This window comes from Durio zibethinus, chromosome 9, assembly GCF_047325235.1.
Source record: "Durio zibethinus cultivar Kanyao isolate XHJ-2024 chromosome 9, ASM4732523v1, whole genome shotgun sequence".
Lineage (NCBI taxonomy): Eukaryota > Viridiplantae > Streptophyta > Magnoliopsida > Malvales > Malvaceae > Durio > Durio zibethinus.
This window is the reverse complement of record NC_143170.1, coordinates 7,325,996-7,391,866: the sequence shown is the minus strand read 5'-3', so window position 1 is coordinate 7,391,866 and position 65,871 is coordinate 7,325,996. Positions and strand designations below refer to the sequence as shown.

General features: G+C 33.8%; 5 protein-coding genes and 3 pseudogenes across 14 annotated transcripts; 4 read left to right on the top strand and 4 right to left on the bottom strand.

The window, feature by feature from the left end:
• Positions 1–25,225: 25,225 nt before the first annotated feature.
• Positions 25,226–28,709, top strand: LOC111310338 (sorbitol dehydrogenase-like). 2 transcript variants are annotated; one of them, XM_089765760.1, is made up of 7 exons: positions 25,226–25,316; positions 25,440–25,586; positions 25,759–25,826; positions 26,154–26,390; positions 27,245–27,664; positions 27,753–27,946; positions 28,198–28,709. In XM_089765760.1, exons 3-7 carry the CDS (start codon positions 25,782–25,784, stop codon positions 28,388–28,390), a joined length of 1,089 nt encoding a protein of 362 aa, XP_089621886.1. In that variant the 5' UTR covers positions 25,226–25,316; positions 25,440–25,586; positions 25,759–25,781; the 3' UTR covers positions 28,391–28,709. The 2 variants fall into 2 exon arrangements, with proteins under 2 accessions (XP_089621886.1, XP_089621885.1); XM_089765759.1 differs by lacking the exon at positions 25,226–25,316 and having other exon boundaries at positions 25,346–25,586; positions 28,198–28,562.
• Positions 28,710–29,622: 913 nt separating this feature from the next.
• On the bottom strand, positions 29,623–37,818 carry LOC111310328 (zinc finger CCCH domain-containing protein 48-like; annotated as a pseudogene). Its single transcript, XR_016345133.1, has 7 exons — positions 37,183–37,818; positions 36,990–37,085; positions 36,408–36,497; positions 35,638–35,795; positions 35,359–35,476; positions 30,669–30,728; positions 29,623–30,009 (listed from the first exon to the last, which is right to left on the bottom strand). The product of XR_016345133.1 is annotated as a zinc finger CCCH domain-containing protein 48-like (transcript).
• A 1,216-nt stretch (positions 37,819–39,034) lies between these two features.
• LOC111310333 (uncharacterized protein ycf20) lies at positions 39,035–40,892 on the bottom strand. Its single transcript, XM_022909682.2, has 2 exons — positions 40,671–40,892; positions 39,035–39,914 (listed from the first exon to the last, which is right to left on the bottom strand). The coding sequence occupies exon 2, from the start codon at positions 39,862–39,864 to the stop codon at positions 39,415–39,417; it is 450 nt and encodes a 149-aa protein (XP_022765417.1). The 5' UTR covers positions 39,865–39,914; positions 40,671–40,892; the 3' UTR covers positions 39,035–39,414.
• Positions 40,893–40,944: 52 nt separating this feature from the next.
• On the top strand, positions 40,945–45,668 carry LOC111310321 (calcium-dependent protein kinase 26-like). 2 transcript variants are annotated; one of them, XM_089765758.1, is made up of 6 exons: positions 40,945–41,255; positions 41,797–41,914; positions 42,152–42,748; positions 42,877–43,173; positions 44,520–44,918; positions 45,006–45,668. In XM_089765758.1, the coding sequence occupies exons 3-6, from the start codon at positions 42,160–42,162 to the stop codon at positions 45,275–45,277; spliced, it is 1,557 nt and encodes a 518-aa protein (XP_089621884.1). In that variant the 5' UTR covers positions 40,945–41,255; positions 41,797–41,914; positions 42,152–42,159; the 3' UTR covers positions 45,278–45,668. The 2 variants fall into 2 exon arrangements, with proteins under 2 accessions (XP_089621884.1, XP_022765391.1); XM_022909656.2 differs by having other exon boundaries at positions 40,950–41,255; positions 41,797–42,748.
• Positions 45,669–46,266: 598 nt separating this feature from the next.
• Positions 46,267–46,899, top strand: LOC149516769 (uncharacterized; annotated as a pseudogene).
• A 128-nt stretch (positions 46,900–47,027) lies between these two features.
• On the bottom strand, positions 47,028–55,364 carry ABCB28 (non-intrinsic ABC protein 8). Of its 6 annotated transcripts, none has more exons than XR_002692541.2 (16): positions 54,869–55,364; positions 54,517–54,704; positions 54,384–54,407; positions 54,199–54,300; positions 53,817–53,907; positions 53,170–53,270; positions 50,501–50,551; positions 50,256–50,384; positions 50,023–50,085; positions 49,666–49,945; positions 49,072–49,220; positions 48,888–48,977; positions 48,078–48,212; positions 47,926–47,997; positions 47,767–47,823; positions 47,028–47,550 (listed from the first exon to the last, which is right to left on the bottom strand). XR_002692541.2 is itself a non-coding variant. In XM_022909631.2 (16 exons), exons 1-16 carry the CDS (start codon positions 55,314–55,316, stop codon positions 47,314–47,316), a joined length of 2,202 nt encoding a protein of 733 aa, XP_022765366.1. In that variant the 5' UTR covers positions 55,317–55,364; the 3' UTR covers positions 47,028–47,313. The 6 variants fall into 6 exon arrangements, 4 of the variants coding, with proteins under 4 accessions (XP_022765366.1, XP_089621883.1, XP_022765378.2 ...); XR_016345132.1 differs by having other exon boundaries at positions 47,624–47,823; positions 47,941–47,997; XM_022909631.2 differs by having other exon boundaries at positions 47,941–47,997.
• A 2,044-nt stretch (positions 55,365–57,408) lies between these two features.
• LOC111310290 (uncharacterized) lies at positions 57,409–61,631 on the top strand. Its single transcript, XM_022909603.2, has 5 exons — positions 57,409–57,998; positions 58,477–58,738; positions 58,885–59,081; positions 59,575–59,762; positions 61,007–61,631. Exons 1-5 carry the CDS (start codon positions 57,904–57,906, stop codon positions 61,291–61,293), a joined length of 1,029 nt encoding a protein of 342 aa, XP_022765338.2. The 5' UTR covers positions 57,409–57,903; the 3' UTR covers positions 61,294–61,631.
• Positions 61,632–61,764: 133 nt separating this feature from the next.
• LOC111310301 (dehydration-responsive element-binding protein 1D pseudogene) lies at positions 61,765–63,117 on the bottom strand (annotated as a pseudogene). The gene has a single exon (XR_016345131.1). The product of XR_016345131.1 is annotated as a dehydration-responsive element-binding protein 1D pseudogene (transcript).
• Positions 63,118–65,871: the final 2,754 nt, after the last annotated feature.

Here is a 65,871-nt window from a genome sequence, read left to right as displayed (position 1 = left end):
ATGACATCATATGAAAAGCCTAAAACCTATAAAACAACATGCATTAACAAATAATAATCAAATATAAGCTATTACAACATCGACAACCACAACAATATTAATTCAAAATTCATAAAATAACATGCAGGAAAAAAATCAAGCATAAAACTAATAGCTTCCATCAATACACAACCTACAATTACTACCCAAAAAAAAAAAAACCATATGCCAAAAAAAAATCCAAACATAAAACTCATACCCATAAAACCCCATTACCATATAAAAAGAACAATCTACATAATGTAAAAAAAAAAAAAAAAAAAAAAAAAAAAAAACAATTAATTGAACAATATACATGTATAGAAACAACAACATCAAAACACCAACAAAAACACATTGACAAAAAATGAACCATCCATAAAAGAACAAAAAAAAAAAATCAAGAAATTAAACATGAGAAGAAGAAAAGAAACTCACCTAAACAAAGTAAACCATAAAAAAAATCGAGAATAACAGTCTAAGTCAAAAAGAAAAGAAGAAACTCACTTGAAAAACACACAAAATAGTAAAAAGAAAAATAAGTGAAAATAAGAGAAAACACAAAGTTTTTTTAAACAAAAAACGATCCTTTCTCTATCTTTTTTTTTTTCTCTTCTTTATGTGAGAAAAAAAAAAGATTATTCAAAGAATAAGAAAATGAGAGAAGCTTTTTGATTCATACTTTTGGATTAGCTTATGGAGAAAGCTTTTTGCAAAAATTACCCCTTAATGTTTTTCTTTTACATTGCTGAGCTGTCAAAACAAAGTTTAAAAGGAGACAGTTTTTATATATAAGTATAGATAATAACAATAACAATAACAATAACAATAATAATAATAATAATAATAATAATTATTATTATTATTATTATTATTATTATTATTATTATTATTATTATTGTTATTGTTATTGTTATTGTTATTGTTATTATTATTGTTATTGTTATTGTTATTGTTATTATGAAATGAAAAAATTGAAGGTAAGATTTAACAATCGGCCAAAATAAGATAAGATTTAAAAAGACAAGGATTTAGATACGAAGTCTAGCATAAGCCTAATAATAAAAACCCACATTGAGCTATAGGTCAATCTAATAAAACCCCAATTTCCATGTCCCAAAAATTAACTCCAAATTTCTTCTACCAAAACCTTCGCTCTTCATGACATTCCCCAAACTCATTTCTTGTGGTTTCTCTAGCTTTTAAATGCCTTTAAAACCTGAGCAAGTAACTAAGAATCCCTTCTCCATCAATGCTATCAAAGAGTTTCATGCATATGTCATTAGGACCTAACACCAAGAAAACCCATCTTCAATATGTCCTGTGATCAGAGCTTACTCTTTTGCACTTTCTCACTTTAACCTCGTTTTCAATCAAATTAAACAATTTACACTATTGAATATATACCTATATATAACAGTAACCCCCATATTGCAATTTATAGTAACGTGTCAACGATGTATTAAAAAAATTTTAAGGGTAATTTTGGTCAAAAGCTTTTTTCTATAAGTTTCATATGCTTTCATTCAGAGAAGCTTCACCTATTTCTCACAATTTTTTCTTTTCTTTTCAAAATCTGCTTTTATTTTCACAATATTTTCAAACCTAATTAACTCAATCCAGAACCTAACGAATTTGTTGTCATCGACGTTAGTGCTAGCTATTACTGGTCGTCGTTGTTTCTTCTTTCTATTCTCTTCTTCTTCTCCTCCTTCCTACCTAATGTTTAAAATACCAAACAACTTAAAAACAAAAACTCAAAAATTGGTCGATTATTATATGGCTCGGATAAAGTTATCCCCTAACAAACATGGAACAAACAAATAAACAATGTAAAAAAGATAATTTAAAAGATAATTTTAGAAACAAAGCTGTTTTAGAAGCTTCTCCAAAAGCTTGAAAGGAGAAGCTTCTTAAAAAATCCAAAGTTACTATCTTTGTTTTTTAACAATCAATTTTTTTCTTCTTTAGCATTTTTAATTTATATGCATGTCAAAATCTTTTTTTTCTATTTAGATTTGAATCTAAAGCTAATTTTTTTCTTTAGGTATTTGAGTCAGCAACACCATCAGGCAATAGAGCTATAATTTTGGACCTCTTAATGAAGCTTTAGGCTCACTTAAGGAATTCGAATAAGACTTATAAGTAATGGAACTCTGGTCTAATATACAGGTATTTGATGCAGTTAAGGCATCTAATGTGTTTATCCATGATAAGTCTATTGATGCTAATGTGGATAACGTTACTTTGGTGTTTTCATAATGCGTAGGTACAATCCTCGGTTGATTTTTTTTTGTTTTTAGGGTTTTAATTTTTTTACAAAGCTGGTTTAAGTTTTTTACAGGGTTTGATATAGGGATTTGTTTTGGTTAAGTAGGTGAAGCTATTATGGATACAAAGAAAGGGAAAATGGCTAGTGTAAAGTTTACTAGTTGGGTTAAGAAGAAACTAAAAGAAACCAATGAAATCAAGTTCTAAAGTGCCATGCGAAAAGTTTCTTTCCCAGCACTCTTAGGTATGTTTTCTGAAATTGTAAGTTATCCCCTAACATGTATTATTACTTTATGCAAAAGCATGATTACTTTTACAGCAAAGGTTTGTACACCAAGAAGGTTTGTTTGTTTATTTGTTAAGGTTTGCAATTAAGTGTGCATTGCTTTGTGATGATTATGTTGTTACTGAACTTTCTTGTGGTATGATAGCATAGAAAACCTTAGAATTGCTAATCTTTTGAACCATTTTGACTAGCACATGAACTACTAATTTAGTTTTTTTTTTATATCTTTTTTGACAATGCAAAAGAAAAAATTGAAAGGTAATTGTTGGAAAAAAAAGCTTTCTTCAGAAGCTTTTCTACTGAAGGTTAAAGGTTTTTCCTCAAATTTCATCCCTCATGGCCTTTAATGGTGCTTTTACTATAATTTTTTGTTTCTTTTCTTCTTCCATTTTATAGTAATTGTTATTGATTCTTTTTTTTCTTTTGTTTAATTTTTGTATTTCATTTTGAAAAGAACAAGGAGTTAGAGATGTGGCAGAGAATAGTTTAGAACATTTCATTTTTTGCTTAGACTTAATTGAAAAGCCTTATCAGTCAAACGACTTCTTTCACCTCATCTTTCGTCTTACCGTATCTCTCTTTCCTATTGTTGTTGAGTGAAGAAGATTCATCCTATAATAAAATAGAATGAGATTGATGGAAAAATGCCAAATGCCATACAAAAAGCTATTATTGACTTGTCAGCCAAATACCTTCATCACCTAATGACATTTTTGCTTGACTTTATCGACGGGTGGTGGATCAAATAAACACTCAGCCTCTGGCTTTGGTACTAATTTGTTCTAAGGTCCACTTTTCAAGTAACCTGAGATCGTACAAGCCCCTAAATTTACCATGCTAATTCTAGCTAAATTTTTATTTTGCTATTAGTTATAGCTTCTATCAATTTGTAATTTTTTTCGTAAATTTTTAAGAAATTTGGTAATTAATATATATGATATACATTGATTTAGCAGTTAAGGAAATGGAATGAACTATGGGTGATATTAGATCCCACAACAGGGAAAATAAAGTATTTCCCCCTTCTTTTTTTTTAATAATTTTTTAGAATTTTGATTATTTTCTTTATTTTCTTCACCTAAGTGAGTTTTTTTTTTCTTTTCATGTTTAATTTCTTTTTTTTTCTCTTTTTTCTAAATAGTTTGATTTTTGTTAGTGTCTTTATGTTGGGTATTTTATCTCTTACAAGGATTTTGTGTTTAGAAACATTTGCATATTTGTTCTAATATTTTCTTTTGCATGCTGTGGTTGGCTATACTTTATGCTAGCTTTACTAAATCTATTGGTGTAATCTGGGTTGAATTTGACAACTCAAGAAATGATAAAGGTTACCATACATATGAAACCGCATCAAAGAGTGTTCAAACTAGGAAGGTTCAGTCTATTGGAGTCCCTGCTATTCTAGTAGATGAAATAAAGAAAATCTCATATAACTTTGGTACAAATTCTTTGATTAGAGAAAATTCATATGGTAGAGTCTATACGGATTGTGGGTTTCATAATCTAGCTGGCTCTAGTTCTTTGATTTAAGTCTTACTTCAATATTATTTTTTTTTAAATCTATCATACAATGATTGTATTAAATACTTTTACAGGTAACAAATCACTCTTACAAATGGAATCTTGCATACAAACTTAAGGTACGATGCTTCATAACTTAAATTGCTTGGTTAATGAATCTTTATTATATCATGTCTTTCATGGAAAAGTTTAATTGGTAAAGCTATCTAACATAAATTTGTAAAATAGCAAAACCATTATATTTTGTTAAAAGAAATTTTTTTGTAGCTTTTTATTTTTTTAAATTTGTACCATTATTTTAAAGATAAAACACATAGAACTTTGACTTTATTGTATTTGTCAACATGAATTTTTTCAATAAATTGTCAATGTATTGAAATTCCTCAAATGGAATTTCCCAAAGTATGAATTTGTGTTTGGTGTAGGAGATTGGTAGGTTATCTTTGGTAGCAGCATTCGTTGCTCAATCTATTGCAATTGTTTTCCAAGCAAGGATGAAGGAGTTCACGTTGAAAGAATTTTAAAAATTTTGATTTTGATTTCCTTTTTAATTGTTTTGCAAGTTGATATCTTATATTGGTTGATGATGATATTGGCCTTACCTAATTGGATATTAGCTTTATAGTATCAATCTCAAGTATGTATTTGGTTTCTTTCATTTTATTTTCTTATTGTTCATTTAAATTTCAAATTTTTTTTAACAACCTGTATATTTTTTGCATAATATAACAAATTCATGCAATGAAATACAAAATGTATTCTATTAGAAAATCTAGAATAAATATTATAAAATGTATTCTATTGCAAAATTTGGAATAAGTATTATAAAATGTACTTTATTACATAGTATTACAATCTAGAATAAGTATTGACATTTGTGCTGCTTATTAAACAATATAACAGATGCATGTAATGACTAGCACAAATGTGTCATGTTATAAGCTGAATTAAAGCATGCATCTTTATAATATAAACATAATATTATAAGCATAATTTAACAAATGCATGCAAAAAATACCTATATCTAACATATCCTACATATGATTTGAAATGGGACTAAACAAAGTGTTTCCCTTGCTAGTCATGATGGTCGGGTCATTGGTGGAGATGTTGGAGGGATGTTTATTGCAATAAGCCCTGTTTAGGTAATTTTTTTTGTTGCAGTAATATCTATGATGTTATTTGTAATTCTTATTTCTAATTGCCTATTTATCTTTATTCATTTAGGTTTCAAATTATAGGTTGTCAATTTATGGCAAGTATTGGTTTTATGTTGGATATATATATTTTCATGCATGTTGTTTTATGGATTTTGATTTTATTTTATTTTGGCTTTTTACTTTGAATTTGATGGTGGTGGCAGTAGGAGCTTTGTCACTACTAGATTGCAAAAAAATAATAAGGGGGAAGATGAGAATACTTTTTTTTTTTTGTTAAGAAGGTGGTTTCTGAAGTAGGAGTTTGTTTGCTTTTAGGGCTTAAAACCTTTTCCACCAGATGATGATATAATCATGTACCCAAGAACCTTAGTTTCAAATTGTGGACACCAAACGAGCGTAGGGAGAAAGTGGGCTAATGAGAATGTTCAAAAGGGAAAAAAAAAGTTACACACCTCTTTTTTATCCAAAGTCTGATAATTAATTCTAGTTGGATTACCTTAGAAATCAATTAGGTTATAGTCCAAAATTTTGGCTTCAAAAAAGATTTTTTGTTAAAAAGTTACAATCTTGATACTTTCTTTTGGTTCTACAGACTTTGAGGGAAGGTTGAGAGTTTTTGGTATAGAAAAAAGCTAAAATTTTTACTTATTTCATTTAACGACATGTTTTGTAATTTTATTCGTGCAACACGCAAAGAAAAATAAAGATCCGAGATAGGAAAAAGAGTTTACATTTATGTTAGATGAACCCTCCATTAATGATAAATTTCATGTGAAAGTTTTCAGCAATTCATCAAGGGTGGGACTGTTACACCTAAAGGTACTATTTGTACCATTGCTTGCATGCCATGTAGCATTACTCTTTCAATTTATCTTACTCGTCAAATTTCAATTTATTGTCTTATAGCCATAATTATGTTAACTATTTGCTCGAACTTGGATTTAGGTGTCGGACATGGTCTTGTGGACCTATGTTTGTCTTTGCCATGCTTAATATTTCATATTTCATTTCCCTGTACTTAGACTTGGAGGATTGCACTTGAATATTAATGTCTATTCCTAGGAATGCGTTGTGGATGTATGAAGAGTTCAAATCTATATAGATATTACATTATAAAATTGTTGTGGTTGTTTATTATGTTTGAAATGTTTTGAATGGTGTGGGTTGCCATCTAGAGACTGGATATTTTTGCTGTTTTATTTTCTTTAGGAGAAATGATAAACCGACACTTCTCTTCCTTAGAATTTGGTTGAATTTTGTGATATTGTTGGTTGATGATGATTCTATTTGGACATCTAAGGATTTTTACAATTTTAATTCCAGAATCATACGTACAAATATACAAGTATACTTGATATATACATACATACATATACACAAATGCATATATGCTTGTATTTTAAATGTGTGTGCATGTTGGTATTGTTTTTAGGTATTCCAGGTCTGTTTTCATAGTGTAGACACCTCATTTAGTCCGAGGTTTAAACTAATTAGGTTCAATTTAATTTCAAACATAAATGCCCAAAATCGATTGGGTTTGGGTTTATCCAAAGTGCATTAGTTCTTTTTTTATGATTATTTTTATTTTTATTTCTATTTGTCTATATATATATATATTTTATCTGATTTATTCTATTATCTTTCTTTTATTATCTTTTCTTTATTTGTTAATTATCTTTAATTTATCTGATTATTTCAAAACAAAAAATCTAAAGAAAAAGAAAAAAAATCAAATGATTGGCTTGTTGATAAATCAGGATTGATAATCCTCAGTTTCAAATCGATTTTAAGGTGATCTAAAATTCTCCAAACTTGTCATGTAAATAAACTTGAGCTCATAGTGAATCAACACACAAAAATCACCAGATAAACCAATAGGGCAATTGGCCAAAGAAAAACCACCTCATAATCGCACTACTATTCTACCATCTTTGCCTGAGCACCATTTCATCACCTCACTGCCATCTTATCACCCAATTAGCCATTAACCCTATTCACCCAATCATGAAACCCACACTCATCTAGTAAAGCAAACACATATTGACAATTACCATCATTTTCCAAAAAAATTCCATAAAAAGACACTATCGATGCAACGGTTAGCAAGGAACATACAAAGTAGTCAAATATCAATAACAATTCCAAAAAACACAAAAGTTACAAAGTTTGTAGAAAATTTTTGTTCAGCCAGTGATAGTGCTAGCAACGGCCCATGGTGAAGGGTCTTAAAAAAAATAAACAAGAGGGTACAATTTGTAGAAAAAAAAGTTCAATTACGATCGAATTTCGAGAGGGGAGAGTTAAAGGAAGACGATGATGTAGAGTTTTTGTTGCTGTCCAAGGAAGTGATTAGACTAGATGGACGAAAGCGAGATTGAATAAATCTTTGTTGAATAATCTAGAACCCTTTGGTACTAAATCAAAAGAAATAAAGATAGCAAGGAATAACTTGGCACAGCTTAGCAATGAGGTGTTATTCTCATAGTGCATGACATGTAGTTCAAAAGCATGCGGCTTCCAAAACCTTTATGGATGCTTCTAGAATTGGAAAAGGAGCCTATGTCCCACCAAGCATAAGGTGGATAGGTACAAGTAGAGGATTTGATTTTGTCAACTTTGTAAACAAAGAGGTATGACTCTTTTGGCTTTTAATCTTTTCATTATATTTATATATATTGATTATTTGTATTTTAAAAGCATGTTAAATTAAATAAATATATTTTTTGAGTAAATAAAATATTAAAAATTAAATTCATAAATCCTACTAAATCATTAGAAGAATTTTAAGGATTTAAAATTTGTTTTAAGAATATAAACTAAAACTTTAATAAAATTTTAAGAATAAATAATAATTATCCAATGATGAAAGTTTTAGAAATTACAAATAGTTGATTCTAAAAAAATTTTTAGGTGAGAAATTTTTTTTTAATTTGACCCAAATGGAAGAAAAATTTAGATAAAGTTTAAATAACAATAATTAATTTTTAGTTTTATTTTTTTAAAAAGTAATAAAATACATAGGCAAATTTAATAAAATTTTGGAATTGAATTAATAATTATCAATGGAAGATTTTTAAATATTCAAATGATAATTTTTTTAAGAAATCTTTAGATAAGAAATTTTTTTCTAAATTTAACCCAAACGGTAAAATAATTTAGATAAAATTTCAATAAAGGAAATTGTATTCTTTCGTAAATAAAAAAAATAAAAATATAACAAAAAAATGTTTATGTGAAAATATTTGACAATTATCTAAGGATAAAATCTTAAAAAATTCACAACTGGCTAAATTTCTATAAGATTTCTAAGTAAAAATTTTTTTTCTAAATTTAACCCAAATGGTGGAAGAATTTAGAGGAGGCTTAAAAAAATAGTTGTCTTGTTATTTTCTTTCTAGGGATTAAAAAAAAACAAAGAACAAGAGTTTAGATTCTAAATTTAACCTAATAGTGGAGAATTTAGAAATGAAACTTGTAAGTATTTTTAAATAGATATAAATGGTGAAAAAATTAGAATTAAAATTTATAAATTAACAAAAATAAATTCGAAGGATGAAATTCTTAGTAATTGCAAATGGATGATTATCTAAAATATTTTTAGATGAGAAAATATTTTTAATTTTATCCAAAATAGTGGAAGAATTAGATATAATTTGACAAACAAAATTTTAATAAAAAAGGGAATTGAGTTTTTAAATGACGGAACCTCTTCAAGAAAACAAATGAGATTCCTAAATACTTTCGAAGTGATGGAGTATTTTTTAAGAATTCTGTTAGATTGATGGAAAATCTTAAAAGTTATTTCCAATATTAAATTTTAGACCATTGGAACTATAAACTTTTAGGATAATTTAAAATTAAATGGTACCATTTTTAGGATAGGCATTATAGAGGTGCTATAACCTTCTCTATATATAACTGAACTCCTGAACCTAGTTTTATTCAAAAGAACAGAACCTATTCTTTAAAGACCTTTAGTCAAGTTTAGGATCTTCTTAAAATGATATATTCTTTAGGTGACCAATCACAACTTAATAAAAAATTGGTAGTGACTCCTCTTGTTGTGTCTAACTATAATTCTACGGGTCTATATGTTATGATAATTTGATGACTCCACTAGGGAATGTAAGAGTCAGGCCATTAATTAATTTTGAATTATCCTAATTTTTTGTTTGCTTGGTCTTAAATTATTGATCCTTTTTGTTTGTATTTATTTTTATTATTTTTTATTCTTTGACTTGGTTTGTGAAAATTATAAATAAAGACATATATGTTCTTTCACACACACACACACACTATCACATACATGTGTATCACATGAGTTCTATACCTAGACTCTATCCTCCTTAAGAGGGAATAAAGTACCTATGTTCTCATGAGATGATAATCTCTGTAATGGCTATCGAAATAGTCTCATTCAAATTGAATCATTTCTGTTTATAGCCTATGATGGGTGAGGATTGGAGTATCTTACTAGTCTATGATGGACGATGATGTGAGAACAATTTGAAAACCTTTAGATTTAATCCAAATCACATGTAGTAAAATATAAGAAGCTAACCTTAGGTTAGAGTCATATCTGCCCATCATTAAAATGTAACCCTACTTAAGACATATGAGTGGACCTTTTAAGCTTCATTCATATCAACTTCATGATAAATGTTATTTGATCCTTATTTATTGTTAAATTGTTATATGTTGTATATTATATTCTAATCCAGCATCACTAACATGTATATTTATTCATGCATCATAAAATAAACATTAGTACATTCATTCATACATTATTATGCATATATTTATAAGTTTATGTATCATAGTTTGTTGTTTTTCAAGCATTCAATGCATTCATTCATTCATGCATATAGGATTCTTAAAAAAAGTTAGGTTAATTTTGAAAGCTTTTTCATATACACACTTAGTAACATAAGCATACTAATTATGGTGCATAAGGTCAAGGATAGCTCGACTGTCTAAAAACCCTGCTCAAATAACTTACCATCAATACAACACTAGAGCCTGAGCCAAACTAATGGAACAAGAAAATGTAAATCATCTGAAAAAAATAAGCCCAAAAAAAAACTCAAAAGGGAGTTGAGTAAAATTTTAAAAGCTCTAAACAAGTTGACTAAAGGGAAGGCCATAAAAGAAAATGTCAGCCCACAAGACCATCCATCATAGGATGTTGTTGATCCTCTTTATCTTCCTAGTTATGGCCCATATCAGGTCTAGTCTACCCAAGGTATTCTTTTACAATAATTCTCATGCCCGACAGAATATACCTACCCAAGAGTGCCTTCTACATCAATTTAAGGGCATTTTTAGAGTTATATCAATCCTATCTTTACGAAAAAGGGAGAATAATCAATACAAGTTTCGAATTTAGATAATCTAAAAGAGAAAAAAAAGCTGAGGCCAAAGGTGGTTGAGACTTTAAAGGGTTTAAAAGCTAAATAAAAAATGAACTTGTTAGAGGAAAGATTACAAGCAGTTGAAGGGATGGATTTTTATGGCTCAATAGATGTAGTCGACCTTTGCTTAATTCTAGATGTAATGATCTCATCAAAATTCAAGATCTCAGAGTTTGAGAAGTATGATGTTACAAAGTGTTTAGTAATTCATGTTACCATGTACTGTTGGAAAATGACTATTTATACAAGTAATAAGAAGCTATTTATGTGTGTATTCTAATACAGTCTTATTGGTTCTGCAGCTAAATGGTACTTTTAATTGGACAGAACTCACATTACTTCATGAAAGGAATTGACAAAGGCATTCATCTCTCAATACAGGCATATTATAGACTTGGCTTTAGATCACCTATCTTTGCAAAGTATGGAAAAGAATACCACATAATTTTTTAAAGAATATACCTAAAGGTAGAGAGATACGGCTACTCAAGTCCAACCATTTTTTACTACAAAAAAAACCATCGTTATATTTGTCAACATCTTAAAAGCTCCATACTACCTACTACAAAGATGTGATAGGACATGCCACCAAAAACTTTATTAACATGGCAATCTCAAGTAAGATTATTAAAAATACCATCAAGACTGGTAAGTTGGAAGGAGATGAGTCAGCCAGTTCAAAGAAAAGTGAAATACAAAAAAAGAAAGATAATAAAACTTAAGTCGTGAGCTATGATAATCAATACCTCAAAGGTTTCCCCCAATACCTTCCATCTATGTATCTAATCTATTATCCGTCTGTGAATAATGCAATGCCTTACCTTTATTAACCTGTCCTGCCATGTACTTATCCACATACTTTTTCATTAACTCATAATTACAACCCTACCACTACACTTGTTGTAAAGTCTATCTCAAAACCTCATAATCAGAATAGCAATTCGAGGGGATCACAAAAAAAGAAGGTTTCTTTTGATCTCATTCCTATGACACATAAACTTGCTACCACAGTTAGTGAAAAATCATTTGTTGGTCCCTATTCGTGTTGAACCAATGAAACCTCTCAACCCAGAATAATATGATGCTAATGCTCAATGTAACTACAATTATGGGATCATAAGTCACTCAACAAAAAATTATGTTGTCCTGAAGCACAAAGTACAAGGTCTCATCAATAAAGAATTGATCAAGTTTGATGATAAAAAAGAGCTAAGCGGCATTGAAATCTCTTTGTCCAATGATACATGGGCACGATTTGAAGAGATATTTTGACACTTTTAAAAGTAATGTACTATAGAGCAGTCTTTTATGTGTTATCTTGTATTTAGCTCGTATTTCAATATAATGATAACTACATTTCATTACATATTCTTCTTTCTTTTCTTTGTATCCCCATTGTTATAAATATCCTTTCATATTTCACTCATTCTTATATTCCAAGTAGTGAATGTTTAAACAATTATGATAATAATTCGGGTTTTAATCTTGAAAATTTATTCATATTAATGAGATTGATGATTTGGATTCCTAATCTGTTAGGATGAATTAAGGTTAACATACTAAAGGTTAGAGTAAAGCCATTTTAAGAGAATATGGCCTTTTATATCCAAAAACTTACTTTCATTCAGTATAAGTTTTTCAAAGAAAGTATTCACATTTAAGATGAGAAATGATTATCTTTATTTAACCTTTCACAACAAAATGAAATCATCTATTTTGCTACCTTGTTTAAGATTGCTTATTATGATTTCTTTGAAAAAAAAATCCATCAAGGATTAGCCTCCACATTATGGGGCAAAGTTGAGAAAAATCTATTCACAAAAAAAAAAATGTGAGCTACAAATGATTACTGGGGCAAAAAAATGAAAAAAAAAGAAAAAAGAAAAATCTCTTGTGCACGAATCCTTCTTGAAAAGGAAAATTGAAAGGAAAAGTGAAATGAAAGGAAAAATGAAAAATAGAGAAAATATGAAGGCACTTGATAAAGAATAGGGAAAAATGACAAGGTGTTTTAAGTAATGAAAGATGATCATTTGCTTTATACCCTTTCAAACATATATTTTTAAACTTGTGTTATCTTTTCTTTATAGCCCTTCACCATAGCCTTAGTTACATACTTTAAAGATCTATTTTAATCAAATATGAATGCTAAAATTGAAGAATTATATATTGAATTGGGGCATGCTAATGGACAATGAGATTTTGTATTTTAGGGATTCACATGAAATTCGATGGAATGTTAATGGGGAATAAAGCGAAGAAAAAAAAGAATGAAAAAATGAAAAATAAGAAAAGACAAAATGAGAAATGAAAAGGTGAGAAAAGGAAAACTTAAATCGAAAACCCAAAAAGGTGATTTAAGTAAAAATAGATATATTGGCTAAAAGCAAGAATTAGACAACCTAAGAATATTTACGAATCCAATAGGCTAGGGGGTAAGATTTGAATTTTAAGCCCAAGAAAATCAAAGGTGTCAATAAAATAAGTTTCTAAGAAAGAATTCCATATTGGTGTCAAAAATTATCTGAATATTTATTATTTTGGATTTTCAAATCTCATCCAAACACTTATCTTAGCAATGTGTTTTGACATTGTCCATCTATCTATGACCCTTTAATAGACTTATTCTTATATTGAATATCCTTTTTCTTTAAACCACTTTGTTTTTCACCATTGTTGCTTCCTTATAATAAGAAAATATGTGATGAATTGTATTTTTCATGAAATTAGAATGATGAGAAATAAATGCAAAAATACATAAAAGATCCATACATTACTTCAAAAAGAAATCTATAATGACAGGGGTAAAATAAAGATATTGTGATAAAAGAAATTTGTGAAAATGTTAAGCCATAGAACCTTCAAAAGAAGGAAAAGGCATTTCGAGAAAAGTTTAGATTTCGTGAAAAGGATATTTTGTATTCATGACATTCATTGTTAACAAGAAGTTTTAATTAGCAAAAGGATAAGAATTTTTTAAAAAATTTGGAACCAATAAGTCCTCGATCGAAAAAAATTTTCAAAAAATAATCTTTGTTTGAAAAAAAGATAAAATCATAACTCTTAATTAAAAAGTTTAAAGAAACATTCCTCTGTCTCAAGAAACGAATAGGATTTGTAGGTCTTTTGGACCTAATCTCAAAACCCTTCAAGTACAATCTATAAGACTTTTAAGTGTGATCTTTAAAACTTATGGTTATTATTTTCAAAATCGTTTTAATCTCATATTTCAACTAACGATCAAATTTATCCATTTTTTACTTTATTTTAGTCCAAATCATTTAATCTTTTGACTTGGTTCAGTCTGATCAGTCTCATTTTCTAACTTGTAATTCAGTCTTGGTCATTTTTATTTTAGATCTCAATTTAATCCAAGTCATTTAATTTTCTAACTTGGTTTAATTTGGTCACCTTCATTTTTTTACCTTGGTTTAGTCTGGTCATTTTCATTTTCAAACTAAATTTTGTCTAGGTTATTTAAATTTCTAATTTGAAGTTCAGTTCTAGTCATTTTTATTTTTGACCTTAATTCAATCTAGGTCATTTTACTTTCTAACTTTTGGCTCAGTCTAGTCAACTTCATTTTTTAATCTTGGTTCAGTTTAGTCACTTTTAGTTTGGATCTTAGTTCTGTCTAATCACTCGTATTTTTTACTTTGGTTTAGTCCAATCATTCTCATTTTTTACTTAGGTTTAGATCTAGTTATTCTCAACCTTGGCTCAGTACGATTAATTCTATTTTCGACCTTAGTTTAGTCCATTCATTTTCATTTTTTACTTTAGTTCAATCTGATCATTTTCATTTTCAACCTTGGTTCAGTCTAATCATTTTTATCTTTGACCTTGGTGCAATTTGGTTCAGTCCAGTCATTTTCATTTTTGACATTGGTTCAGTCTAATCATTTTCATTTTTGACCTTAGTTTAGTCTTGTCACATTTATCTTCGACATTGGGTTAATTTGGTTACCTTAATCATTGAACCTTTGGCTCAATCTAAATTATATCATTTTATTTTTAAACTTCGACTAAGACCAAGTCATCTCATTTTCTAACTATGGCTAAATCTAAGTCATGTTTCTAATTACGGCTTTGCCCAAATCATTAATTTTTGACTTTTGGCCTTGTCTAAGTCATTTCATTTTGACTTTTAACTAGGTCCAAATAATTTTATCTTTGAACCCAAACGTAATGAATGTTTATATCTTTGTACAATTCTTATTGCACAAAAATGGGTAATTGTAAATACCCCATTTAGTTTAGGGTTTAAATTAATTAGGCCAGATTTAATTTCAAACACAAACGCCCAAAATCAATTGGGCTCGAGTTTATCCAAAGTCCAATAGTTTTTTTTTATGGTTATTTTTATTTTTATTTTTATTTGTCTGTATATATATATATTATCTAATTTATTCTATTATCTTTCTTTAATTATCTTTTCTTTATCTGTTAATTATCTTTAATTTATTTGATTATTTCAAAACAAAAAATCAAAATCAAAAGAAAAACAAAAATAAAAATAAAAAGATTGGCTTTGTTGATAGATAAATCAGGATTGATAATCCTCAATTTCAAACTGAGTTTGAGGTGATCTGAAATTCTCCTAGCTTATCTTGTAAATAGACTTGAGCTCATAGTGAATCAACACATAAAAAACTACACAAAAATCATTAGATCCACCAAGAGGGCATTCGACCAAAGAAAAACCACCTTATAATCGCACTACCATTCTACCATCTCTACTTGAGCACCATTTTATCACCTCATTGCCATCTTATCACCCAGTTAGCCATTAAACCCACATTCACCCAGTTATGAAACCCACACTCACCCAGTAAAATAAACATATATTGACCATTACCATCATTTTCCAAAAAAAATTTCATAGACAAACACCATCGATATAGCAATTAGCAAGGAACATATAAAGTAGTCAAATATCAACAATAATTCCAAAAAACACAAAAGTTACAAAGTTTGCAAAAAATTTTTGTTCTACTAGTGACAGCATCAACAATAACCTATAGTGCAGAGTGTTAGATTTTTGGAGTGTCTTAAAAAAAAAGAAACAAGGGGGTACAATTTGTAGAAAAAAAGTTCAATTACGAGCAAACTTCAAAAAGGGAAGTTAAAGAAAGATGATGATGCGTAGTTTTTTTTGCTATCCAAGAAAGTGATTGGACCATATGGATGAAAGTAGGATTGAATAGATGTTTGTTGAATAATCCATAACCTTCGGTACTAAATTGAAAGAAATAAAGGCAGTCAAGAATAGCTTGGCGCAGCTTAGCAAGGAGATGTTATTCTCATAGTGCATGACATGTGGTTCGAAAGCATACGGCTTCCAAAACCTTTGTGGATGCTTATAGAATTGAAAAGAGAGCCTATGTCCCACTAAGCATGAGGTGGATGGGTACAAGTAGAGGATTTGATTTTGTCAACTTTGAAAACAAAAAGGTATGACTTTTTTGGCTTTTAATCTTTTCATTATATATAAATATAAATATATATATATATATTGATTATTTGTATTTTAAAAGCAAGCAAAATTAAATAAATATGTATTCTAAGTAAATAAAATATTAAAAATTAAATTCATAAATCTTATTAAATCATTAAAAGAATTTTATATATTTAAAATTTGTTTTAGGAATATAAAATAAAACTTTAATAAAATTTTACGAATAAATAATAATTATCCAATGATAAAATTTTTAGAAATTATGAATGATTAATTTCTAGCAAATTTCTAGGTGAGAAATTTTTTCTAAATTTGACTCAAATGGAGAAAAAATTTAGATAAAGTTTCAATAACAATAATTTATTTTTATTTTTATTTTAAAAAAAAAAATAAAATATATAGGCAAATTTAATAAAATTTTGGGATTAAATTAACAATTATCTAATGAGAGATTTTAAAAATTTTCAAATGATAAATTTTTTAAGAAATCTCTAGGTGATAAATTTTTTTTTTTAAATTTAACACAAATGGTGGAATAATTTAGATGAAATTTCAATAAAAAAATTATAGTCTTTCTCAAATAAAAAATTTAAAATTATAACAAAATTTTTTTTGTGTGAAAATATTTGATAATTATCCAAGGTAAAATCTTAAGAAAATCACAAATAGCTTAACTTCTATGATATTTCTAGGTAAAAGGTTTTTTTTCTAAATTCAACCAAAATGGTAGAAGAATTTAGAAGAGACTTAAAAATAGTTATCCTATCATTTTCTTGCAAAGGATTAAAAAAAAAAACAAATAACAAAAGCTTATATTCTAAATTTAACCCAAATAGTGGGGAATTTAGAAATGAAACTTGTAAAGTATTTCTAAATGACCCAAATGATGAAAAATTTAAAAATAATACTTGTAAATTAAAAAAATAAATTTTGAGGATGAAATTCTTAATAATCGCAAATGGATAACAATCTAAGACATTTTCAGGTGTAAAAAATTTTTTTATTTTGGCCCAAATAGTGAAAGAATTATATGTATTTTTGATAAAAAAAAATTTTAATAAAAAAAGGGACTAAGTTTTTCGACGACAGAGCTTCTTCAAGAAAATGAATAAGATTCCTAAATACTCTCGATATGAGAAAATATTTTTAATAATTCTGTCAGATTGATAGAGAATCTTAAAAGTTATTTTCAATATTAAATTTAAGACTATTAGAACTATAAACCTTTAAGATAATTTAAAATTAAATGGTACCGTCTTTTAGGATGGGCATTGTAGGGGTGCTATAATCTTCCCTATATGTAACTGAACTCCCGAACCTATTTCTGTTAAGAAGGTTAGAACTTATTCTTTAGAGGCCCTTAGTCAAGCTTAGGATCTCCTTAAAAGGATAGATTCATTAGGTGACCAATCACACTTTAATAAAATATTAGTGGCAACTCCTTTTGTTGTACCTAGCTATAAATCTACAGATCTATACGTTATGACATGTAGTTTGCTACATAACTTACTATTGACTCTATTTCTTCCCATTAACAGGAATCACTAGGTTATATCAATATCAATATTTCATATGTCATTAACATCAAAAGAATCAATGAGAAATATCATTGCATAGACTCAAAGAATGGACGAATCCAAATTGAGTTGCAATTGAGAACGAAATAAGCTCAGTGTGTTTCTTTCTTTTCTTACCTTGAATATCGTTAGACTTTTATGAATTATGGATACTACATTTGAATGCACCTTTTTCCTCTTAAATTAGGTTTTTCAATCACTAACAATTTAGAATCTTTAACAAGTGAATGGCCCTTAGTGATCAAAGTTCTAAGGTTTTGAGTCTAGATACTAATCTCACTGATTATTTGCTTCTATTTGCAAGTAACCATATACGATATGGACTGGTCAAGGCCAACCGTAATTATAGCTGGGAATGAAAATACGTAACTTGCATTATAAAATTTCTAATCATTTTTTTCATCTTATTTTTTTAGTTTCTGAAGTCTAGTGCTATTATGAGGCATATGATTAGCATTAGAATTTAGTTGTCTTCTGACTTAAATTTCAATAGTTAATAACAATATTAAATATCTGACTGAAAACAATAAAGGTAAGCAAAAGTGAATAGCTATTTTGTGATTAATGTGTTTGAGGAAAAGAAAGATTAAAATTGGGAAATCAATAGTTTGTTAGAAGATGTTGATTCAAACATATTTAAGTGGAAATCAGAATCTACTCGCTAATGATTTTGATTTTTCTTTGTTCTAATGTAGGTACTTGGCCCCGGAGTATGCCTTAAGTGGCAAGTTGACAGAGAAATCTGATGTTTTTTCATTCGGAGTCATGCTATTAGAACTCATTACTAGAAAGCAACCAGTTGATCTTACTAATGCAATGGAGGACAGCTTAGTAGATTGGGTTTGTACCCTATTCTCCTATATTCTTCAAACTTAATACTTGCATTAGAATTTAAATTTGATACATTGATTGCCAAAAATATCAGACCTTATCACTATGATTTAGCAAAGTGGGGTATAATTAAATGATAGTAAATAGAATTATACAAAGCAATACATCAAATATAAATTCCTTTCATCGCAGAAAAATTCCATAGAAAGAATGTTGCCTCTGTTGTTCTTTCTTGTCCAGTAAATGTACTTTATGAACAGGCTCGACCACTTTTGACTCATGTATTGGATGATGAAATCAGATCCACTAGTTCATCCATGCTTGGAGCTTAACTACGACCATAATGAAATGCAACGCATGATAGCCTGTGCTGCTGCCAGCGTCAGACATTCAGCCAGAAAATGCCAGAAAATGAGCCAGGTTTGCAATGATCTCCAACTTTCATAACTTGCCTTATTAAGAGATTACATTTTATAAGTGGTTTATATATTAAGGTAGCATCCCATATGAAAGCCTTAATGCCTTGGTAATAATATTATAATAGCTAATTAAACTATTAAGTTTTTTTTGTCTGCAATTTTTTCGGACTTTTTATTTTATTTTATATTATTTAATATTTAAATTAACATAAATCTTTATTTTACTCCAACAGAAAAGCGCGGAGATAAAACTTAATTTTAATAACATGATTCGTTGTTTTTCTTAAACTAATCAACCCGATGCTGCTATTAAAATGTACTATTTCCAAGGTTTTCGGGTGATATTAGGACTTTTTTTTTTTTTTTCAATGCCTCGAGCTTCGGATATTGCGGACGGTCAAAAGCTGAGTTTGGCATCTCTGATACTTTGTCTCTGCCCCTCTCTCTTACTCCGTTGGCACATTTCGCGCTATCTGAATCTTATCCTCTGCAAATAAGCTGAGTCTGACATTTGATCCTCCTTGAAGCAGCCCCGCGCATATCCTCATCTTAGGAGTTGTTTTTTGGTCTTTCTCTCTCTCCTGATAGTCTGTAGTTAAGGTATTTCCTTTCTGTAGATAGTCAGTGACAATTCCTATCCTCATCTTGTAAATTTTAGTTCCTCAAATGCTTAATGGTAGATAGAAACACTAAATGAAAGGATAAATATACGATGCATGCGTGTTTGGATTAACTGAATAACCACCAAAAAAATATTGAGCCTAAAATAATAAATATAATAACGTAAAAATAATATATCATAATAGACTCACAGTAACAAAAATAATTAATAATACAAAAAAATAAAGTACATCATAATTTATCTTTAAAATCTTTCGGTATAGAGAAAAAAACTTCGAACTACCAAAAAAATCTTCATTATTAAATAATGGATATACAAAATTTTTCTTTAAATAAAACTAGAGCTAATCAACAACTAGAAAGATAATTGAAGAAATCTCACCAAATATGTGATTCAATAACTACACCCTGAATTTATTCCTAAAGAGCTCCAAACTTGATCTTTATCATCTAAAATGTAGAACTCTGAATCATAAACTTGTTAACAAAATTTTAACTCAATCAGACCATAAATTGACTTCCGATCAATCAACTCTTTCTTTTCTCTTTTCTCTCTTTTTTTTAGCTTCTTTTTTCCTCTTTTCTTTTCTTGGTTTGTGGCTCCACTTTGTTTTTTTTTACCTTAAAATAGCCCCACCATTTTTCTTAAGTAGCTAGAGCTCTATGTGAAAAAAAAGATCAAGGCCTATGGTCTTTGATTGGTTCAAACTAAACTACATGAGGTTAAACCCCATTTTTCTAACAATCTCCCCCTCCAACCCTAATAGGAGGAGATTCATCACCATAACAATTTCATTTAGAATTTACCTTGACCAAGGAACCCATTCCAGTCAAGTTACTGTAGAGCTCAAGCTTCTTTCTTGAAAAATGTTTTAGTCAACATATTTGCTATATTTTCATCAATATGAACTTTTTTCAACAGCATTTGCTATTCTTCAATCATCAAATGTAACCAGTGATATCTAACATTAATGTGCTTCATTTTGGTATGGTACATAGCATTTTTACTCAAATCTAAAATACTTTGACTATCATAAAATATCACATACTATTTTTTATTCAACCCTAATTCAAGAAGAAAATATTTCATCCAATGTATTTCTTTACCTGCTTTGGTTACTGCAATATACTCAACCTCTGTAGTTGACAAAGCAACATACTTTTGTAACTTAGATAAAATATTTCATCCAAAACATTTCTTTACCTGCTCTAGTTGTTGTAATATACTCAACCTCTATAGTTAACAAAGTAACATACTTCTATAACTTAGACTGCCAAGACATAGCTCTTTCTCCAAAAGTGAACAAATACCTTGAAGTAGATTTCTTACCATTAATATCACCTGTCATATCAGCATAGTAAACCTTCTAGAATTGGATGTGAAACTCCATAATTCAAACACATTTTTGAAATGCCTCTCAAATATCTAAAAATTCATTTCACTACTTCTCAGTGAATCTTTTTCAGATTAAAAAAAATTTGCTCACTACACCAACTGTATAAGTAATGTCAAGCCATGTATAAACCATAAAATATATTAAAGAACTGATTGCAGAGGAATAAGAAATACTAGATATAGTTAGTTGCTTTTCCTTAGTCATCAGACAAGATTTCTTACTCAGATAAAAATAGTTAGTAAGTGGACTGCTAACTGATTTAGCATGTTACATGTTGAATCTACTAAACACCCGTTTAATATATTTTTCTTATGATAACCACAGTTTTTCAGCTCTCATATCCCAAATAATATTCATACTAAAAATTTGCTTTGCTAAACCTAAATCTTTCATGTGAAAAAACTTAGACAATTGTGCTTTTAACCTATGAACCATACCGGCATCTTGTTTCATAATCAACATATAATCAACATATAATAAGAGAATAGTGAAGTTACCATCAAAAAATTTTTTAACACACATACAAGGATCCGCTATTATTTTTTTTATAGCTATGGTTTACCATAAAAGAATAAAACTTTTTGCACTATTGTCGCAGAGCTTGTTTCAAGTCATACAAGCTTTTATTCAGTTTACAAACTAAGTGCTCTTTCCCTTTCACTTCAAAACTCTTAAGCTAATTCATATAAATATCTTCATATAAGTCACTATATAAGAATGCAATCTTTACATCAAGTTGTTTAAGCTCAAGATTCAAATTAGATGTTGATCCCAGTACCACTCAAATGAAACTCATCTTCATAACTAGAGAGAATATCTCATCAAAATCGATGCCTGGTTTTTTAGAAAATCCTATCACCACCAATTGAGCTTTATACTTCACTAGCTTGTCATCATTTTTTTTTCAACTTGAACACCTATTTATTCTTCAACGATCTCCTTCATTTCAAAAGTTTAACAAGATCATATGTACTATTTTTTTTGTAATGACTCTATCTTTTCTTTCATTACTTTTAATCAGTGCTCTCTATCCAGAGTAGCTTGCACATCTTAGAAGCTCTCTGGCTCTCTTTCACCGATAACTAAAATAAAATCTAAACTTGAATACCTGGTTGATGACCTGTACTCTCTAGTAGATCTCTTAGGCTAAGACTCTATACCATTTGATGCCAAAGGTAGCTCTCTCTACTTAACATTCTTTGATGGAAAGGGCTGCTCACCTTGTTTAACACTCTCAAATAGAAAGAATTACTTTTTCTACTCAAAATTAATTGCATCTAGCTTATCACTAACTGTGATTGAATCACTCATATCCTTAAGTTCTATTTTTTGCTTATTTTCATCATCTGTGGCTCTTTCTTATGAAACTTTTGTCAATGTTGAAATATCATATTCAACAGTAACCTGTGTAATCTTTTTATTTTTCTCAAGATCTACTATGATTTTTTTCATAGAAAACCACAGCTATGCTTCTAACTATCTTTCTCTTCATTGGATCCCATACCTTGTAATCAAATTTCTCATCACTATATCATACAAACACACACTATGTGACTTTACTGTCAAGCTTTGGTCTCTACTCTTTTGACACATGCATAATGTTTTACATATAAAAACTTTTAAGTGAGAATATGAAGCACCTTTTTTTGTCCATACTCTTTTTGAAATCTCAAAGCCTAAAGGAATTGATGGGGATCTGTTAAGCAAATAACAAGCTATGTTGATTGTTTCACCCTAGAATGGCTTTGATAATTTTATCATCCTTAACATGCATCTAACTTTTTTCACAATGATGCGGTTTATCCTTTTAACTATACCATCATGCTGCGGTGTTTCAAGTTTCTTCATCTCATGCCCGATGACATACTTTAAACAGTACTTTTCAAAATCTTTGGATATATATTCTCCACCATTATTAGTCTGAATACACTTCAAAAGTAGCCTTGTCATCATTTCCATCATGGCATAAAATTTTTAAAAATACTATAATACATGGCTTTTATTTTTCAACATATATACCTAATCCTTACGTGAGGCATCATCAATAAAAGTAATAAAATACCTATTACCACCTAATGACTCAACCTCAATGGGATCACATATGTCAAAATAAATTAATTCTAATATGTTTTTTTTTCTCTGAGAACTCTTACGAAAAGAAACTATATGATGCTTACGAAACAAATAATGATCACATGAATCAAGAAATATATCTTTGGTCAAATAAGTGAGAGACTACCTTGATAAAACTTGTCACTTCTTCTTGTTTATGTGTGCCAACCTATTGTGCCACAAGTTTATTAAAAGCATCATCCTCAATAGTATTTATTTGGTTACCAGTCAATTGTATCCATGTCTTATATATTGTGTAGCATAGTCTTTCCTTTACAATTATCATAAATCTTTTGAAAAGCTTCCACTACTCATTCTTTTATCAACTCTTATATCCCTTTTTATCAAGGACATTAATAGCAAGCAAGTTCATTCTCATGTCTAAAATGTGTCGGATATCCCTCAAAGTCAACATACAACCCATACTAGTTTGTACAACAATATCACTAATCCTAATAATTTGTGACACACTCTTGTTTTCTATTTTGGTACAACCAAAGTCTCTTGCTTTGTAAGTTGTAAATAATTATTTTTTAGAAACACAATGATATGCCGCTTTTGTGTCAACTATCCACTTAATGTCGGAATCACCAACATGATTACACTCATCATGTGTATAAATCAAAGTAACTAAATCACTATCTGAATTTACTACTACAACATTGCCATTATCCAAAATCTTACCTTTCTCATTTTTTCGCTCTTGCTTCAAGATTTTGCAGTATCATTTTATATAGCTTGCTTTACCATAATGAAAGTATTTCACTTTATTTTTAGACTTGGATCTATGTTTAGACTTACTATAGCCTTTTAAGTTCTAAACTCTATCGATGTTTCTATCAATGTTTCTATCGATGTTTCTATCAATGTTCTCTATGACCAGAGCTTGATTATCAAAGTCTAAATCTTTTCGCCTTGTTTCTTCATTAAGCATATTGTCCTTTACCATCTCTAATGTCACCTTGTAATTAAAAGTTGAATTAAGAATAGTCATAACTGAAGTATTCTAGTTGTCTGACAATAAACCTAAAAAAAACAATGCCTTTATTTCATCATTCATCTTAAGTTTTATAGTAGTGCTCTAATTAAATATATCTTTAAAATCACTTAAGTTCTCTATAATCAATCATCCATCCTTGTATTGTAAAGTTATAAACTTTTCAACAAGCATAATTTACTTTTCAACAAGCATAATTTTATTCATACTTATTTTTCTCTCATACAATGCTGTCAATTTTTCTCAAATAGTATGAGCATTTATCTCTTATGCTATATGATAAAACACGCTGATATTAACCTATTTTTTTATTATAGTAAGCATCTTTTTGTCTAATTTCTTTCAGCTTTTATGTTTCATATCTGTTAGTTTAGTCGAATCACCCAATATTAACTCATATAAATCTTTATAGTATAAATGGTCTTTTATCATAAGCTTTCAAATTGAATAATTTGATACTGTCAATTTTAGTATAAAACTTGTATCATCATTCATGATCTCAAATAAAATTTACTTTTATCTTGGGTTACTTTTGGATCGATGTTTCAAAAAAACCTTCGGTCTAATACCACTTATTGAGCCTGAAGCAATAAACACAATAATGCAAAAAGTAATATATCGTAATAAACCTACAGTAGTAGATAACAATCAACAATCAATAATGTAGAAAAAATAAAACACATCAAGATTTATGTGAAAAATCTTTCAGTGTAGAGAAAAAAAATCACAGACCACCAAAAAAATCTCTACTATCAAATAATAGATATACTAAGTTTTTTTCTAGTTAAAACTAAAACTAATCAACTACTAAAGAGATAATTGAAAATTTTTGACTAAATAAGTGACTCAATAAATACACCATAAATTTATTTTTAGAAAGTTTCAAACTCGATCTTCATCGTTTAGAATATAAAACTCTTAATCATAAATTTATTGATAAAATTTTAGCTCAATCAAACTATAAATCAACTTCTAATCAATCAACTTTTTTTTTCTTTATTTTTTTGACATTTTTTTCTTTTTTTTTCTTAGTTTGTGGTACCATCTTTTTTGTTTTACCTTCAAACAATTTTTTTTTATTAAATAGTTAAAACTTTGTGTAAAAAGAAAGACAGAAACTTATGATCTTTCATCGGTTCAAACCCAATTAGATAGTGCTGGACTCCACTTTCCTAATAAAAAAAAGGATCCGCTGAAAGCAATCATATAAGGAATCTGAATGTTTTATCCACACCAGGTATCTCTCCTAGCATCGCATTCTCTTCCACCCCTCTTATTCTTATTCACATCCAATTTTAAAAGAGATTCTTTTAAAAATAGTAAAAACTTTGAGCAAATAAATCTAGTCCTTTCTGAACAGATTGAGCGTGCAAGTGCTACCAAATGGCTAAAGGAGGAAAATCTCATGAAGAAGTTAAAAATGGAGAAGAAGAAGGAGAAAACATGGCTGCTTAGCTTGTGGGTCTCAACACCCTCAAGATTCAACCTTTCAAGCTCCCTCCTCTTGGTATGATATTTATGATTGGTATTTAGTTCTTGTTTGCATGCTGGGTTCTTTTAATTAACTTCATTTTCAGATTTTATGAATTATGACTAAGGCTTTAGATAACCCTTTTGCTCATTTTCTTTCTTATTGATTGAAAACTTCTATTTGTGTTCTCGGTATATATTTATTGAAGGACCCCATGATGTCAGAGTTAGGATGAAAGCTGTTGGTATCTGTGGAAGTGATGTTCACTATCTCAAGGTATATATATCCTTGTTGCAGCTAGTTCTTGCTCTTCTACTATGCATTAATCAAATATTATTTGTGCTAAGACTGGCTGGGACTGTAAAAAATTAATTAAAGTCAGAAAGTTTGGCCTTGTTACAAGTTTTTTACTTAAGTAAATTTGCCACCTTTTCTAAACTATAATATGCAGCAGTAACTAGGACAACTGGTTTTCTACCCTTGTACCGTCATTTCTTTGCCATCAAAGGGATAATGGTGAAATTATTCAGGAATGACAGAATAAATTTTTGCATTTTTTTCTTATGTTTGCTATTTGTTTTTGTAATTTTTGTTTGTTTTTAGACATTGAGGTGTGCGGATTTTGTGGTGAAAGAACCAATGGTGATTGGGCATGAGTGCGCTGGGATCATAGAGGAGGTTGGAAGTGAAGTCAAGAATATAGTCCCAGGAGACCGTGTGGCATTGGAACCAGGGATCGGTTGCTTTCGATGTGATCTTTGCAAGGAAGGTCGATACAATCTATGTCCTGAAATGAAGTTTTTTGCTACTCCACCAGTTCATGGTTCTCTTGCCCATCAGGTGAACCTATAAGCTGCATTTCAGCGTGGGTTCTAGTTTATTTATTGGTGCTTCATTTTGCTACTAAAAGTTTGACATCCTTTATGCCTATCTACAATACCCATTACATTATGCTTTTTAAACAAACCATCAAAAGTGTGAAACTAAGAGTGCTGAATATCTATTACAGTGACAATATTTTATTAGGGGACTTTGATCCAAAAATTCTCAAGTTTCATTTAGAGGTTTATTAATGGCTAGTCTTTGATCTTCAGATTCAAAAGCCTTCAAGGATACAATTCTGTTAACGTAAATTGGGCTCCTTGTGTCTAACATTGTTATTAACTCGGTTAACAACTCATTTAGTTGTTTCTATTTTGGTCTCTGTTGAATATAATGTTTTTTGTAGTTCTACATGTCATTTTGTTACGTCTAAAGTCATGCTTAATATGACATCCCACAACACTAACAAACTAAGACTGTTCATACCGTGTAGAGAATGAGAACTATATTAAAAAAAAAAAAAAAGAGGAAAAAGTACTATGCATTAGAGAAGAAATCAAATTAGAAGAAATCAAATTATGTTATCATCTTCAAAGCTAGCATAAACATAGGGAATTTGTCCTACAGTCAAGTTGGTTTTAATGGTTTGGCTAATGTTCAATTATTTCTCTCATCATGTTAGGAGGGCTATGATGAGAATGTAATGGATTTCTCATTCAGAAGTTAGCATGCCGAAGAAAGCATGCATCAGCTGCATATTGTATGCACATTATTCACTTTCTTTTGCTTTTTCTTTATAGAATTGGAAATGAATTTGATGGAGTCAAATCTTTTGCACTGTATGGTAATGTGTATGTTTATTTTCAATGTAGGTTGTGCATCCTGCAGATTTGTGTTTCAAACTGCCAGACAATGTGAGCTTGGAAGAAGGGGCTATGTGTGAGCCCTTGAGTGTAGGGGTTCATGCTTGTCGCCGAGCTGATATTGGTCCAGAAACAAATGTGTTGGTCATGGGGGCAGGACCTATAGGGCTCGTTACAATGCTGGCAGCTCGTGCTTTTGGGGCACCTAGAATTGTTATTGTAGATATGGATGATAATCGACTATCGGTTGCAAAGGATCTCGGTGCTGATGGAGTTGTTAAAGTTTCAACCAATATGCAGATTCATAACATCCTTAAAAGTCCCTTTTTCTTTTTCCAAGCAAAATATGCCTTGAAATTTTTTTCATCTCAATTCTTTTCAATCATCATTATTTCAAATGTCATGATTTCATTCAAATTTTATGTTAAGGTTTGTCAAATATATAACATCATGAGAATCTTTTACTCCGTTGTCTGACTTTTAGATAGTTTAATGTTCTAATTTCATGATAAAACAGGACGTACCTGAAGAAGTTGAAAGAATATGTAAAGTCATGGGAGCAGGAGCAAATGTAAGCTTTGATTGTGTAGGCTTTAACAAAACGATGTCAACAGCTCTGAGTGCCACTCGTGCTGGTGCTGGTGGCAAAGTTTGCGTTGTGGGAATGGGCCATACCGACATGACTGTCCCACTCACTCCAGCTGCTACAAGGTACTTATTTTAATGATTTAGTTAACTCATGGTGAAATTTTGGTCATAGCATGCTTTACTTGTGATTGATTTTTGGGAACTAGACATGGTAACTTGTTGGAACCTAAACACTCTGAAATGTATCAGAGTGTTACAATGAATTGTAGAGAACTTGGGTAGAGATTAAAAAACCCTATGATTTCAGTTTCAGGTATGTTTGCCATTCTGCTTCTTCACCACTCGTATTGAATAATGGTTTTCATGAAATGCAGGGAAGTCGATGTTATTGGAATCTTCCGGTACAGGAACACATGGCCTTTGTGCCTTGAGTTTCTAACAAGCGGTAAGATTGACGTGAAGTCCCTCATAACCCACAGATTTGGGTTTTCCCAGAAAGAGGTGGAAGAAGCTTTTGAAACCAGTGCTCGTGGTGGCAATGCCATTAAGGTCATGTTTAATCTGTAGCTTCGACAAGATTAATGTTACTACTGCTATGTGAACGTTTGCGATATAGGCTGGGAAAGACAACGGATGCGTTTTCTAATAAAATAGTAGCCATATGGAAAGTGAATTATCCATGTAATGTACTTCTTTAAAACCTCTGGCCATACATGTAATGGATTTTATGTTTTTGCAACTTGTCGCATGCAATATGCAACGGCAAAGAGTGGAAAATGAGGAGGGGAGGTAATGGGTTGTTCAATAAAGACTGGCATATGACAACAAGATGTTGAATCGTCAGACCGCTACACTTTGTGGGTTATTCAAGTGTTCTTTATATTAAGTTATTATGGCACACAATAAGGTGAAGGGGTTCGGTGATGCTAAACGAACCCACAATTGTTCTCTCTAACTCTAATTTCTCCCGCGAACTTAAAACTTAAAAAAGACCTCTCAAAAAGAATGAAAAAAATAAAATAATTAACACCAAAAATACATAATGATGAATATGTTATAAATTCATCTATCGTATCAGGACTTGGAAATTGGTTCTGCCCCCTTCCACACTCTAAAACCAGTTCCATCGCCGGCGAAAAAGAGGCCACCAGGGCCTACCTCAATGGCACGAATCTCCCGCTTAGCAAAAATTTTACGCCTTTCCAAAAGCTTTCAATCGTAAGGAAAGAAAAACGATATTCCCAAAAGCAGCATGAAAGGACACGAGAAGGTGAATCAACAAACATATGAATACTAAGATAAAAGCAAAGTCTCAGTTTACACTTTCGAGGGCAGATGATTGGGCCGGACAGAATTGTCATTGCATGCACACAGCAGCACAGGCTTGGATTCTGAGTCATGCATTCCATTGAGATTAGGCAGGCCCTGGAAAGTGCCCCAATGGTTCAGGTAAGCATTTCACAAGATCCTAGGAAATAAAATTAACACTGAGAGACAATTGAAACCATTTACACTTAGTATTTTTACTTCAAAATCTACCTGACAATGCACTTTAATACTTCTAACGAACCACTCTCCCGAAATAATTATAACTTATTGTTTTGGTGCGTTAAACCACCATTATATTCGACACCTTCCCTGTTATTATCTTTTTCATTCAGACGCATCCAGAACAACTCAAAACCATTTGCATTTTGCACTACAGTGAACAAATCTAAACTTCAACGATGATCTATATCTAGAATAGATGCACGCATATTGAAGATCAAGCTATCTTAACCATAACAAATCCAAGAAACTTTTAGAACCAGACCTGACTACACAAATTAAATTTAATCATGCATGTAATCATCTTACAATCTACATCCAATTTGTCTAGGCTGAAGTCAAAGTCACAAATACAACTTGTCTTGATTAAGAGCAAACTTCCTACATCCACCACCTTAAGTGCCACCTGAAATAAATAAATATTCCTAAGGCAGTTTTAATGGTGAAATATAACTCCAGAAAGAGTTTTTCTATCATCCATATTCTTCAACTCTTTGGCTAAGATCACTAAAACATTAGAGATTATCCCTGCGATGAAAAGCAGACTCAATTCCCACATTCTCAACATAGCTCTGAAGTCCTTAGGCTTAAACCCCAAGACGTTTAAATCGGTTGTTTTGTAAAACCCACAGGTGTACCTGGAAAAGGAAGAGAAAAAGGCCCTTACTGGTATTGATTTAAGGTCCAAATGCCTTGTAAGGGAATTCACACTCAGAGAAACTTCCAAAAAAAAGAAAAAGAAAAAACCTTCTGCAGGAAGGATTAGCATCTTCTCTTTCTTTTTTTTTTTTTTTTCCTTCCTATGCCTCTAAATTACAGTTTTCTGCATAGAAGAGAAACTTACACCAAAGAACATGCTGGAACCAATTAACTAAACTCAGAAAGCATCAGCTCGAACAAGCAAGTTGATACAATCTGAATCCTCTCAAAATCAACTATCCTCTTCTCCATCCCAGCCTTTCCCCCAAAACTTTGCCCCATTAGGTAACTTCAAAAACTCAAATGCAGAACATGAAAATCTCTCTCTAATACACCAAACAAAGCTAAGTAGCATTCTCTTCCCTCAATTATCATGTTTACTTTCAATAACCACCCATCACAGCTTCATCCTCCATTCTTCAGTCACTGCCACCTCTAAAAACCAACATAAACTACAAGGAAAAGACCATTAATGATTTCCTCTCCTTTACATTCAGTTTTTCCTTCTCCCATTCTGTCCTCAAATTTCTTTCTTTCTTACAACTAATTGCATTAAATCAATATACAGCATGCATAATTGATCAATGAAACAACATACATGTTCTTCATTATGAGTGTATGTTACTTCCAAGTTTCCATTCTCAGTGGCTGCCCACACCTGCACAAAAAATAAATCCAAACAATGTTACTTTTAATGGCAGAAAAAATAACATAATAAAAATGATAAAATAACCATAAAATATCATGAACCTTTATTATTTGGTCCACTGAACAAGATTCAAGAAATTGTTCCCAGCAAAGCAAGGACATCAAAGCATTAGTGTCATGGTCAGGCTTTGGTGTGCCTTGGTCCTGCCATGACTGACCCTAAGCTGAGCAGCAGACGAGGCCTTGTGATCGGTACAGTGGTCCTAGAAAAGTGGGCAGGCAATGTGAGCCCTAGGCCCAGGTTGCGCAGGCAAGTTCGAGCCAGAGTGCAAGGGCCATGGAGTCTGGTAGCCAGTTAGGTGGTGTCAATCAAAGCCATGTGCAGGCACCCTCGAGAGGGTTGATGGAGCATCAAGCAGAATCTTATAATCCTAGTGGCCAAGAGGCAGGTCACTGGACCCTGAGTTGGCTGAAGAGGGCCCTAAGATGGCTGGAAAGAAAAGAGTTCCCATTTCAGACATTCTTAACAGTTCCTAGTAGCATAGCTGGGAAAGCTCCTATGCACTTTATAGGGTACGCTTGGTGTCAGCTCTCCACCACCCCCTTGGCTAGCAGGCCGGTGTAGCCTTGCTCGTCTAAAGTTAGTTACTCCTAGGCGCGTGTATTGTCTAGGTTGGCAAGCATCGTCAGGTCACGAATATGGCAAAGTGCCTCCTCAGGTCATGGTAAACTCGGGGATGATTATGATCGATGGGCCTGGTATCGTGCATTTGTGTTAAACCATGGGGTTAGATGGTAGCATTCGCTATGGCCCTCAATTTCCCCTCCTAGAGCCAGATCGATAAGTAACCAAGGATCATGAGATAGTGTTTGTGTAGGCAGGGCACCATCAAGCCTAAAGGATGAACGAGCTAGCAGGCGTGCACGCTGCTAAACCCTTGTGGCCATTCGATAGAGGTATGCTGCGGTTGGGGTATGTGGGAGGGGCATGATGTTAGGTGTTCATCATGCACAGGTAGTCTAAAGTGAGGCTAAGGACTGAGGCCATAAGATAGAAGTTTCGAGGGAACGAGATGAGCTTAGTGTGGCTCTAAGCTGGCTGCTAACCAGCATTCGTGTTGTGCCTTCAGTTTCTAGGCACGAGAGCTCGTGTATAGTCCGTGCTAGCATGGGGTTGGGTTCTCACCATGCTAGATAGAGATACCATCATGAGAACCAAAGTTGCACGGCCCTATATGAATTCAAGGAAGGTCGGTGCTCGAGAACTTGATGCTTGCGATATGGATGGATGCTCAGGGCCACCCTAAGACTTGTGCGTTGATGATACGAAGGGAGTTGGGTTCCTCCTTATTGAGTTCGGGAAAGTGGCGAAAGACCCTACGGGGTTAGAGCCAAGAAAGGGCTCACATGTATGCCGCTTAAAGAATCGATATCGAATTGTCCATGAGGAAGTGGACTTGCGAAAGTTGCCCTTGACTATGAGTTAGTCTTGATGCCACACAGACACGTGGTTTCGGAATAAGGAATGCACGATCCATGACACGAGGTATCAGAGCACGTTTGGCTTAGCTATGGGACAAAAACAGCCCTAAGTGTGGGCATGGTAACGATAAATTTAGATGGTACTAAGCTTAAAGAGAGCTATCGAGGCAACAATGTGATATCGTGGCTATATGGGCTTGAGAATGAGCCATCGAGACAATCCATGGGAAAAATTGGCCTAGATGCAAGGCCTTTGAGAAGAATCTTGGATGCCAAGTGAAAGGACATGGGACTCTAGCCTCACCTAATGAAAGGTGTTGGCTTGTGCAGCCAAATGTTGCCCTTCAGATAGGGAAAACCATGTTGAGACCAACATGCGAAAGGGCTACACCATGGAATGGTGTCAAGTAAGGCCTTGTGAACAGAATGAGTTTTGTCCTGAGGCACACAAGTCATGCATATTAAAATGATGTTACTAACATGTGCACTTGTTATGTGCTGCAAGTGCCCTAGTGGGGGTACAAGCTGAGCATTAAAGGTCAAAGCGTGGAGCCACTTTGCAAAAGCATATGAGTTTTAAGTTCACTGAGGATTGAAGCCATGAGTTGATGATGGTCGGTAGACCATGAGTTCTTGTGGCCAGAGGACCACGGGATTGTACCAATCAATGGACCATGTTTGAGCTGGCCAAGAAAGACGATCTAATAAGTTGTGGCGGTCAGCAAACCATGATGTTGTTCAGGTTTATGAAACAAGCAAGCAAGAGTTGGCCAATGGACAAAGCCATATGAGTTGTGTAGGTTAGAAGACCAATTAAGTTGAGCAAAGCCCATGGTATTGGCATTCCAAGTGCAATCTAGTCAACAGGCTCGATGAGTTTGAGCAAGGCAGAAGTGAGCCAATTGGGATTGAGCCAAATATGGAACCTTTTTTAGTAGATGCCACCAATGAGATGGCCTTGAGTCCAATTGGGTTAGTATTTGAGCAAATTAGAGGACATTGTGATTAAAATGTATTAGTGGATCCTTGAGCATTGAGTGGGCTTTAAGTCGCCCTTCGAGCTATGCCAGAGTCAAGGCAGATGAGTTGTGGAACCTTCATTAAGGCATGGTTGCATGCAAAGTCGAGCTGAATTCAAGTAAAAGTGGGGGAGCATTGTGATTGAATGTGGAATTGAGCCAAGGCAATGAAGCCTACGAGTTTATTGAGTATGGAATTGAGTTCAAGATAGCATACAAAAAGGTGCTGCCACGAGGGCAGTTGACCAAAGGGCCACACCTAGAAAGGTGCCCTTAGAAGGGCCGAGAGGACCCAAGTTGTAAGATGACCAAAATGTTTGAATGCCACCATGCTAAGGTCTATTATGGGTGGTGCTGTATGAGTGCGGTTGGCCTAAACACTATGTCCAAAAAGGTGCATCAAAGAGTCAGTGCCACAAGCAAGCGATTGGTGTGATGGCTCACATACGACGAGGTGCAACAATGTGTCGCAAAGCAGGTGGCCATTCATTCGACTAAAGGTCATAATTGACAAAGGTACCTCAAGGTTGCAACTTTGTGATCATGAATTGAATAAGTGCAACGGCACATATGGGTAACAGATTGAGTCAAGATGGTCAGATGTGGAAGTAGCACAGAGGTGCAGTGGAGCTGGGATGAGACATCTCTATATCAACAATGGACGAGTATTGTGCGCGGTGCCTCATGTGACGGGATCTCGACCCAATCCTTGAAGGCACAAGTGAGGGACATATGAGAAAATGTCTATTGTGTGCAACAAGAGTTGAGTGTGGTCTTGGCGTCAATAAAGGCATCGACATAGTAAGTGGGAGAGAATGTCGTGGTTAAGCCTTGGTGTGCCTTGGTCCTACCATGATTGACACTAAGCTGAGCAGTGGACGAGGAGGCCTTGTGATTGAGACAATGGTCCTAAAGCAGTGCGCGGGCAATGTGAGCCCTAGCCCTATGATGTGCAAACAAGTGCGGGCCAATGTGCAGGCACCCTGAAGTCTGGTAGCCAATCGGGTGCTATCAGTCAAAGCCATTTATGAGCACCCTTGAGTGGGTTGGAGGAGCATCAAACAGAATCTTACAATCCTTGTGGCCAAGAATCAGGTCACTAGGCCCTGAGCTGGATGAAGAGAGCCCTAAGATGGCTAGGAAGAAAAGTGTTCCCATTTTAGATATTCTTACGGTTCCTAGTAGCATAGCTGAGAAGCCTCTTATGCTTTTTATAAGGGGATGTCTAGTGTCAACTTTCCACCACCCCCTTGGCTAGCAAGTAGGTGGGGCCTTACTAGTCTAAAGTTAGCAACTCGTAGGCATTATGTGGTGTCTAACTAGGCAGGCATTGTCAAGTCACGAGTGTGGCACGATGTCTCTTCAAGTCATGGTAAACCTGAGGACGATTAGGGTCGGCGGGTCTCATATCGCACCTTTGCATTAAACCACGAAGTTAAATGATAGTGTTCACTATGCCTTTCAATTTCCCCTCCTTGAACCTAATCGATAAATAACCAAGGATCATGAGATGGCATTTGTGTAGGAGGGGCACCATCAAGCCTGAGGGATGAGCAGCCTAGCAAACATGCACACTACTATACCCTTGTGGCCATTCAATAGAGGTGTACTGCGGCTAGGGTAGCACACCCAAGTCCCTTGATGTGGGATGGCCATGATGTTGGTTGTTCATCAAGCGTGTGGGTAGCCTAAAGTGAGGTTAAGGGCCGAGACCCTAAGGTAGAAGTTTCAGGGAACGAGATGAGCCTAGTGTGGCTCTGGGCTGGCTGCTGACCAACATTCGTGTTGTGCCTTCGAGTTCCAGGCACAAGAGCTTGTGTATGTCCGTGCAAGCATGGGGTTGGGTTCTCACCATGCTAGATGGGGATACAATCAAGAGAACCGGGGCTGCACACCCCTATGTGAATTCAAGGAGGGTCAATGCTCAGGACCTTGGTGCTTGCAGGCATGGATGGGTGCTCAGGGCCACCCTAAGACTTGCGAGCTGATGATACAAAGGGAGTTGGGTTCCTCCCTATTGAGTTTGAGAATGTGGTGAGAGACCTTAAGGGGTCAGAGCCAAGAAAAGGCTCATGTGTATGAGACTTGAAGGATCGATATTGAATTGTCCATGAAGAAATGGACTCACGAAAGCCTGACCTCAACGATGAGTAGTCTTGGTGCTACACAGACGTGTGGTTTTGGTATAAGGAAGGTGTGGTCCGTGACAATTAGTGTGCTCTGTCTGTAGACACTGCAAAGTTTCCAAACTCTAGACCTGGAAGAAAACAACCAATATGTTAGGACAAATGATAATCTTTTAAGAAAGAAAAAAGAAAATAAGGGAATAACAGCAAAACATACCATTAATGGTGGTTTGAAACTGCAAAGTTTCTCAATCAGCGATATCAAATACTTGGATGACTAAAACTACCTTACCTTTATAGAATGGTCGTAGAATGGTCAATCAAACCAGAGTATAGTTTATTAGCTCCAACAACTAATGACACAACTGCAAGTGTATGACCTTTAAGTGACACTGCTAGTTCAAAGCTGTTGGTGATGGCGTTAAATTTCCATGCCAATATAGTTCCATCCTGCAGAAAACAGATATTGTTTCCTGAGAATCAGGAATTGAGTGCTGGAGAAGAGAGATGGTAGTCTGTGAAATGTGACATAAGTGCATTCCCAGAGTGGGACTCATCCATCGGAAATTTCAATTTTGACTCCTCAAAAATCTAGGGCTCTTTTAGAAAATCTCGTCTCATCTATTACATTTCTTTCAAGGTCAGTGGCAACTTTATGAGACAATGAATGTCACACCACCAAAAAGAACATGCCTTAATTTCATTAATTATTGTGGCACAATAACATGGCAGAAAAGATAACAGAAAACATGATGATTAAAGGTAAGTGACCATACTCTGTGAACATGGAATTTCAAATGAAATAAAGAAAATGAGAACAATACACTAATATTTAGAATATTATCTGTGTACCAGAGTAGTGCAAATCATTACCCATAACTATATCATAAACTTGCCCAACATGTCCACTAAGACTGAACTCTTGGTTAGTTTGGGTGTTCCATGCCTGAAATATGATCGTTGTTGAGCCCGGAACAGGTAAATAATCATTCTTCTAAGTTGAAATGAAATAACAATAAAATAAAGAAGAACAACTGGTAGAGAATTTGCCTCAAATCTTACCTTGACAACATTTGGTATGCCAACACACAGCCAAGGACCTTCACTGATCATGCAACCCACTTCACCACCCAGATTAATCACACCCATACACTACATAAAATGCCACAAAGAACATCAGACAAAAACATAATAATTAAGAGGATCTACCTAAATGATAATTGCTGAAAAATACTAGCACATAAAGACTACGGGAAGTAATTTCCATCTATAAGTGACACTCCTTTTACTTTCACTTCATAATAAATTAGTAGGCGATCTGCATGATCCCATGGATGTTTAGCAATTTAGTGATTCCGTAGAAACATAAGTAGCAACCTTTAAGTTATCTTATTGTGCAAACAGACTCTTTTACCAAGCAATTGCCTCTTGCCATCTTTTTCTTTAATAATTTGATCATACAGGACAGTATAACAAAAGTTTCATAACAGTTTTGTGGAGATTTCTGTTCTTGAAATCGATGGAAGAACAGTGCTGAATCAAGTTCTGACGCATATAATAATTCCCTTTTTTAATTTCCCAGAAACTAAAACTAAATTAAAACTCCAAAAAAAAAAAAAGGAAAGAAATAAAGTTAAGCACAACCTGACCAGAATTTGTATCCCAAGCCCTCACAGTCTCATCTTTACTTCCCGTATAAAGCTTATCCAAACCTGCTGGCAACGCAATTCCACTAACAACCTGTCCACGAAACAACACCGTCAGCATCATCAGAATCGCATTCACCCACGAATTAACACCACATACAAAAAAAAAAAAAAAAAGTCAAGACACTTACTTTTTGGTGCCCATCAAGGTGACTCGACATGGTAAAACCCTCCCCTAAACTCCGAGAATGTAAAAACCTACACTCATCACCCTAATTACAGTTCCCTTGTACCCAATAATTACATACTTTCTCCGTTTTTCTAACCACCTTCTTAGCCCCCATTCTTCCCCAACTATTATTATGATTATTATTGAAGTTGGGACCTCGTCTTGAGGCCGGAACCAATAATCCAGAATCATCGGCGAAACGTTTGGGGGCATCGGATACGTTAGCGCTGACGGCGGTGGAGCCCTAAGCAGGAGGCAGTTCGCTGTGCAAGAAAGGGCATGGGAAACGGGTGCATTTACCGGCCCGCCAATGGTAACAAACTTTCTGGTGTTTGGAGGAGTCGCTTGGGGCAGCTGATGGACCTACGTGTCGGTTGAAGACGCGCCCGTTGATGCCGTATAAATCCATAATCGCCTATTTTGGTCGGAGAGAATCTGAAAATGAAAGAGATCGCTGAAACCCTAACTCGAAAGAAGTCAGTCTTTTTCCCTTTCTTTGGTGCTGCAGCAATTGGGAGGGAAACCACAAAAAGAAAAGAGAACGTGCTTGGGGGAAGAAGTAGGAGTGGTGGGAAGTTTGGTTTTGTTGTTGCCCGGTGGGAGAGAGGCGGAGATGGGAGTAAATATCTTTATAAAATAATTTTATTTATCATATATTTTTTAATGATTACCTGTTAATCTATTCTTCTCATTTTCATTTTTTTTTTAAAGAATTTTATCATTTTTTAATTTCTCATTATCTTATTACACGATCCATAAATTGCGACTTATTGGAGAGAAACCCTTCTCTTGCTTTTTTTTTTTTTTTTTTTTCTGAAAAACAAAAAAACAGGTTTAATGATTGTGCAGTAATTCATGAACCATGTAAACCACCATTGAAATAATACCAGCAAAACTAGAATTGGGGTTTTTTTAGAGGCAACAACTCCAAAGAACTTGTTTTAAAACATGCAAAAATCATCTTAGTAGATTGACGAATTTGATATCTCCGATACAGGCTATACAGGCTACAGGCTATTACAGAAACGGTTTCGTTTATATCTCTATTGGTTTTATTATCAAATTTCCTTCTCTTTTTCAATTCTATCTACTTAGCAGTGAAGAGGTGATCAGAAAAGCTCTCCCACCCAGCCAAGTAGGACGAAAGAAGAACCAAGCATTCCGGATATTCTTATTCTGGTAGACAATTCATGGAAACATACATACTAATAAAGCAGTTTTGAGCACCATCTTCCATTAGTATCTATGTTTCAAGTTCACATAATATTGCCCAGCATGCTATGTACGAGAGACAAGGATATGCAATCCATCTTGGAATCTTTCACTGAGGTACTGCTGCCCGAGAAATTAAAGAGCGAGCACCTTTAAGAAGACGGTGTAACTAAAGGACCAGTCAATGACCATCCAAGTTCGTCTCTTGGGGAAGATTAGGATGAGGGACTTGAGTGAGGGGCTACCTCAAGATCAACAGCATATATTGCAACACGGTTGGTCATAGCATGTATACAATTGTTATAAATAGGGCATGGCATAGAAAAATGTCCTTTTGGGAACTGAGATACATGATTAATTAAAAGGAACCTTACAATATTCATAGGCACAGGCAAAGCTAACTGGAATGTTTATTCGAAACCACCACCTCATAGAACTATTAAGCAGGCACTGTCCATAAGCATTTTGTGCCTCCAATGGTATATATCTTTATATAAGCTTCATCTTTAACAGTTTCAAGAAAAGAAAGGATGTGGAATTGCACGCACCAATACAAATCAGCAACTGCAGAACTACTACTGCAGTTTCTCCAGGTAAGTAAATGAAAAAGCAAAAGGCCACATCCAATTCAGTACAAAAGTTACAATGGGGAGAGACATGTCTGGATCACCAAGTTAATAGCTTTACAACATAACAATTAGGATAATACATCAAAACTTTTGGTCTGATTGCTTGCTTCAGCAACATGTAGACAGAAGAGAGTTTACATACTTACAGCAACAAAAAAGAAGCATAGAGGCACTTGGAGCAAATTAGAAGGAAGAAAATAAATAGGTAATAATAACACGGGAAAAAGAGGATGTGACAAAAGATTAGGGCAAAAGGTATGGTAGAAAATATACATTATAGGAACACTGAGAGGTTTAAAAACTTAATACTACGAATTAATGACCATCACAAGTATCAAGACAACTGGATATAATCAACTGGCAAGCTTAAAAGCATCAATGAAGAGTCCATAGGTGAAACCCATCTTGAAATTGTTGAGAAGAGCAAGGGGGAAGGTTACCTTTGGACGGCTGTAATAAAACCTTGTCACATACTCAGTCAGGAGCACACATAATACTGCTGCAATAACATCATTGACACCTAAAGCTCCAAAGGACAGGGAGATTGTTTGTGCAACATAAAAACCTCCCAGCAAGGAAATTCCACCAAAAAGTGCCCTTCGAGAGGGACTTCGAAAGTAATTCCTAGAGATATCTGGCACAAGCCTTATGATGTCAACCAGTCTACGAGGACCTCCATTCTCTTGCACAGCCCTGATGTTAAGAAACCCAGATGATGATCGTGAAATGAATGACTTTCTATATGAAAGTTTGGTTTGAGGACTCAAACCAAATTTGAGGAGGCTTGCAGATGTCAAACTCATAAGTGATGTTATAAATTCTTCATCAAAATTTGTCAATCAGAATGCCTCTCCTGACAAAAACAGGTAGAGGAAAAAGTTGAAGGTGAACCTCTTGAACGAGAATGAAATTAGTAAAAAAAGAAAGAGGAAATTGTGTATATACTGTATTTTTTGTATAATAATGAAATAATAGAATTTTGTATCATTTTCAACAAAAGCAGCCATTGACTGAGTGGTCTGCAAGCATCCATCGACATACGTGGTTCAGCTGGACAATCAATGGCATTGCAATGTAATGCATAGTTGTGTTCACATCTAATGAGACCCTTCAGGCATTAGGAGCAGCCCAATTCAACTCTAGGCCAAAAAAATGTTATCCTTCATATAATCCTTTAACTCTTTTTTCCTTTTCAACTCATAACTCGTAAGTAAGTGAAACAAATACTGGTCTAACTACAAAATACTTTCAGCCTACATTGGAAAATTTCAATTAATTTCTTCTCCAACAAATAATAAACAACAAAGTCAAGGACAAAACCCATAACTCAAATCTCATCTAGACCCTTCTACTACCCAACTTGAGCCAATTTAAATCTGAGCTTAATAAAAAAAATCTGTTCTTGAAGCAAAATTGGGCAATACAGCAGCTAATGCACTTCGCTTGAACAAACTTTCCAGCAATAATCAACAATAAAAGAACAAAAACCAAAATCCCCATTTCCACAAAATTCAATGCCAATCTTATGCAACTAACTTAGATTATAAAAAAAAATGCATACTTTAAGACCTTCATATGATTAACTAAGCCATGGTTAAAGCGTATTTACCTATGAACCGAAACCCAGAAGATTGACCAGCTCCATCGTCGCAAATATGGCTCCTTTTAGAAATGTAGAGAGGATTTTTCTTTGGAGTGAAATTGGTGACGGGGTATTGGATAGGATTTAGAGGCGAAAAACGTTGTCGAATACCTCTTGGACAAAAAAATTATGAAACGTTTCGGGTTGTGGAAGTCAATTAGCCGTTTAACGGGACTTGGACATAAATTCACGTTTTAGTAAAAAAAAACATATATTATATAATATATAACTAAACTGAATTAAACTGAAGCTTCGAGTCCGAGGAGAGAGAGTTTCTCTTTCCATTTCAAAGAAAAAAAAAAAAAAAAAGACAAAACAAAACAAAACAAAAGTACCCAACAGCGATACCTCAGCCTCAAAGCCTTGTTTTCAACTCTTCATCCTTTTTCTTTCCTTTTTTTCTTAATTTCCTCAAAAACAAACCTAGAAAAGAAGAGATCAAAAAGAAGAGCCCACAGAGAGAGGTCTGTCTTGGGGGGAGCTTTCTATCACTGCTCCAACGGACTTCTTCTTCTTCTTCTTCTGTGGTGCTCTCTCTCTCTCTCTAGCCAGGTTTGTTTCTCTTTCTATAATTTTTGTGGTGTTTTTATTATTTGATTTTTTTGGAAGTTTGAATTTGAAAAGTGGGTTTTGGTTTCTTTCTTTGTGGGAAAGGAAGATTTTGGGTCTGGGGGTGCTTTGTTTTGAGGTAAATTTTGATGGGTTTGGGTTGAATTTTGCGTTTGTTTTGTTATTTACTGCCTTTTTAACTGATGGGGTATTGGTGCTTTTGAGTAGTTGAGTTGATTTGGGTTGCAATGGCTGGGTCTTTTAGGTGATTAGGGTTTTCAGTGGGTGATCTTTTTCTTTGTCGAAGTTTTGGTACGATAAAGTTTGTTTTCTTATTTGATGTTAGAATATGATTCATTTCTTCTTTGAGCTTCGATTAAAGTTTGTTGAGCTAACAAAACGTATTGATGTATTTTATATGAGGTTTTCCCCAAATTTGACTTGGCTGGCATTATAATTTCCAATGTAATCCACAACGAATGCATATTTTGGGAGCTGAATTAAAGTGCTTTATTAAAAGCTGATAATTTCAATTTATTTACAGATCCCGCCAAACTGATGAGAACCAAGATGAATCCTCAGCTGTGCATTATGATGTTTTGGGCTCACTGTTCACATTTTAATATCATGTTGTTATGATTTCTGGTATCGTATTCTTCACGGTGAGTGTTGCTATCAGAGTTCAACAACTTGCCATGAAAGTCTTATGTTTTAGGAGTCTTGACCTCAAGTATGGATTTGGTGAAGAGTTATGTGAATAGAAAATTATATAAATCAAAATTTTGACCTAAAAATTTGACTAGCTTGTTTTTTTGGGAGGCTAAGTTACTACAAGCCTCATAAAACATAGGGTAATAAACTGAGATTCTTAATCATTTTTGGATTGGTTGTACGGCTAGAACGCATTATGGCTGTTGCCAAGAGCAACAGCATCAGAGAAACGCCAAAACAGCCATGTAATTGCTACAAAGTTGCAAGCTTGAGTGAAACCATTTTGGAGACTGAGCAGACTGCAAATTTGAAAGATCGATACATTCTTGGAGAGCAATTGGGATGGGGTCAATTTGGTGTTATTAGGTTGTGCTCAGATAAGTTGACCAGAGAGGTGCTGGCATGCAAATCCATATCTAAAGATAGATTGGTAACCTCTGATGATGCACGGTGTGTCAAGCTTGAAATTGAAATAATGACTAGGTTATCAGGGCATCCAAATGTTGTAGATCTAAAGGCTGTTTATGAGGACGAGGACTATGTTCATTTGGTGATGGAGCTTTGTGCAGGAGGGGAGCTTTTCCACCGTTTAGAGAAGTATGGGCGTTTCTATGAAGTAGAGGCAAGAGTTCTCTTCAGGCATCTGATGCAAGTGGTCCTCTATTGTCATGAAATTGGTATTGTTCATAGAGATTTAAAGCCAGAGAATATCCTCTTAGCTACAAAAGCATCATCATCACCAATCAAACTAGCAGATTTTGGTCTTGCAACGTATATTGAGCCTGGTAGAGTTATACGCTTCTTCTTTCCCTTTCTCTAACCAAGAACATTTTTCTCACAGCGCTTGCTTGATTCCTCAAAAATTGTGAGGTCCTTATGTTTTTTTAACTATTTTGACGTATGTCACCAACAGGGCAGTGTTTGCGTGGGACTGTTGGGAGTCCATTTTATATAGCACCTGAGGTTTTGGCTGGGGGATATAATCAGGCTGCTGATGTTTGGAGCGCTGGGGTGATTCTGTACATACTTCTTAGTGGAACACCACCATTTTGGGGTAAGACCAAGTCACGAATATTTGATGCTGTGAGGGCAGCTGATCTGCAGTTCCCGTCAGATCCTTGGGATCGCATTTCTGATTCTGCAAAGAATTTAGTCAGGGGAATGCTCAATACAGATCCTTTTCAAAGGCTTACTGCTCTTCAGGTTTTAGGTAGGTTGGAAATTCCTGCAAACTCTCATCATTAATTTATTGGGGCATGCAGATGGTGTTAAAATAGTAGTTTAATCATCTATTATTTGTGGCTATTAAAGTAAATGGAAATATGTATAATGAAAATTCTATATCTTTCTTTCTTTTGGACAAGTAAAATTTGTATTTGTCCAAAGAAGCAGTATAAGCTGCTACATAACGTACAACTGCAAGCGTAGAGATCCAAGTACAAATATAGAACCATCCAGCCCCCAAGCCTTACAAAGATCCTTGTTTACTTGGTTCCCAGCTATATTTCTTAGACCAGATAGTCTAAATTTAATGACTTTCACAATAAAAACTTAGAGTGAATTAACTGAGCTGTTCTTTCTTCCATGTAATCTTGCTTTCCCTCCAAAGATGCTAGATGCATGCACACATTGCCAATCTTAGTATGACTGAAATGATTCTTCCCTTGAGCCTCTCCCTAACCCATTGCAGCTCAGTGTGCCAATCTCCAACCCTCCTGTTTATGCTGCAAGCAAGTAGAACTTCTTTCCATACCTGCTTTGGATACTCATACGTGAAAAATATGTAATCTATGGTCTCCACTCCATTGCAAAAAAGGCAATTTACAGTGTCCACCTGCCCCCAACAGCTAAGCCTGCTTCTTGTTGGCAGCCTGTCAAGTATAGCCATGCATAAAATCAGAGCATGTCTCCGGAATATATAACTGGAACCAGATTAGCTTGTGCCAGTCAAACTTTCCTTGTTTGTGCCTGATTTCCTCCCACACAAATGCAGCCCTATAGATATTCCCATGAGTCTTCTAAACCTCAAGCCTCTCATGCTGCTGAATGAAAAGAGAAGCTAAATGTCTCAGCTTTAATAACATCTTCGATCTCCAGTTAAACCTTTGTAATATAGGGATTTGTGCAGTTCAAAGGAACCAAATCGAGATGATGTATGTTAGGCAGGAAATCAAAATTCTTTTCCTAATTCATATAAGCTGATGGTAAGTGTAATTACACTTTCTGTATAACATCATCCGTTATGATCATGCTCCAAGACTGTTCAAATAGGCCCCTTCTCTTAATGTTATGTATGGAAGAAGGCTGCTGCATTAATGGACTTTGTAATTTCTCAACACAATTCATATTGGGATTGTGTATTTACCATATTCATAATTCGTGAAATTCCAGCAGCTTCTGTGCTAGATTTATTAAATTGAATAAAGCTACCAGCTTGGTTGATTGGTATAGATAGGCCACTAGGCCCCAAGAAGTTACTTCAGAGTCTCCCTTTCTTTCCTGTTACTGGAATATCCCCCTTCTTAAGAAGCTTAACTTTGAATCATCTCTTTTCAGATCATATATGGATGAAGAATGATGAATCAAGTTATGAAGAATCAGGTGAGCTTGTATACAAAAGTTGTGGAGAGTGGGAATTTGGTAGTGGCTCATTCTCTTTGTCTAGGGATCAAGATATCAGCTTTGGTGCTGGATTGCCAATCATTAATGATGTTCAGTCACCTGCACTAACATGCAGAACGACATTTTCTTCTTTCTTGGTGGAGCCATCTACACCTTGCTTTGAATTGGGTGGATTTTCTTTCCGCAGCAGTAATTCTGATGGCTTAGAATTTTCTTCTCCCATTCCCTCAATGCCAAGCTTCGCATTCTTCAGTCCTGGTTCTGTGGTTGAACAAGAGAACTGCAAATTAGATTTCTCAACCAACATTACTGGAACGGACAGAATTCATGGAGGTAACTTTTATTAACCATCTTACAAATCTTATTAATATTTGCTCTCATGCATTGGTTTCTGAAACTATGTCTTGCATCATCTTGCAGATGCAGGCTTGGATAAGTTGCTCAAGTTTCCAGATTCTTCTCCATGCTGTGGGCCCGAGGCAAGAGAAATGGAAAACAAGACAGCTGAATTTAGAAGGACAGGGGGATCAAGTGGGTCTAGGATATTGGCCTTTCACAGCAAGAGGAACCGCACCATTGGTCATGGTGAGCGAGAACCACTTGATTTCATGGTGTCTGAATCAGTTATCCGATGGGCATCATGCACAAATCTTCCAACTGCTACATCCCTCAGGTTATCTCTTGTGTGTTGAGCTGTCAGTTTGGAATCAGGATAGTTCTGATTGAGGTAAACATTTGCAGAAACTGCATTTCTATGTAAAAGGTTTTATGGCTAATTCTTGTATTGGGTAGTGTTTTGTGCCCATGTTTCTGATTCCCGGTGCTTAGCACCTCCTTGAAGTGAGTGATATTGAGAGGTATGTCACTTGGAGTGCTGCTTCTAGCTTTTTCACTGGTAGATACTTGGCAGGTAGGGAGTAACAAGTTGTGCCTGGGCTGGGGTTTTTCTTCGTGTATAAAGGAATGATATGAAGTTTTCCAGGTTTCATATTTTGGCATTGTACAAGTAACAGCAAGTGTAATGTTGTGTATCCCTTCCCCTTGTGTTCTATGAGTGCCCTGTTGATTTTTTGTCATTAAGTAGGATATGGGTGCCATCATTTTAATGCTCATATTCAAGTTAATCCATCGAAGTTGTGGATACCAATGAAGGTACTTTAAAAATAGATAGATTAAGAAAAAGGAAAAGAAACAAAGCATGAAAAGTGGCGTTGGCTCTGAATGTTTCAGCAACTGACATTGGCTCTGTCAAATCTTCATCTTCCCACTGGTCGTAGATTTTGAAAATGTAAACGTTGAATTCGGAGCCAATTTGCTTCACAAATGACCATAATGCATCAAACCGACGAAATTTCACCCGACGCCATGATTTTTCCACTGTTAAAGACATGGACTTAACTCTCCAGCAAAAACCAGCCTCATATTTTGGTATGCTGCATCCATTAGAACAAAATAATTAGTGCTTTTGGTTATTCCACATGGATTAGCTGATCATGATTCTACTGCAAAAATGTGTGCTACAGTCTTGGCTTCTCTTCTTATATGCACCAAACAAAGGCGAAACCGTTTCCACCACGACCAAATCCATTGAAACCCAACTGCCAAAGACGAATGTCTACAGTGTTAGCTTCAAGACCCTGAGAGCTTTCAAGCTTGGGATTTTCCAGATATCCTGACTTAATGCACAAGGGGGAACAGGAACTGGAACTGTTACAAATTGCTCACAGATGGCAATGAACTTTCAGTTAATTTTGACCTTAAAACACTGTATATTCCACCACTGACAAGTGCAACAACCAAGTTCCTTGGATTGCCCCATTGCCACCGTTTTTGAAGATTGACATTTTTCCTCGACTCGTTAAAGGGAACATCAACCAAGAATCTGGCAAGGTAAGCTATATATGTTTAAATAATTGGGATTGTATCTTGCATTTGCTTTTTTAGGTTGATCTGGAATTCTTGGCCAAATTCTGCTTCTCTGTTGGGAGTATTTACAAAGCACTGCCATTGCTGGTGAAGAGAGTTTTAACTGCTGAGGAATCAGAAAGGAAAGATTAGACGTGGAAGAGGAGAGAGGTTGGATATAGAGAATTGCAAATTTGTTGCGATAGCATCCCTTGATCCTATTGATGATATTTTCGTGAATTCTTTCAGTCTTCCAACTGAATGCCTATCCAAACTGAATGCTGTCGTCACCTTACCCAATTCTTCCTGAAAGCATGCAACTTTCACTGCAGAAAATAATGTTGTTACTTGTTGCAATGTCATTCATTAATATATAAAAATATAAGAGCATTTCTCATAATTTTTTAAATTTTCTTTAAAAAAAAATTATACAATGCTCAAAGAGGCTCAAGGGTTACTTGGAACCTTCCCTGATTTGTGTAAACTAATTAGAAAAAAAATATAATAAAAATATAACAAAAATAACAAAATGATCCATTTGTTATCCAATTTTTTATCAAATTTCACTTTGGGAAAAAAAATACAATTTGTGTCAAACAGCTATGGAAGGTCAGGTCAGTTGAACTTTGCCAACTCATCTCCATAACCCTCCATGACTGAGTTGTCTAGCTCGAGCAAAATCAAGGTTACAGCAAAAATGAATGGCACTAGTGAAAGTCAAAGATGCTACTCGCATTTTTGGTCATTCAAATAGTTATAGACAGCATCTTCATCCTTTCTTTAATCTTCATCGTTTGGGAAATGATATCTATGGAATTCAATATTATTCAAATGCCAGCCTTTGGGTGTCAACCAATGAAGCATAATGCCCCTTCCTAGCCAGCAATTCATAATGGGTCCCCAGCTCTGCTATCTGGCCGTTGGAACAAAGAGCAATTTGATGGGCATTCTGAACTGTGCTTAATCTATGAGCAATAACTAAGGTTGTTCTCCCTTTCATTAGATGATTTAACGCATCCTGGACCAGGCGCTCACTAACTGCATCTAAAGCACTTGTTGCCTGCAGCAACAACATAATAATAAGTATGCATTTAAATATTTATGCTTAAGTAAATGGAAAAGGAGTTCACTACCATCTCAAAATATAATCAAGCAAGCCTTCATGAAGACATATAGGACCTGGCATTGTAATGCTCAGGCTTCATGTCTTGAATCAGGCTGAGAATGATCAGTATGGAGAGAATGTGCAGATGCACAAGGCGATGAAATACATCACCTCATCAAGGACCAGGATAGGAGCATTCTTGAGGAGAGCTCTTGCAATAGCAATTCTCTGAAGATTAAAAAATAAGAATCGATCAGCATTTCCAACCTTCCCTCTCATTCATACATACATAATCTAAGAATGCACCGGCACCATGCATGTCTATCTGACCTCTTAATACATTACCTGCCTCTGTCCTCCACTCAGCAAGCCTCCACGCTCACCAACCAGTGTGTCATAGCCCTTTCAATCAAACAAAAAATTAGCAGAAAATAAAAATTCTTTGCAAAACTAAGACAGATGCATAGATCAAATCAACAAACCTGTGGAAGAGAAATTATAAATTCATGAGCATTTGCAGCTTTTGCTGCCTTAATAATGTCATCCTTGGATACATCATCATCAGGAAGCCCATATGCAATATTTTCTCCAACAGAGACCGAAAATAGAACAGGTTCCTGAGTCATTTTATCCATATCAACATTGAGAAATAGTAAAATGTCAGATAAAGCAATTCCTTAAACATTAAGAATAATCAGCACATTCTGCAACTTGTTTTCAGTTATACAAGTTTTATATCACATTCAAGATTAACCAACTAAATTCAACCTATTCCTTAAACCTACAAAGCCATCTGAATCAATCCAGCACGAAAATGCTATGAATTCAATCCACCTAATTAACAACAAAAAAATTCAGCAGTGGCAGTACATGAATGTTGCTAGGTTTGCATAAAATGCTTCTGTAAACTTTTGCAATCTAAATAAACACACTACAGCATTAAATATGTCCATATAAGCATGGCAGCAGCCCGGAGTCCATTGTCTATTCTGGTTGGGACAAACTTGTGATCATTTCCTCTTTGTCAACAGAATAACAAACTAAGTCAAAGAATGCTATTCATACCAGTCAAAGAATATCCGGGGCACTATTGACCGTAGTGTTTTGCTTTCTAACCTGTACAAGCATTATCCTAAGAATGAGTTGAAAGGTTGGCTTATAAAGCAAGTTGACCAGGTCAGTTGATTGATCATGCTGAGGTTCAGAAGGCAGGAGAATTTTACTCTGGGAGTACCATGCCTTCGTATGTAAGGGCTAAATAACTATTTAGGTGTGAAGATTTAAATATATACTTGATTCACTATTGAAATAACACGAGCCCATTCACTCTTGTCAAATGTTCGAACATCCTCTCCAGCAACTGTTATACAACCACTGGTTGGCTGCAAGAACAAAACATCAATTGTTTGCATAGTCAGGTCTCATAATGCTATGGCAAGGGAAATAGAAGCCAACCAATACAATTTTCTTTCAAACCTCATAGAAGCGTGCCAATAGCTGTACTATTGTACTTTTGCCTGCACCACTTGAGCCCACCAGAGCGGTCACAGTTCCACATTTTAGAGTTAAATTAAGACCATTAAGAATTTCCACATCAGGTCTTAAAGGATAAGAAAAATGTACATCTGTAGGACAAATAAGCACACTAGTTGGTGCAGTACGATATTTTATGAATCTTTGATCATTGTTCCAAAATTAAATTTACCTGCAGGACTTGCACAAAGCTGATTTAAGTACAAAAGAAGAGAGAGAGAGAGAGAGAGAGAGAGAGAGAGAGAGAGAGAGAGAGAGAGAGAAAGAAAGATTTTACTTCAAAAGTTAACCTTCTGCTTTAAATCTAAGCTTCATAAAATGTCTAAGTTGTTTAGAAGGAGCTTATTGCGAAAATAAAGTAAGATCATATGCATGAAGCTTGCCTCTTACCAAAAACTTCCTTTTCACTTTGAAAACTGAAAAAAATTTTATCTTGGGGATGGGAAGTAGCTTAAAGTTAAGCCAAATAAGAAGATACAAATCTTTGAAAAATAGAAGAGTGCCTCGTAGAAATTAAGCAGACTGCATTTGATATACCTTCAAGACAAACATCGCCTGACCAAGCTAATCTTCCCACATTGCTTGCTGACTTCAGTGCCGACATGTAATGTGAATTTAATTGTTGACTTTTCTCAAAAGCACCATTAGAGATGAACAATTTGATATTTTCATCACCAACTTCTTTTTTCTGAATTTCTTTTTCTAAACCATAAGCAAGGGCTTCATCAATTTCTGCTCCAGATATAACAGAGTTAATCCTCTCAACAGCAGCAAAAGTTCCCCGAAGGTCTCCAAATGTATTAACCAGCCCTTGAACCTGATATAAGCATTATCACGCAGCACATATCAAAAGGTGCAAATATAAGGGAGTGCAGAGAATGAAACGGAACTCACAGCAAAGGTTAAAGTAAAAGTGTATCCGATGAATGAAGCCACAGTTCCAACAGACAGTTCACCCTACAATAAGCATATTAGAGAGAGATTTAGCATGAAAAATGAAAAATAATAAGCTCAGAGGAAAATGGTTAAAGCCACAGGAAATTAGCACAAGGATGTAAGGTAAAACTGAAGTACGAGAATATTTAAGATAGTTAAGAGAATGGGTATCCAAAGATTGAAATGCACACCGCCTTCACTTTGCTTCCTCCAAGGCAGTATAAGGCGAGTAAAGAAATATAGACAGCAACCCTGGTCAAAGATTCATTTATGGACTTGAAAGTGCCTAGCTTTATACCACTTTTCTGATATGCAAGAACCTGCCAAAACCCTTGAAAATCAACGTTAAGTGCACCAAAGAACTTGCAAGAAAAATTATGTAGAGCCACTAAAAGCTTTAGTAATTATATAAAAGAGCCAATGTACAATATCTTACCTGGCTACCAAACATTAACATTTGATGCTTTTCCCCACCAAAGGATCTTACCTATGACAACCAAAGTTATTATTAAATCATCAAACCGACATCAAAGCTTTTATTTGCACATTTGTCCAAATGTAAAACAAAGTGAGGAAAAGTTAGGGAATTTCTTAGTTAGGTTTTCGGAATTTGTTAGTTTTTCAGATAATAAATTCCAATTTCATATTGGAATATTGGGGGAGTTGTTAGATTTGTATCTCCAGGGAAGTTGAGATTCTCGTGTGAGATCTCTCTCAATTTATTCTCAGTAATTTTCTGATTTCAATCAAATGAAAAAAGATAATTTTCCCACAAAAAATTTTTATCATATCAAAGCCTTGGAAACTGATATTTCAGGTATTGAAACCATAGGACAGCCAACCTTAATGCCATTAACTGATCAAATTCACAAGGGGAATAGATGCTGGAAATAAATCAAATGGAAAAGTTTTTAAGGGTATTGTGTACTCAATGAAGAACAACATTCAAGGAAAGGATAACTCCAGTTTGCAGCAATGTCATGAATCTGTTGAACAAATCAGCATTCAGATCATGAGTCAGGTAAAACTCTTCCCGAGTTGGGTCCTCCTTGTTCCTTATCACAGTATGAGTCACTTGGTCATCTTGATATTCCTATTACCTATCAAAAGGGTTTTAGATCTTGTATTAAATATCTAATGTCCAATTTTGTATCCTGTGAACGTCTACCATCATCCCTCGTTGCTTTCACCTCACAACTCTCCAATGTAGGAATTCCCAAGAATGTACAGGTTGCTTTCAATGTCCCTATGTGGAAGGAAGCTGTCTTTGAAGAAATAAGGACTCTTGAGAAGAACAAAACTTGGGAGGTAGTGACCTTACTGGAAGAGAAGTCTACTGTTGGCTGCAAGTGGGTGTTTACAATCAAATTCAACTCAGATGGCTCATTGGAAAGATATAAGGCTCAGTCGGAAGCCAATGGTCTCCCTTAGACATATGGCATTCGTTACTCAAAAAGATTTGCACCGACTGCAAAGCTGAATAAAATAAGATAGCTCTTGTCAATTGCTGCCAATTTGGATTGACCTCTGCAGCAACTTGATGTTAAAAATGCTTTTCTCAATGGTGATATAAAGGAAGAGGTAGACATGGATTCCCCTCCTGGCTTTGAAAAAAGGTTCAGTTCCAAGGTGCGCAAACTAAAGAAATCCTTGTATGGACTTAAGCAATCTCCTAGAGCACAATTTGAGAAGTTTACTTGATCAGTCAAAAGGCAAGGCTATCTTCAAGGACAAACAGATCACACTATGTTCATGAAGTTTTCAGCCAAAGGGAAGATTGCAGTTCTGATAGTCTATGTAGATGACATCATTCTCACGGGTGATGATGCAATAGAGATGGACATGTTAAAGATAAGTCTAGCTTCAGAGTTTGAGAGTAAAGATCTTGGGTCGATGGGATTTTTTATTGGTATGGAAGTGGCACGTTCCAAGAAAGGGATTGTTGTATCTCAACGAAAATACATAACAAAGCTTTTGAAAGAGGCAGAAATGAAAGGTTGTAGGTCCTTATATAATCCCATGGATCCCAACATGAAGCTCGGAAAAAAAAAAAAGGGAGGGAGTTCCTGTGGATACAGCAAGATACCAAAGATTGGTGGGCAAGTTAATCTACTTACCCCAAACATGACCAGATATTGCTTTTGCTGTTAGCATGGTGTGTCAGTTTATGCACGCCCCATATGAAAAGTATATTGAAGCCATCTATAGGATTCTGAGGTATTTAAAAAGCATACCTAGAAAAGGGTTATTCTTCAGGAAGAATGTACAGCGGTGCATTGAAGTTTATACTGATGCAGACTGGGTCGGATCTGTCATAGATAGAATATCCACCTCAGGGTACTGCACCTTTGTTTGGGGTAATCTGGTTACTTAGTGAAGCAAAAAAAAGTGTTGTCGTCCAAAGCAGTACTGAAGCGGAGTTCAGAGCAATGGCACATGGAATAAGTGAAGTATTGTTGTTAAACTGAGTTCTAGAGGAGCTAAGGAAATCTGTCAGGCGTCCCATGAAACTGTAATGTGATAACCAAGCAGAAATCAGCATTGCTCATAACCCAGTACAACATGATAGCACCAAATATGTAGCGACCTACACTTCATAAAGAAGAAACCTGAGACTGGTGTTATTTTTCTACCATTTGTTCCAACCACACAGCAGTTAGCAGACATTTTAACCAAGGGACTCGTGAAACCCAACTTTTAGCATCTAATCAGCAAGTTGGGCATGATAGATATCTATGCTCCAACTTAGGGGGGAGTGAGGAAAAGTTAGAGAATTTTTTAGTTAGGTTTTCTTGAATTTAGGTTTTATGGTAATAAATTTAAATTTCATGTTCAAATATTGGGGGAGTCATTAGATTTATTTTTCTGTTTGAGTAGTTCTTAATTTCTAGTGAGGTTTGAGATTTCTCATGTGAGATCTCTCTATTTATTCTCAGTATTTTTCTGATTTCAATAAAAAAAAAAAAAAGACGATTTTCCCCACAAAAACTTGCACAAAGATATCATCAAGTGATTGACTTTGTCTGATTTTGGAGTTCAAGGAAATCAAATTTCCATCAAAATACAGATAAGTAGGTAGATGGACAGAGCATTTTGAGAACATACAGTTCGAATTGCAGAAAATGTTTCTGTTACACAGTCAGACATAGATGCTTGGGCCAATCCATGAGCTTTAAACACAGGTACAGTTGATCTCTTGTATATAGCTTGAAAGAATCAATCATCATCATCAAAGCAGACAAAAAGACATGAACAAGCATAAGTGTGAGACATATTTCAAAATGGGAGTAAAATGAGCATGAGGTAATCATTAACAGATAAATTTAGGTGATGTCGCGAGAAAAAAGGTTTAAGGAAGAAAAGTATATATTCATATTTGTGAAACATGACAAATTGAGAATTGCAGAAATAAGCAAATGCTAAATTTGTAACTAGCCTACAACATAAAATGCTCAAAACCATTGACAACCCAACCTTCCACAGCAAATTTTACAAGGGAAGTATCACAAAGTTTTGGCAGTAGTTCTATCTAGTATGTATTCTTGTGCAATACATAGAAAGTTCAGGTTAAGGGAACACCTAAACAACCATGAATCTTGATACTGTAAGATTCCCAATAAGAATTAAATGATACAAAGTCAAATAAAAGAGGATAAAGACAATACCCTACATCACTTGTATGATTAGAGAATAAATTCAAAAAACGAACAAACATGATAAATAAACAAAATTTACAAAGAGAATGTATTTACCAACTGAAATGGACACAAAAAGCATCAACAGACCCAGAATTGGAGCTAGTTGAGGGGATAGAGCAAAAAGTATGCATATTGTCCCAACAACCTACAAAAATGAAACAATCCAGATGAAATGACAAATATAATCATAAATGATCCTTTCTACAGAATCACACGTGACTAAACACAATGTTTCTAAGCAACTGGTCTCAACTAATAAATACGTTCAAAACGTAATCAATTCTGCTAAAATTATTTGCAATGCATGAACTTTTAACTATAATACAAGTGAAAGAAGAATCAAGTCCATCAGAGTCAATGATAATTTGAACTACTACATGCTTAAATTTAGGCAACAACATCTAGCTCACTTTTGCTTTAGTATAGAGTGGCTTGCCTCAGAAAGTGCCCTGAAGCCACGATCCCTTGAAATGTTCTCACTGACAACATCTTTCAAATAACCCAAATCAGATGTTAACAAACCACTGAGCTCACCAACCTGTAAGAGGCAAAACACTAGACTTTGACAAGTAGCAACTAAAAAATTTTTAAAAATTACAATTTTCTTTCGGATTCACAAACCTTGTGTCTATCAAAAAACTCCACCTGCATATACAAAGAAAAAAAAATACAATTAGAAAAAGTAATAATACAATAATTTAAATGTCAAATCTATTGAGAAGATGATGAAAGATAAACGTAAGTTATGTTACACCTTTTGAATCAAAACTCTTCGAAAAATCTGAGCTCGAAGTGTTGACATAACCTTCTCCCATATGGTATTCATATTTACCACAAAAACTACAGTGAAAATCGGCTCCAATGAGTATAAAAGCCCCACTTTGCTAAGCAGTTTCCATAACGGCTCTGGTCTGGCGCCTATAAGCACTTCAAAGAATCGTCCTGTACATTTCGTTAATCTTAATTAATTAGCATAAGAATCTCCTAATTTCTTCTTAACTTAACATTAACAGAAATTGTAAAGGGCTGCAGACTAATATCTGCTTTTTTTTGGACTTGAATAAATTTCAATTATCCAAAAACACACATTAACCGAAATTACTTGCCAGAAAATATCGGCATTGAGAGAGTACACGAGGTACAGCCAATGAGAGCCAAAACCGAGACGATGATTCTTAGCTTGTGCCGAACCAGAAGACTCCAAAGAAGCCTTCGATTTATCAAGTTCGGCGGCTCAGCTTTCTCGTTATCCGGCTCCGACTCGTCGATCCTCGGGTCGGGCTCGCTCACGATCGGAGGTCCGGTAACATAAGCGCGAGATACTGAACTCGAGATGTTCTTCAATCTTCTCGATTTCGTCGCTGTAGGGAGTAAAATTAGCGGTAAAGTACATGATTGGTGGGGAAGAGAATTTTGAGAGCGATTCAGTTTGAGTTTGCGCGCGTAGTGTGTTGTAGTGGAGAAGCGCGTGGAGTTGAGTTGGTGAAGGAGAGACACGGGTACAGAGGTGGAGGTGTAGGTGGAGGTGGAGGCGGAGGCAGTTGCCATGGGCATGAAGAGGAAAAAAGGAGAGATAATTTGATTTTTCGAGAAATTTTATCCAAATTCTCGGTTTAATATTTGTGGGTTTTTAAATACACCCCACTTTTTCTCCTTACAATTTTTTTTTCAAAATTTTTCATAAATAAAACTACTTAATTATATTTTTTTATAAACTTTTCAATATTCATATTTGACAAATTTTATAATTTATTAAAAATAGATTTTCGAAAAATTTTATAATTTTTTAAAAATCTAATTTCATAAAAAAATAAAATTTTAAATAAAAATACAAAAAAATAAATTTATTAAAGATTTTTATTAATTGATGTAATAAAAAATTATTATTACAAATTAATAAATTTAAAATTTAATAAAAAAAGTTAATTTTATTATTTTAATTTTTAAAAAAAAAGCAAAATCTTATAAGACTTTAACTAAATATTTTATTTTTTAATGTTACGAAAGATGATAAAAAAATATCAAATTTGATATATATTGATAGTTAAAATCTTTTGAAATTATACAAATAATATTATTAAATACTATATAATTTTGTTAAAATTTAATATTTTTATTGAAAAAATCTATTATAGATTAAAAGAGTTTTTCAAATAATTCAACTTAGTTAAAATTATTATAAAATTTTAATAATTGATACAAAGAAAAAAATACATTTATTAAAAAATAATGAATTTTAAATTTATAAAAAATTACATTTACTATTTTATCCTTAGTTTATTTAAGATCTCATAATGTTTTATTTTTTAAATTAAAATAACAAAATTAATTTTTTTATTAATTTTAAAATTTTTTAATTTTTTTAATAATAACTTTTTATTACATTAATTAATAAAATTTTTTAATAAAACTCCTTTTTTGTAATTTTTCTTAAACTTTTAGTTTTCAATTTTCTGAAAATTTATTGAAAAAATTTTATAATTTTTTAGAAATTCATTTCCAATAAATTTTATAACTTTTTAGAAATTTATTTTTTATAAGTTATAAAATTTATCAAAAATCTATATTCTGTATTTGTGAAAAAGATAATTAAATAATTTTATTTATAAAAAATAAAAAATAATAAAATATAAAGAATTAACAGTAGAGTGTATTAAAAGCTCTCTAGATATTATTCATTAATATTAGACCTGACAATTCGTATTTTCTTATCATATCTCATATTATGTTTGACATATGTAATAACAACAATTATTAAAATACGAATATAACATGAATTATAAAACGAATTTAAATTTTAAACATAAACACGACATGTTTATTATACATGTTAAATGTAATATGATACGATTAATATATATATTATTAATTTGTTTAAACATGACACGAATAAACACAATTAATATGAATATATACGAATAAATACTATTAACATGAATATATACAAAAATATTATTAAAATAATAAATAATTGTAAATTATTTGTAATTTATATATTGCTTGCATATTAAAAAAAATAAAAAAAAAATTGATACCCATTTAATATGTATTTAATATATATGATATAACTATATTAGTTTTTGTATCAAATTCAAAATGATAAACTACTAAAGATTAAATAATAAAATAATGATTTATATGATTAATATTAATATTTATATTGTATTTATATTATTAATATAAAAATATAATTTATAATAATTATTAAATGAATATCATAATTAAATGTTTAAAATAATATTTATATGCTATTAAAAAGTTAATTAAATATCATAATTAAAAGATTAAAATTTAAAATAATTTTTATATGTTTATTTTAAATTAAAACAAATATAAAAAATGTGTTAAATATGTTAAATGTATATTCGTATAATAACATTAAATTAAACTTGTTTTTTATATCGTGTCATGCATAAAATATGTATCCAAATGATACGTTTTATTTAAATATATTTTTTTTATCTTACACATATTTAAATATATCAAAACATATAAAACACTAATTATATTATATTAAAATTTATGTTAATATAAATAAATAAAAAAATATATTTTTTAATAAATTTTTGTATTGTATTATAATGTGGTATCTAAAATTATTAGATCTAACTAATATAACGGTTCTAACACGGGTTTTTTCAGGTGGAAGCAAAAGCTTTGGAAGATAGTAAAAAACGGCGTCGGATAAAGTGGTCAACGACGAGGGGCATTAGCGTCGTTAAGGATGAAATAGGTGTCATTTTGGTAAAATTAAACAGTATCAATATCCACGTGTCTCTTACGACGGATCTCTACTGAGATCAGCTCTTCACGAGATTCTGGTCTCTGCCCCCATCGCCATCACGGTCACGATTCTCCATATAAAAAAAAAGAGAGAGAGGGAAAAGAAAAACCCATAACTCGAGGACTCTCATTCTTTGTCTCCCTAACACTTACTCACCTCTCTCTCCTCCATTGAGTTCGTTGTACCAGCTGAACTCGTTTCTTCAAATAGAACTCTTTCTTTCTTTCTCTCTCTTCTCGATTCCATGGGACAGAATCTACCACGTCATCTCTGCAACCTCAATCAGCAATCACTTATTCTGTAGAAAAAATCACGAATAACTTTTTTCCCTGTTGACTTTTTTTTGCCTTGAATCGAATGGCTCTTTACCGTTTGATTCTGTTCTTCTTTGCGCTATCCCTTCTCGTACCTTCACTTGACGCCAGTGAAGGTGATACTGATCCGATTTACAAGTAAGCTCATTCGATTTCCTTCTCTCGCTTTGTTATGTATTTGCTCCTTTTAGGTCTATTCGCACGAAAATTCGCGGCTTCAGTAACAAAAATTGTACTTCTTTAATTTTTTTTTTTAAAAATGTTTGTACTGTTTGATAGAAAAACCTACTTTTTTCTTTTAAGTTCTTCTCTTTGAAGGAAAATTTGGGTGAAAAGTAAATGGTAGAATGATTTTGAGATGCAAAATCTATGCTTTAGGCCGTTTAAATTTAATTTTACTTTGATTAATTTGCAATGATGAAAGTTAAAACAAGAATATTCCTTTATAAAAGAAATGATAATTACAGCTTTTATGGCGTTTGAAATTGCTACATTTAGAATATTTCTTTTTTTTTTTGGTTATTTTGATAACCTTATCTTTTTAGGACAATTTAACTTGATTGTGATTCTTATGAGGTTGTTGCCGTTATTCTTATGCGTTTTGTTCATTTGTTAGGGCTTGTTTGGATGAGTGTGAGAAAAGTGGGTGCGTGGGGGAAAGGTGCTTTCAACACTGTAAATTCTCATCTGATGGGAAACCAATTGATGGGCCATGGTATTTACAAGAGCCCCTTTATCAGAAATGGAAGCAGTGGGACTGTCGTTCCGATTGTCAGTACCACTGTATGCTTGCTAGAGAGGAACAGAGAGAGAAACTCGGTGACAAACCGGTCAAATATCACGGAAAATGGCCTTTTCGACGTGTCTATGGGATCCAGGTTCTTAGTATATCACCTTTTGTATCATTTTTATGTTTTTTTATTTTTATTTTTGTTCTTGTTTTTTTTTTTTGTTTTTTTTTGTTTTTTTTCTGCCAGAGATTACCGTTGTTCTTGTTAGTGATGTCTCATTCGTATGTTTTTAGGAGCCCGTTGCTGTAGCATTCTCTGCACTAAGCCTTGCGATGCAATTTCATGGTTGGCTCTCCTTTTTTATCCTTCTGAATTATAAGTTGCCTTTGAGGCCTAATAAAAGGACTTATTATGAATATACTGGCTTGTGGCACATCTACGGCATCCTCGCAATGAACTTCTGGTTATGGAGTGCTGTTTTCCATAGTCGGTAAGCAATCCTCTTTATATTCCTCTGGACCAGTAATCTTTAGGCATCTATTCTATTGTAGTTCTAACGTAAATTTAAAAGAGGGTTCAATGGTCCTTTCTGATTTTACAACATAGAGAATGTTGACTCTTGATAAGTTGCACATGATCAATTAGGAGACATTTTCTTGCACCAGAGCCCGGGCCAGATTCTTAATCATGTAAGCCTTTTTGGATGCCTTTGGGAAGTAATTTGAGTAAAAATATTTTGACCATGTCCTCAGCATAGCATGTGTAGCAAACTCACTAACAACAATAATTTCCAATGTCTATAAAGGAGAAGAGTTGGTCATAATTTAAGACAGGTTAAGTAATCAATATTTCTCTGAAAAAAAAAAAAAGTCAGATGGTTGGTTTTTGAGCTGAGTATTCTTAAATCAGTATAATATTGTTGCTTTTTTTCTACTTTTTTTTTTTTAATCTTCTGTCGGGTTCTCTAACTTAATTAACTGTAGAGATGTTGAGCTGACAGAGAAGCTAGATTATTCATCTGCTGTTGCATTAGTTGGATTCGGTCTTATTCTAACAATACTACGAGTATTCAATGTGAGAGATGAAGCTTCAAGAGTCATGGTTGCTGCTCCACTGATTGCAATTGTGACAACACACATCTTGTATCTGAACTTCTACAAACTTGACTATGGTAATTCTTTCTTTGTTAACCTCTATCCACAGAATAAGATTATCAGCGTTCATCATACTTAGCCTCTATACTTGGGCATTGTATAGAATTTTATGTACTTATGTCACAGACTTAAGGGGGAGTCCTGAATCCCACATCGAACATAATAGGAAGGTCACTGGAGTATAAAAGGGTTCACACCATCTCCGCCTTATGAGGCGTTTTTTATAGGACAAAACCGTGAGACCAGGGGGCCAGAGCGGATAATACCTCACAAGGGTGTGAACTGTGGCAGGTAGGCTGATTCGAGATGCCGGAAGGATGAATGCCCGGGTCCCGGAGCCGCGCGGGTTCGGAGCTTAAGTCTCGACCCGTGACAAGTGGTATCAAAGCCAGCCCTAAACCGTTCGATCCACGCCAAGCACCTCAAGAGAGGCAGGCAGGGTGGTCACAAGGGTGTGAACCGTGGCAGGTAGGCTGATTCGAGACGCCGGAAGGGTGAATGCCCGGGTCCCGGAGCCGCGCGGGTTCGGAGCTTAAGTCTCGACCCGTGACAAGTGGTATCAGAGCCAGCCCTAAACCGTTCGATCCACGCCAAGCACCTCAAGGGAGGCAGGCAGGGTGATCAGCCTCCGTGACGAGGGCGTCACGAGGTTGGGTGCGGGAGAATGTCATGGACCTAAGGGGGAGTCTTGAATCCCACATCGAACATAATAGGAAGGTCACTGGGGTATAAAAGAGTTCACACCATCTCCGCCTTGTGAGGCGCCTTTTGTAGGACAAAACCGTAAGGCCAAGGGGGCCAGAGCGGACAATACCTCACAAGGGTGTGAACCGTGACAGGTAGGCTGATTCGGGACGCCGGAAGGGTGAATGCTCGGATCTCAGAGCTGCGCGGATTCGGAGCTTAACTTTCGACCCGTGACACTTATACCACATTATAGTTCCAACTTTGTAGATTATAAATTGAGATTGTGAAAGCACTGATTCGGTTTGATATCTCCCAAAGTGCTGACTGAATTCAAAGTGATGTTGCTTAATAGCTATTTGGGGTCGGTCACCTGAACTTTCTTTCTACCATGTCTTGGACAATAACCCATCTCTTATGCTCAGTTATTCTTTCATCATAAATACTCTTCCAGCCTATCATTTATCTTTTTTGTCATAACTATTTATACTTATTTTCTAAATCAAGAGTAGTGTTGATTCTCAGCTAATAATCAGTTCATTTTGGTTCCTTTCTGACGAGGCAGGTTTGTTTGCAGGTCTAAATATGAAAGTTTGTACGGCCATGGGTGTAGCTCAACTTGTCATTTGGGGAGTTTGGACTGTTGTAACTAGCCATCCATCACGCTGGAAGGTTTGGTTATTTATTGTGGTCGATAGCCTTGCTGTGCTCTTTGAGATATACGACTTCCCACCTTATAGGGGTTTTGTTGATGCTCATGCTGTCCGGCATGCTGCTTGTATCCCTCTTACATACATTTGCTGGAGCTTTGTAAGGGATGATGCAGAGTTCAGGACCTCAACCCTCCTTAAGAAAATGAAGTGATCGTTCTTCATTGGACACATGCACTAACCAAATGGTGAAATCTACCAAGTAGTAACCGAACTCACCCGAGATCAACCGCACCTGTCCATGAAACATGATGGCTCTTTGTGTCTAAGCGTTTTTGTAGAATGCTTAACATGGCCAGACTCTTTCGCATTTTGTTTGCTGATGGTTGAAAATTTCTTAGCAACGCAAGGATATTCGCTGTAACTTAAGTCCATTTTTTTAGACTCCCGTTTTTTTTTTTCCTTAGTGATGATCGGTATATCAACAAAGGCAAATCTAATTTCAATGTAAATTTATGTGTCATCTTTAAAGTAGCATGTTTTACTTGCATTGCTGGATTAGTCAAGTCGTCTGTAGCAATTATGGCATATGTAAGCATTCTGATCGTTTTTACATCGAATCTTGTTCGATGTACCGAATACAAGTCAAACTCTAAAGCTTTATGATTCAAAAACAAGCAGGAGATAACGCCCGACGTGCTGAGAGCCTCATTTGATTTAACCGAACTATACTTGGGCTAAGCTGACAACGGATCAAACTTCACTTCAACAAAAAAAAAAGGGCTATTTACAGCGCAATCCATACATTAACAAGCTTCCCCCAAACTGCAATCTTGTTTAAAAATAGATATGTACATAACTGATCAAAAACATTTTACAACAAATATATTCAGAGTTCTGCTCACGTGTTAAAAATATCTAACTTCATGTCAAATTTTACCCGACAATTAGCTTTGACTCTTCTTGTTTTCCTTTAGATTTTGACTCTCATCCACAAAATCAATCCTTTTCCCTTCTAACAACATCCGTACTAGCAAAAAAAACCAAAAGTACGGACAAAAAAGGTATTCGCCAACTAGAAGCCTCACTTTATCCTGTGTGTACTTGAAATGTCTGAAATTGAGGTAATTTAAATTGAATGACTCCAAAGAGGTACATAAGCATCGGCGGCATCAAATTCTTGTTCATCCCCATTATATCCACAACGAGGAGGTGACATCAACATGCCCGCCGCCATGTTCGCAAAAAACCTTTCCGTCCCGAAAATCGCCTCCTCGTCCAAATAAAACCCATTTTCTGACACTGCCATTTTACCCACCTCCGTGTTTTCAGCTCTCTTCGCATCATCTCCAGAGTTCCCATCCGAATGCTCAGCCTGTCGAAAAGCCTCCGCTGCCTCTGCTGCCGCCTTCTGGATATCCTTTGGATCACTAGAAGTCGGCTTCGTAAGCCTCCAAGCAGAGTCCGCGAAGTTCAGACAAGCTGATCTTCCTCTCAGAGTAATCGCCGCCACGTCGTGTGCACGCGCCGCCATTTCTGCTGTGGGAAAAGTCCCCAGCCAAATCCTCGACTTCTTATTAGGCTCCCTCACTTCACAAACCCACTTCCCGGAGTCCCTCCGACGGACTCCTCTGAACACCGGGTGTCGAGTCTCCTGGAATTTCTTTCTTCCGGCTCGCTTCTTCGGATAACTAGAAGCTAGCATCACATCTTCATCGGAAAAATTCGCCGGACGTCCAGTTCCACTTCCACCATCAGACAGCGGCGACGAAACCGACCCAGAATCCACCATCTCGTAATCTTGAGCAAAAAAATCCATTTTGAAAAAAAAGAATGAAACCGTAAATTAAAGCACTTGAGCAACGTTTGACTTTGAGTATTTGAGTGAAGTTTCAGTTGAATAAGCTAAACTAAACTAAAACTTTTTAAGAAAAGGAAGGGTACGTAGTTTTAAGTGTTGTTTTTTGGACTTTAGAAATTTGGAAGTACAAGAAAAATGATGAGCTTTTGCTTTGAGTGAATGTGAATCAAAAGTGTGAAATGGTGGTATATATATGAAGTTTTGCAGATCGTTTTAAAAGTGGGAATTTTTACAGATTATAAAACACGGAAAGTGAAGAGGATCCAGGCTGTGGCTTTGTGGGGTAACGGGTGGGGATCCACGCTTTGTACAGAGAGATTTGGGCAGTAGAAATAGTATCATAGCCAGCTGTTCTGGTTTTCATGCAACTTGTGGATCAACCGGACAATTTGACTAGTCAGGTTTTGGACTTTTTTTTTTTTTTTTTAAGGGAGCGTATCTGTGCCTGTCTGAGTCAAAAGGTCAGCTTCCACTATCATCTGTTGATTTCGAGGAGGCAATTTTGTTCTCTATTTCCTTCGGCTGCTAACCTTTGGACTTCGTAAACGATCATCTTTTCAAACGTACTTCTTCGAAAAAATAACTAAAAAAAATCTCTTTTATGAAGGTTTTTGATGATTGATTTTTTTTCTGTATAATAGTAGATATGTTATCTAAAATCGTGTTATATTATATATACAAGTTTATGAATATGATTAATTCATAATTGACATTAATGAATAAAAAAAATTAGTACTTATAATCAATTTGCATTTTATAATAATTTAAATATGATAATATAAAATATAACATAATTATAAGAAACAAATGCAATATAAAAAAAACAAAAATAATAAGTTTAAAATTTTAACAAAAAAGTATATATGATTGTAACAAAAATAACAAAATATATTTCATATTTTTTATGTTAATAAAAATTATGATACATCATTTTTATTATAAAATATAATATAATAAAATAAATTATTAATATTTTATATTATACAAAATATAAATTATCATATTTACATAATATGAATAATTGTGTAAAAAAAAACACATAGATATAGTATTATATATGTAAAAAAAACACATATATAATAAATAGTAAGATAAAATGAATTTGTTTTCTGTGAATGAACAAAAAATTTACATGTGCTGATATGCATATGTACTTAACGGTAAGCTAATGGTCTTCGAGCTTTGCTAAAACTTCTTCAATATTTAAGCAAATATTATTATTAAATTATGTTCAAATCAATCATTGTAGACTAGGTCAATCAACAATTAGATACAACATTAATGGACTGTCAAACCTTTTTATACGCAATCAACTATTTGAATCTACCTTGAACTCATCTTAGCTATTGCATCACATCTCAAAAGTGATAAACAATTTTTCTTATTTGTAAAGCACTTATATATACATGTATATATATAAACACTTGTTAATTTAATCATTTAGTCTCAAAATTTTAAGATAATAGAATTATTTTGATGTATGATAATAATGATTCAACTAAATGTTGGTTTCTATTTAATATTTATGCAAATTATAAACCACAATCATAATTTAATTATTTAAATTGAATATTAAATTTCAAATATAGAATTAGACATATGCTAGTAAATATGATTGATTTAGAAGTTATAATTCATATGATATCCAAAATTATTGAAAAATTTGAAAAAAACATGAAATCAAACTATTCATACTTATTTAAAATCATGTATAATTTTTCTAGGTGCGCAATTAATTAAAAAAAGGATGTACTAAATGCAAAACATTTTTTAACGGAAAAATGCAATATAGTTCTTTGGCCAAAAAAATTGAAATAGTTATAATTAATTGAATTCTCAAATATTTATTTTTATTTAATTAAATTCTTAAATATCTATTTTTATTCAATTAAAATTTTTAAATATATATTTTTATCTAATTAAATAAAAATGATTATTAACAGTTAATTAATTTTTAATTAATTAATAAAGATTCAAATTGTAAAAATAAATGCTTAAAAATTTAATTGATTGTAATAGAATAAAAAGTTAAATGATTCTTTAAATTTATTTTAAGAACTTTTTTATACTTATGCCAAGGAAATACTATAGTTTTAGGAAGGACTTTCGGAGGAGTAAAGAAAAAAAAAAAAAAAAACCATTACATCGAGGATGAATTAGGGATGAGAGACTTGGGTTGGATATTTTCATGGAAACAATGGAAAGTGATGGGAGGTGGCAACTGGCAAGAGAATAAAGAAGAAAAGAGTGACGTCACACGATTTCCAAAACACGGTTGACAGTTAAATGCTTTCCAACGGCCATCCCCCAACCACAAAAAAAAACGCGAAGGGGCAGTGGTGATTAGTAGTTTTTTGCCGCGTTACAGCACGTGGACCACGTGACGTTAAATCCCTACAACTTCGGCCTTCCCCTACTCTCCTCTGATTTGATCGTTGCTGGCGGTTGGTTCAAAAGGGTTGGGCTTATAATCTTGGATGGCCATTTGACCCATCAAAAACTCTATTAATTTGCACCAATATTTGAGAACTTTGATATGAAGGTTGTCCAAGAGCGGAGAAGCCCACATAGTATTTGGGAAAATTATGGGACAATCAAGCCTGATAAATTTTTATAATGGTTGACAATTTTTACGTGTAACCCTTGACATGAAATTTTATTTTGTTTTATTTTATTATATTATAAACTTATAATATAATACTTGTAGTATTAATTTAGATAATATACATATTGGTCAGATTTTAAGAAGTTATTAATTCAAAAAAAATTTAAACTCATAATGTCTTTTTCATGTGAATTAAGTATATAGGGATTGAAGATTTAAGAATAGATTAGAAATTAAAAAAAAAATTATAATAATATGCCTAAAAGTGGGGAGTCATGGGTGGGCGTTAGATTTGTGAGATGGAGACCAATGTGGTTTCTATACAT

Coding starts and splice junctions, on each gene's coding strand:
- LOC111310321 (XM_089765758.1), top strand. CDS start 42,160: ATGGCTGTTGCCAAGAGCAACAGCATCAGAGAAACGCCAAAACAGCCA. Junction 42,749..42,876: donor TGCAACGTATATTGAGCCTG/GTAGAGTTATAC, acceptor TGTCACCAACAG/GGCAGTGTTTGCGTGGGACT. Junction 44,919..45,005: donor AACGGACAGAATTCATGGAG/GTAACTTTTATT, acceptor ATCATCTTGCAG/ATGCAGGCTTGGATAAGTTG.
- LOC111310333 (XM_022909682.2), bottom strand. CDS start 39,864: ATGAGTTTGACATCTGCAAGCCTCCTCAAATTTGGTTTGAGTCCTCAA.
- LOC111310338 (XM_089765760.1), top strand. CDS start 25,782: ATGAAAGCTGTTGGTATCTGTGGAAGTGATGTTCACTATCTCAAG. Junction 25,827..26,153: donor GTGATGTTCACTATCTCAAG/GTATATATATCC, acceptor GTTTGTTTTTAG/ACATTGAGGTGTGCGGATTT. Junction 27,665..27,752: donor CATTCAAATTTTATGTTAAG/GTTTGTCAAATA, acceptor ATGATAAAACAG/GACGTACCTGAAGAAGTTGA.
- LOC111310290 (XM_022909603.2), top strand. CDS start 57,904: ATGGCTCTTTACCGTTTGATTCTGTTCTTCTTTGCGCTATCCCTTCTC. Junction 57,999..58,476: donor GATACTGATCCGATTTACAA/GTAAGCTCATTC, acceptor TTCATTTGTTAG/GGCTTGTTTGGATGAGTGTG. Junction 59,082..59,574: donor AGTGCTGTTTTCCATAGTCG/GTAAGCAATCCT, acceptor AATTAACTGTAG/AGATGTTGAGCTGACAGAGA.
- ABCB28 (XM_022909631.2), bottom strand. CDS start 55,316: ATGCCCATGGCAACTGCCTCCGCCTCCACCTCCACCTACACCTCCACC. Junction 49,221..49,665: donor AGGCGATGTTTGTCTTGAAG/GTATATCAAATG, acceptor TTTGTCCTACAG/ATGTACATTTTTCTTATCCT. Junction 48,978..49,071: donor TATTGGCACGCTTCTATGAG/GTTTGAAAGAAA, acceptor TTGTTCTTGCAG/CCAACCAGTGGTTGTATAAC.